The sequence below is a fragment of the Telopea speciosissima genome, chromosome 10 (assembly GCF_018873765.1).
Source record: "Telopea speciosissima isolate NSW1024214 ecotype Mountain lineage chromosome 10, Tspe_v1, whole genome shotgun sequence".
NCBI lineage: Eukaryota > Viridiplantae > Streptophyta > Magnoliopsida > Proteales > Proteaceae > Telopea > Telopea speciosissima.
This window is the reverse complement of record NC_057925.1, coordinates 13,100,863-13,172,951: the sequence shown is the minus strand read 5'-3', so window position 1 is coordinate 13,172,951 and position 72,089 is coordinate 13,100,863. Positions and strand designations below refer to the sequence as shown.

Sequence of the window (72,089 nt, the reverse complement as noted above, 5' to 3'; positions counted from 1 at the left end):
ACAAAAATTTCAAGAAAATTAGTGAACATTATAAACTCTATCAGAATGCTACACGGATCAAAATGAGATAAAATGATTGAATTAAATTTTGATTTGGCGAATTTCCATCATCCTATGCAGGGCTGAAGCGACATACCTTTAATCAAATAGTTATAACTTGCAGAGTAGAAACTAAATGAAGATGAAAATTATGGGACTAAGTTTCCCTTCACCTACAGAGGATGGTTTACCCACCATCTTAGGATTCACAAATCCCTCCTAGGGTTTAGTTTTCCTCCACCTACAGAGGATGGTTCACCCACCATCTTAGGGTTCACAAACCCCTCCTAAGGTTTAAGTATGTTCCAAAATATCCTCTCGATACCCTTTCCCGCCCTCTCCTCCCACGTTGAGATCCCATTTACCATTGGTGGAGGGAAACTCTGTCCAATTTTTTTTTTTGTTTTTTGGAAAAATAGGAGGTATCTGGCCTTTGGCCGACTAAATCCTCCAGGGCTCATGCACAACCCCGCAACACCACTAGCCAGGAGATACTGGGCCCCCCATGTTCACCAGGGAGTTTCCTCTCAGACGGGTGGCCCCAAGAGGGGAGGCGGAGTTGACTCGGTCCAAAATTATATGTAAAATGCTAGACTTGCATTATCTTTCCAATGCCACTGATCTCAGGTTCACCGGTTCATCAGTCCGAAATGGTCCAACCTCCGGTTTGAGTGTTGAAACGTTGATTCAAGGCTTTAAGCCGACCCAAGGTAAACTTCCTGCAACGCTGCAAGGCCAAAGCCTCTCTCTCTCCTTCCTTCTTGAGTTAAAGCTAATGGGAATGGACGAAGCTTACACAGCGGATCAACCAGCAGAGGAGTCGGCGACCCCTGATAACGTGGAGGCATTGATTGAGGTAACAACTACAGTACTACAAGAGAGACTTATTTTTTGGGTTCTTGTGGTTGCCATGGCCTTGTGATCTAGCTTGTCAGCAGAGTATGAATTCAAGTGAGACAGTTAAAATTACGGAATAAATTTGTTATATAGAACTACAACAAATATTTCGTTGAATTTTGAGTTGAGGGTAATGGGCAATTTGTTATAAGATAGCAGCATACTTTTTCCTTACAATATAGATTGGGAATGAGCAATAGAGTTTCCTGAATCTGCCATGATTGCGAACTTTCGGATATTTAAGTTCGTTTAGCTGTGAAGCTCATCTTTGCTTTTGCTTTACCCCTTCTTCGAATTTTCACTTGTGAGGAATATTTACATACAGTTGGTGTGGATGTCGGGATTCTTATAAATTTGCATTCATGTACTACTGTAAAAATGCTTCATGTTGTGCCAATCCTTGCATTTGATGGTTTCTTGCCTATTTTTCTAGTCCCTTTGCTATATCATCTGTTTGATATGGTGAAGTTCTCCAATGCATAAAATAGTAACCCAAGTAAAGATGAAGACATTTAATTCTGAAAGCATTATTTGTTAAAGGCTCTTATTATTCAAAATATAATGATGTTGTTCGCTCTAGAGCTCTAACAGAATGGCCGAATGCCATGTCTAGGAGAGAGAAAATTACCATAAATTTTTTAGTGTCCCAACATTTGCTAGAGATAATGAGACACACTGATTTCCATCAACTTATTGAACAGGTTCCTCAAAGGTACACTGATTTCCTTCCCTTCAGTGGGACCATGATACAGCAGCTGAGCCAACCCCGCAATCTGGCCTGCCTAGCCTTAAAGTACATGAATGCAATTCCTCAAGTATACCCATTCCAGTTGGCATCATCCATTGTATATTCATTTGTTGATCAGATCCCACACGTTAGTAGCATAATCACAGTGAATAAGAACATGGGGGGTGCTCTCTGTAGTTCTAATTCATATGGAACACATTCAATAGAATCATTACTTTTTTAATAGATGTTCGATAATGAGGATTTTTCTTGATGTGGTTGTCAATACTTAAAGAGTGGTTTTTTTAGAGGGAAAACCCTTGGCCCAAACTTCAGCAGTGGGGAACTTAGATTGCAGGGAAGTTAGAAGGAGACCTCGATTAATCTGATAATAAGATCTAAGATTATATATTAAAAGTTTTAGAAAACTCTTTAGTGTATTGCAAGAGATCTTAACACTCTGACTTGTTAGTAGGAGGAAACCCCTACACTTGTTTATCTACTTTGCTTTGTCATCTACATTAGTATAGCGCTGATGTAGTTAAGATTGCCCAATTGGGCATCGAAAGACTTAATTTTGGCCCATGGATGGGTTCTGTGGGCCTTGGGTTTTTTATTTTTGGGTTTCTTGATGTAATGGACCTCGGCGTGACGGTAAGGTTGCTCCATTGCGACCTAGTGGTTGTGGGTTCAAGTCAGGAAACAGCCTCTCTGCGAAGCATGGGTAAGGCTGCGTACATTATGACCCTCCCCAAACCCCACAGTGGCGGGAGCCTCGTGCACTAGGTATGCCTTGATGTAATGGACCTCTTTTATAAGCCCGTATTTGGGGTCTTAATTCTGTACACGGGATTAAGTATATGAATAAGATTGTGTGGGTCTCATGTGTTATTAAGTAGGTTGGTTTAATCTAAAAAGAGTCCTTTTTAGTTAAGATTGGGAAAAAAAAATGGTACCTGATCGTGGCCCCTGCACGGACGTGAAATGACTGCCCCGCCCTCAGGGCCAGGCGTAATCCCGCCTCCTGTGATGCTTGCATGCATGCTCCCATTGGCCCCGACACTGGTCAGGGGGCCATGCTACCAGGCAGTGTTCTCTTGCTCATTATGTCTAATTGTTAGTCAGTAGTTTATGTCGTTTGAAGTCTTCTATGGCAAGTATTTGGTCAGTTTAAGTTAGTTTTTGTCAAGGTAACTTGAAGGGACAGTAGTTTTTTGGTTTAGGAGTCCTAAAGTGAGTTTATTTGGTCTTTTACAAATAGGGTTATAATCCTACACAAATTTTAGTGAATTGATTGATTTGATTTTGGAATACTGGTTGTTACCAATTTGGTGTTTTTCTCTCCTTCCCACGATCTCTCTTCCTCTCTCCTCTCCTAAGATCTCCCATCTTCTTTTCTATTTCTTACCTGAGATATTCTTGTTGCGGGTTTCTTTTCTTACCCTTCTCTTCTTCTTCTTATTATTATCTTAATCATCTACTGAATATCAGGTCAGTTCTTCTTCCTGCACATTCTATTTCAATTTCTATTTTTGGTTTTAAGTTAATTGATTGGTTCCCAGTTCTTTCTGTTCAATTCTTCTTTATTTTCTTCTTTGAGTTTCAATCCTGAAATCTGTTTCTATTCCCTGGTTTCAAATTCTGATTTTTCCATCGATTGCATAGAGTCCTAGTGCTAGCATGCTTTCTGAATTTCTGAGGTTAATTTCTAATCTTTGATTTCAGTTATAGAGGCTTCTATTACTGATATTCCTGCATATCTGATTTCTCCAATACATCTATTTAAGAGCCTATTTTTCTGAGATTGAATTCACTCAAACTTTATTATTCTGTTCTCCCTGATTAAGTAAGCCTTCAACCAGAATTTGCAACCTATCTGACTTATTGATCTTGTGAGATTGGGTTTTTCTTGAATCTGGAATTTCTCCAAGTATGCGATCCTGGCTTTCTACTGGTTTCTGAAACACTATCCATTAGGTGTCTTTCTGTATTTTATTGTACAGTACAATTATTTTACCATGGCTTTAACAAAAGTTTTCCTTTGCCCTCGTGAAAGTTGCTGAACTGCTAATTATTTAGTTACTTCATTGATGTCTTTTTTTTCTTCCATTTAACAGGCTGCTAGATATGATGATATTGATGATGTCATAAGCTTAGCATCTACAGGTGTTTCTCTGGATTCTAAAGATTGTCAAGGAAGAACAGGTTGTTCTCATAATTCTGCTATCCAACTGATTTACATGAGCAGTTATAATGATTATTATGAAAATTTGTCTCGCTTACTATTTTCTTGAAGAGAAATGTATCTTAACATTTTGATTTTACATTTTTTTGTGTGTCACTGAATGTTTATACCTTAAAAAGCTCCATATCTTTCTCGAAGAGTGGTTTACATAGAGAACTGTTGTGCTTTAGTTATAAGAACAGGCTGAACAGCTGAATAAAGCTTTTGCTTCTTTTCTAAGATCAAGATTAGATATCGATGAGACCTATTTCATAATGTGCATAGGTTTGTGGGTAAAAAAGATTATGCTGTTCCTAACATTACTGTAAGATAGAAAGAGATAGAGGTACTATAACCATAATGAGCCTGACCAAAGGTTATATTAGGGTTAGGAGGTGGGATTCGGGGACTTTAGGTTCAGCCCTGGAGTCACAAGGACAAAATTTTATTTAGACAATCTATCACAAATGGTTAGCTGAAATTTACTATAATTAGTACTTTGAAATGTTACCCCAGAAGTTGTGAAAGGTGATTCGATGAAGAATGATTCTCATAAAGTAAAAAGCTCTTCTATACAAGTGGCTTTGAACAGTGATGATTTGAACAAAGTATGAACCTTTGGTGGGGCATTGCACAAAGTATGGATTGTTTAATTATTGGGATACTCAAAAAGGTGAAAACTAGTTATGAATCTAGTTTTTGTAAGGGACTCATGATGCACAACTAGTATTCACTTGAGGTGTTGGTTTGGGGATGGACCTTGGCAACAGAGTCCTTTTTGGTCAAGAGATGGTGTTTGAGGTTCTTCTTAAACTCCAACCTGAAATTTAAATTATAGTGTTAATAATAAGAAAGTAGAGGTTTCTAATTATCTCGACTTTAATTGGAGTGTCCAGCTTGATCTCTTATCCTGAGAAAAATGACTTGGGGTGTCATAGGAGCTGCCTTGGTTAACCAAATTGACCAAATACTCACCATAAAGTTGGATTGTGTTGGGAGATTGTAATCTACCTAAAGACTACAACTTGGTTTTGGTGACATCAAACATAGACACCTTAGTGTTAGTCTAACGACTGGACATAACGCTGATGAACTGAAAGATGGTTAGGATGGTCCTTGGGAATACAGATATATTTGTGCGTGTGAAAAGGTATATACATTCCCAGAAAAGCACATGGACTTCAATGGAATATACAAGTATCAAGCAAGCTATATTGAGAAGCAATAGAGAAGTTGGCAATCACAACATTCAAGCTTCACCAAGCCGTCGTTATTCAGGATTTGATGAATGGCAATAACTTGGAAAGCACTTGTGCATCAATGGGACAAAGTGATCAAGGCCAAAGCTTCAGAAGATTGTATATTAGGATCTTTATTTGTATATCCTGATGTAATCCTATGTAACAACTCCAACAGCCTAGATGCCTTTTAAAATGGTTAATATAACTTTTATAAGTCACCCACAAAGAATAGGAGTCAGCCAATCTCTCCTAAAGTATGAGTTTTGACAGTATTTTTTTGACTTAACAGAGAGGGTGGTCGATCGGTTACAAGCCACATTCGTCCGGAAAAGGTTGGAAGAAGTCTAGTTTTGCAGTATTTATTTTCCGCTTGCATCACATCCTCTGAAATAGTGAGCATTAATGGTGCAATTTTAATTTATCACCCTTTTTGGGCTACATCTTACGATCAACAAGTGATATCAGAGTGAGGTCTCTTTTAAAAAAAATTTCCGTTTGAAGAGAAGATGGCAGCTACAACAAGCTACAATCACACGGAAGGTCTTTCTATCACCTGTCTGCTGAGCTTCAACAGAGTAAACTTCAGGTATTGGAAATCGCAGATGTGGATCTTCCTCTAGTCTCTTGATTTTGAACTTTGAGAGATCATGAATAACGGCTATACAACGAACCGACCATGACCACTAAATGCAAGTCCGTACCAAAGCCGAAGTCGGCATTGAGAGAAGATGAGAAAAAGAGATACGTTATTTTTTGCTTTGAGTCCAGAAGAGTTTAACTATATTTCTACTTCGGCATTGAGAGAAGATGAGAAAAAGAAATACTTTATTTTTTGCTTTGAGTCCAGAAGAGTTTAACTATATTTCTACTTGCAAAGCTGCAAAGGAAAAATGAAAGACTCTTGAGGTTACACATGAGGCCACGGACCAAGTGAAGTATTCCAAGATAAACATATGGATTCACTAACATGAGTTATTCAAGATGAAACCCTAGGAATCCATCACTGAGATGTACACTAGGATCACCAATATCATAAATGGTTGAAATGCTCTTGGAAAAGAGTATACTGTGGCGGAACTAGTAAACAAAATTCTTAGGTCTTTACCTAAGAATTGGGAGCCCAAGGTGACGGGCATACAAGTGGCCAAAAACCTTAAAAATCTTCCATTGGAAGAGCGAGCTTGTTGGGTCACTCATCACCCATGAGATGATGATGACTGGGGAATCTGGCGAGTCTAAGAAAAAAAGACTTGGCCTTAAATGCTTCTTCGGATGGTGAAGAAGATGATTTAAAAGATGATGAAGTAGGTCTGCTCACTATGAATTTTAGAAAGTATGTAATGAGCAAAAATAAGATTCTGAGTAGCAATGACAAGGGTGTCTGATGCTACAAATGTAGCAAATTTGAACACATGGCTGAAGATTGCCCCTCTAAGATGCCAGGTAATGAGAAAGCCAAAGGGAGGAAAACATTGTTGGCCATATGGGATGACCTCAGAGGAAAGTGAGTCAACAATTACTCCATTGCTAAGGATTGCAATGTGTGCTTTATGAGCATATAGGGTTCTGACAAGGAAATAGAAAATGATGACAAACCCTCATATGATGAGTTACAGGAACCCTTCACAAAGCTACAATCACACGGAAGGTTTAACTATATTTCTGGGCCTTGAGGCCTTCGGCCTCTTAGCGGCCCTACGGAATCAGCGCACTTATGCAAGCGACGAAATACAAGACATTGTACCCCCAGCAATTTACTTGTGGCACGTGTTAAGATCTTAGTGGAAGACCTGGAACAGTCCGGGCAGTGGATGTAGGTATTTGTCGAACCATTCTAAACTCTGGTGTCTCTTTTCTGTGTGTTTTACCTATCTTCCACTTGCGTCACATCGTTCGAATTAGTGAGCATTGACTGTGCAATTCCAATTCACCCCCTCTTGGGCTACATCTTAGGATCAACAGATTGACCCCAGCCTGGTCACATATTTTTTGAAAGATTTCATTGACCCCCTTCATCAAAGCAGTTCCTGAATGAGTTTAACAGCGTTATTGACCAACTAAACCACTGGCAGTCACCAAAAAAGGTCGAGGCCCAGTCCAAGTTTCAGACCATTAATTGCAAGTTGCAATTCTTTGTCCTCCATTTGTCAACTCTGAACAAATTTCTGTTATTGGGATATGAAAACAGGATGCAATGCTGTGGAGATATGGTTACTATGGCTATTTAATGGTCAAAATCCTAGTACAAGCGGTTTATTGGTACTGATACTTGTCCCTTCTCGTAATGTTTCTATTTGAGCTTCAGTGCAGTTGTTTGGTTTGATTGTGGCTTTTTAAGTAAACATGGGAAAAGAGATGATGAAATGACAGTTATTTTTTCCTTTTTTGTTGCTGATCCTAAAATTTTGACTCTTTTGTGCTGCTGCTGCTGCTGCTAGACTCTGTCTCTCTCTACTTATCTATCTACTGTACCAGTCCATTCATTGATGTGCCACCCTTGCACCTGCAAACCTATAATTGCTAGCTTTTTTGGGAGCTAATATATGATTTATGCATCTGTAATTGTACTTAACATAAGAGGGTGGACCTCGGCGCAATGGCAAGGTTGCTCCATTGCGACCTAATGGTCGAGGATTTGAGTCAGGAAACAGCCTCTCTGTGAAGCAGGGGTAAGGCTGTGTAAATTATGACCCTCCCCAGACTCCTGGAGTGGCGGGAGTCTCGTGCATTGAGTACACCCTTTTTAATTGTACTTAACATGAATGTAATGTTTAACATTTCCATGGTTTGGTTCCTTATTTGATTGTATTTTCATCATCTGCTTTCAGCACTTCATATGGCAGCTGCTAATGGACATCTTGATGTTGTGGAGTATCTTATAAAAAATGGAGTGGTGAGGAATCTATAACATTAAGATTTCTTGTATTTTCTTTCAATTGTATGCTTTAGTCGATTTATGCCTATATATTTTTTTAATAAAGGTTTGTGTATATATATACACAACAACAACTCAGCCTTATCCCAACTAAATGGGGTCAGCTACATGGATCCTTACAAAACAAATTAGGGAAAATAGAGGTCCTCACAAAGTGTAAGTAGAGTAAGAGGAATGAAGAAATGAGATAAGAAAAGTGATAAATGGAAAAAAGAAAAATGAGAGTAAGAGGAAAGAAGCAAAGACCAGGAAATCAGGAAAATCTCAGTTACCTGGTGTTGACAACGTGTATCGTTGCCCTCCAATAGGCTCTATCTGAGGTCATACTTGGCACGAGACCCAGACTCTGCATGCCATTCTTCACAACCTCACCTATGGTCATTTTAGGCCTGCTCCTAGTTCTTTTAGCTCCCTTAATCGGAATCAGGTCACTCCCTACTGGGATTCCGATTGAGGGAGCTAAAAGAACTACGGGTATGCTTAAAATAACCATAGGTGAGGATGTGAAGAATGACATGCAGGGTCTGGGTCTCATGCCAAGTATGACTTTAGAGCTTTCTAAGGATTCCGTATTCGTGGTAGGTCTTCCAGATGTCCTCATTCTGACTGATTTAATATCTACTCTTGTGCCAGAACCTTCTGTTAGAATAATGTACTCCAGAATTCCATGGGGGTATTCTGGTCCCTTTTGGGGGTATTTTATGTTATTAAGTGTTTAGTTGACTGTGGGGGTTTAGTCCCACATCGCCTAGCTTAAATAAGTTGTAACTTCCCCTCTATTTATAATAGAGGGGGTCTTTCTCTCATTAAATCAATCAATTCTATTATTTTTCTTCCCTCTCTCTAACCCACGGTTCAACCAACATGGTATCAAAGCTGGTCTAATCTAGGTTAAAGAGAGAAAAACCCTATTTTCTCCCTTCTTTTCCTCCAATCGATCTCTCCTCTTCTCCCTTTTTTCTCGTTTTTTCCTGCTCCTGTTTTTCTCCTTTTCAGCACAAAAACAGGGGCAGCACTAATGAGGTAAACATCATATCGATGATTTAGTGCTGCCCCCTTTCTCTCCTATCGTTTTTTATTAAAAAACAGCTGGAAGCCTCTTCTGCGATTTTGGGGTTCCTCCTTCTTTGATATCAGATCTCGATAAACCTGATCCTCTAATAGAGGAACACCCTAAGCAACCTTTTTCCAGCCCTATGTTACCCTATTCCTACACCTTACTTCCCTCTTTTCTTTCTCTCCATCAATTATTATTTTTTCCAGCTTAGATCCCCTAATCGATCTCAACTTGTCAGGGTTTTGAAAAACCCCGACTCCAATCAATTTTAGGGTTTCCCTTTTCAGATGCAGCTAATTTTTTTAGGGGTGATTCCCTATTACTACAAGCCCTACTCGACCTAAGTTTGGACCCTTTCTGATGGCTGGATTTGTTTCTACAGCAAAAATTCCTTAACCTGCTAATTTGGTTACCTGCCAAAAACCCTGACTTTCAGGTTTCAGTTTTTGCTAATTTTTAGAGGGCTGATTACTCCCACTTCAAGGACCAATCGACCTCAATATTGCACCTATACAACTTATTTTTCCCATTTTTCATTCAAGTTGGGCATTAGTACCTTGTATGCGCCAACTTGAGGGGAAGTGTTAGCATTGTTATGGAGAGGGTTTTTTTTCTTTTAGAGTTTTTTTCTTCTTTTAGTCCAAGCTGGATCTTCCTTCTTTCGTATTTGTACAATCCAGCTTGAGGGGGAGTGTTAGAATAATGTACTCCAGAATTCCGTGGGGGTATTTATATTATTGAGTGTTTAGTTGGCTGTGTGGGTTTAGTCCCACATCGCCTAGCTTATATAAGTTGTAACTTCCCCTCTATTTATAATAGAGGGGGCCTTTCTCTCATTAAATCAATCAATTCTATTATTTTTCTTCCCTCTCTCTAACCCACGGTTCAACCAACACCTTCTTTAGTTTTGCCCCTTTAAGGTCAAGTTGAGATATTTAAGAATTAAATTTCCTTGAAAAATAATTGAAATGTAAGATTGCAAGCAGGCTGTTCTGGGCCAGGTTGTGGATTGGGTTTTGGTCAACACAGCAGATACCCATTTTAAGGTCATGCCTGCATACTAGGTGATAAGACCTGAGTGCCCAAAAATGTCCTTTCACTCAGACAATTTTGTCAGAAAAAAAATGTAAGATTTGAATTGACCATTGTCAAGCTCCATCGACTGTATAAATAACTATCTCAATGCATTTAGTATTGATATACTATAACCAACTAACTCTCTATATGGAAATTGGACTTGCTGGCTGCTATAGTGGGCATGCAAGTGAACTTGTTAACTTGCACATGCTTCTGGTCTGTGGATATATTAAGAACAGGTTGATTTTGTTAAAGTTGGAGGCTCTAACAGGGCATATGAAGCAAAAAAGAGTTGGGTTGTAGTGAGCCTAGTTGTCACGGCGTCTAGGCGACCCAATGCGTTGGAGAGGGTCCAAAAGCAAGGCGACACAAAAAAGGTGCCCAAGTCGACCAAGGTGCCTGGTCGCCTAGGCGATGCCTTGACAACTATGGTAGTGAGAGAAGATTTGTTGCCTTGTCCTTTTATGAAAGTAATAAAAAAGGGCGTACCCAGTGCACGAGGCTCCTGCCACTGCAGGGTCTGGGGAGGGTCATAATGTACGCAACCTTACTCCCGCTTCGCAGAGAGGCTGTTTCCTGACTCGAACCCGCGATCACTAGGTCGCAATGGAGCAACCTTACCATTGCACCAAGGTCCACCCTCCTTTTTATGGAAGTAATTAAAGAAAAGGACCTTTAGTGGAAGATGTGTCCTGATAAAGTGGACTGCTGAAACAGGATTCATGTAGCCAACCCACAATGATTGATCTATTGTTTGTGAGGACAAAAAGGACCTGTAGCCAAAACCAATGTATACATTCAATATAATCTGATAAAGATAAAGATCACATTATCATATAAAAGTGAGCATGTTGCATCTTGGTCCTTTTGGTCCTCATAGAGGTCTGGGTTCCTGATAATTGACTACATCTTAGGTTCAGGGCATTAGGAGTTGGATGGTACAATACACAAAATGAGTTAACTTGAGCAGATACATGGAACCATCTGATCTGCTTTTTGAGAACAAACATGTTATGAACTCTCCAATTAGCATCCTTTTTGAATTTTTAAAATTTTGAGTTGTTTATGGATTCTTTGACATGATTTGAATGGTGTGCATTTACTCAAGTCTTTGGACGAGCCCTCTATGATGCAATCTCGCAATTGCTGATTTTTCTTGCCTCACATCTCAAAGTCATTGTAATGGACCCTAAGTTTTGGAGCTTATATGTGATGCAGGATCTTAATGCTTGTAATATGGAGAAAAATACCCCTCTTCACTGGGCTTGCCTCAATGGGCACATTGAGGTAATTGTGCATTCCAGGTTATGGTACTCAATTTGTTTCCAGGTCTGGAAACAGCCTCTCTGCAAAAGCAGGGGTAAGGCTGTGTACTTTATGACCCTCCCCAGACCCTGCAGTGGTGGGAGCCTTGTGCACTGTGTACGCCTTTTTATTTTTATTTTTACAAGCTTATCAACAAATGGCTTTTCCAGGTGGTGAACAATTTGATTTTAGCAGGAGCCGATGTAACTATACTAAACAGGTTTGTTGTTTCTGACCTGGAATCAAGGTCTTCTAACTATGAAATTTTCTTTTAGAGAAGATTGTGGATGTAAGGTACTCATTTTTCTTTATGCTTTTTATTTGGATGTGTGGCTAGCTATGAAAGGACTCCGATGGATGAGGCAGTGAGCCGGGGGAAGATGGAAGTCATTGATGCAATCAATGCAGCTGTTGCACAATTTGAACTTAATGGAGTTGGAGTTTCCTAAGTATTGACATTTTGGCAATGGTAGTACAGGACTATAGCAGATCGTCATGTATATCCTTCTGCTTACATATGAGACCTCCAAAGCAGAGAAAAGTGGATTTGGGTGACTCCTTTCATTGACTCATATCTATTAATCTCTCTCCAACTTGGTGTTCCCACTCCCCCCCCCCCCCCCCAAAAAAAAATTTTGATTTTTTGCCGCTCTTCTCCCCACCCCATCCTGGTTCTGTGGGATGAAAGCGGAATTTCATCCCCAGACCTGGTTACAACCAACCAGTGTCCTTGCTGCCTGCACCGTTGGCGCCACACTTCATGTTGAAGTTGATATTAGAGTTAATCTGGATTGGATTTTGGGGAGTTCCATTTGCTTGCAAATTGTCCTTTGACGTCTTAGGAGTGTCCACAATGTCTTAAGACACTTTGGCAAGTGGATTGGAGTAAGAAAACCTTTCAATCACAAATTTCCACTCTTTTTGAGTTGTGGACGGAGTTTTTATTTTATTATATTTTTTTTTTCATTGATGTCATAACGGTCATATCTGACTCAAAATCCAACGGTTTTGACTGAGGTTTGTTTCTAATTGACCTAGAGATGCTCTAAGAGAATCTTTATTTATAAAGGAGTGTCTGGCCCATGTTTTGGGGATCCCCACCATCAGTCTTTGAAGGCTAGAAACATGCTCTATGAGTTTCTTTTCTGGAGTGCTCTTGAGAGTTTTTCTTCAGCTTTGAAGCATTCTTTCTAGAGTTGTTTGAAGGTTTATTGGGTTGTCTTCAATCTCAGTTAACCCTAAATATAAAGTCCTTTATTTCTACTTAGGTATAACCATGTACTTATATGTATATTGCTATCGTTTTGGTAGAGACAGTGGTAGTATGCTGTCTTCCTCGGTAGAATTGTTCTCAGTCATACTCGGGATTTTCTTTTATTATTTGATATGTTAATGTTTAGTTTAGATGTTGCCTTGTTAGATTTCTTTTAAGGGGTTTTTCATTGTCTTCTTGCTTTGCATAGGTGCCAAGCTAGTTTTTTATGGTGTTGTAACATGTGTCATTTTCTTAGTCATTCTTAGGTTCAATATTAACATTTATTTCGTTGTTGTGGTTATGGTTCTTGTGTCATTTATGTCTTTTTAGGTGTTGTTCTTTAGTTTCCACATTGTCCTCATGCTTAGGGTTGCATATAGATTTAATTTCATGTTGAGTATCGTGTTTGTTTGTATGTTCTATTATGGCCATGTTCGCTGTTCCATGACAAATCTTCATATGGCCTAGAGTCTTTCATGTTTTCATATATGTTTAGGTCTTGTTTACTATTATAACTTCTTTTTGCAGCCGTCTAAGGTATTGTATGCTTAGTTTTATTTGTTGTTTTGCTAACATACTCAGCATTCATGTTTATATGATATTAATTGCAATTGCTTAAGAAGGTCGATTCTAAGCCGGTGCCTAATACCTTCGTCGGGCTGTACCCTGACACGTACCCTAATGATGGTTTGACTAGTCCTCATTGGAGTCATACATGGAGTTATTTATTGGCCTTATGTTTAGCCTAGGAGGCGATTCTAAGAACCTTTGTGTTCTCTCTTTTCCTTTCAAAGGTTTGAGATAAGGTGAAGACCCGATCTTTTCCAACCCCGGTGATTGGATTGTGGCATGGTCGTTCCCATAAAGCCTAGTACTTCTTCTTTTTATATGATTGTCTCTTTTGATGTATGGAACGGTAGGTTGGTTAATGCGATGCATCTTATATAAAAAAAAAATTATGTAAGTTAGGTCTTATAGAAGGCGATCCTAAGGCATCATTAGAACAAGTTTCCCATTTGAGTTGAGGCCAAATTCACTGAAAAACTTCATCAGTCAGTAGAAAGATGAAGTTTCCCTCCAAATTTGGTGCATATTCTTAGGTGACTGTAAGTCACATGAATCAAGGGTTGCTAAACCATTAGCCAAAAAAACAATAAAGATGATGGAGGTGTCCATGGTGATTAGTACCTCAAAATAGTTGAGAGGCACATTGTATGATTACGGTTGGAGGATGACTAGGAGATTTTTCATTAACCTGATTTGGAAAAACCATTGTAACACGTGACTTTGGGTCTTTGGAATCTCTGTTTTAAAACTCAGTAGTCCAACTCTAGAAATGATCAAGTTTTTTTATTTGATGAAGAAATTTATTTACTTAAAGAGAGCAAAACATTTGTACATCATAAAGAAAGGGTGAGATAGTCGTTCTATTGGTAAGTGAGAAAGTAGCTAAAGACCGTAGGATACGAGTCCACATATTGTTTTTGTACTTAAACTGTATAATTGAGAAGTTGGAAGTTACTTCAGCTAGTTCAAAAAAGGGGGGGATGATATGAACAGGAATATTGTTTGCCTATTTGGATACCAAAAGCTTGTGTAGATTCTGGTTATTGATCCATACTTCTTTGAGTTGGATTTTATCAGTCACAGCGTGTTTCCACCCCTGCAAGATTCCAAGTAGCTCAGCCTTTGTTCCGTCGGTTGAAGCAGCAAATCCTGCAGATGTTAAAACACTTTGTCCATCAAGCAAAAAGCAATAAGCCCATCCTATTAGGCCTATGGTTGGTTCAGAAAGACCTGCGCAGCATAAGACAGGTGTGTTTATTTCATGGTTAGTGTTAGAATTTTGGTCAAAGATAGAAATGATCAAGCTACTCGAGATCAACTATGTTCTTGGTGGAATTGACCCTCTAACTAAGCCTCTCTCGATGACCAGGAGATCCAGCTTGACAAGATCAACCATTTTATTTGGTGGATAATTGGAGTCAACACAAGTCAAGGTTAAATTTGTCATACTTAAAAATCTAAACTAATTTACTTGGCAAATCGACCAAATTACTTACTAGAACTATGGAACTTTGACTTTGAATACTATTTTTATTTGTATCAGGATATATATGATATGGAACTACAGATGATGTTTGTGTTAGTAATTTGATATTTAAAGTGTATGGTTTGTTTCTTTGTTACATATGTTTCTATTTGTATGATCTAGGAATTATGTTAATGTTGTGTAAGTTTTTTTTTTTTCCATGAGTGATATGTTCTTACTATTTTTCTATCTAACTATAGGATAAAAGGGCGCAGAACCGTCAATTTTACCACTAAAGAAGGTGGAAGACATGACTGGGAAGAAAAGGAAACAAAATGCTCAGAGCAGAAAGGGAGTAACCTCTTCAGATGAAGCCATCACCTTGATTGCATGTGGCATCAGGATAGACTCTGAGTTGGCGGAGTTCCCTCATCTTTAGCCTTCGAAGGGGCCTCTCCAACAAGGAGATTTGGGTGCTGCTTCTGTGTCTGAGGTGCATCTATTGCAGCCCGGCCAGGTGGGGTTTGACGAAGGATCTGTTGATGCAGCGGAAGGGATCCCAGAGAGTTTTGTACAGGGCACTAGCGGGGCGCTCCTTCCCCTCTAGTTGGTTTAGGCAGTGAAAAAGGTAGTATATTGTCATCTTTATTCTCCAGAAGCTCAAGGGTGGGAAGGGGTTTTAACTTCCATTTTGTCTCACCTAAGCCAATGGATGGAAAACTGATAGCAGTTTGCCCAGGATCTGTCGTTGAGGAGGGAGCATCGCCATGGAACAACACTCTGTTGGAGTTACTTCATAGGACGCAAACTGCTATTTATGTTGACTCATGATGTTTTATGTAGGCAATGGAAGGTTGTTGGTTCCATTGAGACTTACCTTCTCGATAGTGGAATGTTTATCTTCAAATTTTCTGATGAATCTGATATGTTACAAGCATTAGAAGAGGGACCTTGGTTTGTCCAAAAGAAACCAATATTCCTTAGGCCATGGTCTCCTCAAGCTTGTCTATCCCATATATCCTGTAACTCGATTCCCATCTGGGTAAACTTGCCCAACCTTCCCTTTCATTTGTGGACAGAGGATGCCTTGAGTATCATCGGAAGCACGTTAGGAACTCCACTATATTCTGACAAATGGACTAAATCCCAGGAAAGACTATCTTTTGCAAAAATTTGTATTGAAATATCTACCACCACAGACCTCCCATCCTCTATCACCATTGCCGATGAAGATGGTCGAAGTTTCAATCAGGTCGTTCTTTATGATTGGCGCCCATCTCGCTGATCTCAATGCCTGGTTTTTGGTCACAGTGATAACCAGTGCCCTCGATCTGCTCATGGTGCTTCCAAGGAAGCTACAAAGAAGGGACCATCCTCCTTTGGTCTCTCTACAAATCTGGAGCCATCCATGCCTGGCGTCAAGTAACTTATACCATATTGGCAGACTGTTAATCAATGCCGAAGGGAGCACACAATGGATTTTGAATCTTTGTCGGAGGAGGAAGAGCACGCTATTGAAGATGTCCACATTCCGGTGAAATTTGATACACTCCAACCTGTTGAGAGAGGAGATGATGTCGTGGTACATGATTTTGAATTAATGCTGATTGAAGGGGTGGGAGTGACAATGTGCTGCACCAATGGGGATCAAGTAGAAATATGCAGGTCAAAGTTTGCATGATTTTGGGTCGACAAATGCCTCTTTTACAACCTGTTAACAATGCAATGCCTGATTTTAACCATAATAGGTTTGCTGCCCTTGCTTGTGATGAGGAAGAAGCTCCTTTGGATGGGACGTTGCGAGAGGTTTTGGGGGAGGTCATCAACAGCCGGTTGTACAAATGCAAGAGAGAGCTGTCCTACAAGATAGACTTCCACCTTCGGCTACAAAACACACATCTTCCAAATTACGTACAGAGGGATGAGAGCTATTTGCGGGAAGGTCTAACCCTTTAAATTTGAAATCTCTTGAGTCCTATAACGATCAAACTACTGGGTTAATGGAGACAAGTGGAATGGTTATTCAGTCCGTTGAGGGTGATTCCCCCATTGGCTTTTCCTCCTCGAGGCCCGAGATACCTGTCCCCCATGCCCATTTTTGTGAAACTCTCCCTACTGCAACTTCTACAAGCCTGAACCCATCCCACTCTAGGACTTCAAGCTCTCTACAACCTATTACCAGGCCATCTGTCACTCACAGTCTGACCACAAATAGAAATCAGGTTGAGATTTTAAGTTTATGCTCTAAAATGGACATGAAAGGTGATTCCAAAGGTCTCCTAGACTCATCCTTGTGGGACCCCCCTCATCCTAGTGGGCCTGGTCTCTTGGGTGCCTCCCCTTTACACGAGGTTGAAGGGATTAACCTGGTCATCCACATAAGGGAAGTGCCCAATGTGGGTGCTGGACCCATGTTAGAAGAAGGAGAAATTCAAGATCCAGTGGAACCCCCATCTCTTATCTCTGATCCATGGTACGCCCATGTGAGGGATGACTTCAAAAATGCTGGCAATGAAAAGGAATCCCAATATCAACTGCCTCAAGATCGTGTGCGCAAGGGTCCAATGTTTGGAGGAGCCTATGAAAGAAATGGAGATAATCAAACTCGGAGTTGGGTGATTCCCCCTATTCCTACCTATAATCCTAAAGGGAAGAAGGTCGACTTTATATATAGGTGACTGGTTGTTTGGGTTCGAATATGTCCTTTGTTCTTTGTGTGGTCTCCCTCCAGCTTGATTAGGCTGTAGGTTAGTCTATTGGTTTGTTGTGGAGTTTACTCCTTGTATTCTATCATGTTCTTTCCCCTTTTATTTTTTGGGGGAAAGATTTTCTTTGCTTCGTTAATATATTTTAATTCATCAAAAAAAAAAAAAGAAGGGCACAGAACAGTGGTGAAAATGTATTAGCAAAACGTTGATTGAATATAACCATTGATTTAATCTTATTCAATCTCAGCCATTCAATCTTTTATCTTAATTAACCGTAGACCAGCTGTATGGCCCTTTTTATCGCAAACCTTATCTATTCTATAACTCCAACTGTGTAACTTCCCACTGCAACTCCCCAACTCCATTGGATGGCTACCTCTTTCCCTTCCCACGACTCTCTCTTCTCCCATTGCAACACCTCCCTCCACTAGTTTTTTTTTTGGTATAAAAGGAGCTTATATTATATTAGAATTTATAAAGATTACAGCCTGATGTACCTCTTGCCTTTAGCATCATTCTGAACTAAGACAGAAAGAGCCAGAGGAAGAGAATCTATACACAATGAAATCTCCATAGGGGAGTCCACCAATGCCGCCAAGAAATCCGCACAACTATTGATTTCACGAACTTGATGCGCAAAAGAAAAACTCGTGAAGGAATCACGAAGACACCAAATATCCTCAATCAGCCATCTGACATTCCAAGAAATACAGTAGGTTCCCACAATCATTTTATGGAAACATCCCTTAAAATTACACTGCTTCACACAAGTCTCAACCAAGCCAAAGAACATCAACTGATTCTTGCAAGCCCAATCCACAGCCGCTCTGCGCTTACTAGGGTCATTCATCCCCCTGATATTCCAAGTGCCAAACTTCAACATTTGGAGGGCGGGGGAGGAGAGCGAGGCAACGGGCCGCTCCTGCCCGGACTACGATCCCTTTCACGAACAAGTAAAGATGAAGCATCCTTCCCATCACCCAACTCATCATTCTCCAATGCATGCAAAGCATCAAACCGATTCGCACTAGCCACAACCTCCATCTTCATGTTGGTGGAACCAGCAGCTAAACAATTTCGTGACAACTCCTGCACAGCAGGTTGGGTTGCAGACACAGACCTGGAGCCCGAACCAGGAGACTTATTGGACACCACCATAGCATAACCGTCAGCTGCTGTTGAACGTGACTCATTCAAAACAGTGGGGATTGATCCGTTAACCACTACTGAATTTCCACGACCAACAAATGCGTTAGAATGCAAATCACTTTGATTTGTTGCATTTGATTGCATGCCACGTGGCGGTGACAAGGTGGGAGAAACTCTCAATCCATTAGTAACCGAAACAACATTCGAATTCACAATACCAGAACCATTTGAATTCTTTATCACAACTGCACCACGTGGAACCTCCACATCCATCGTTGCACTAACTGCAGGAACTGACTGACCAGAAGGTGTCGCCAGTGACACCGTGGCTGAAACACCAGAAGACACCTCCAGCGGCAAAGCACGCTTCCCTTTTTCCCTGCATCCTCGCAGTCGCTGCCAAGAATCCTCAATCTGCATAACATCATGCACCAAATCATGTTCCTCCTGAGATTTATTGATCGCAGCAATGGGGCAAGATTTATCAACATGCCCAAACACTTTGCACACACTGCACAAGGGACGAGACCAATCATAGTGCACTGGTTGCTCAACCAGTGTACCATCCTCAAGAGCAATAAAAATAGAAGCAGGTAACCCATCAGCCGCTTTGATGGAGATGCATATCCGTGCAAACGAGAGTCGCTCACGTCGTACTGTCCTCCTATCTGCACATATCGGGCGACCAAGAACACTTGCAATGCGACCCAATGAACGTTCACCCCAATAATGCAGGTTAAGTCCGTAAAGCCTTACCCACAATGGCAACTCTGTTTCCTCTTTCCGAGAAAGAGAGACTTCAGAAGTCCAAGGACGTAGGATCAGTGGACGAGAACCAAGCGTCCAAGGCCCCTCATCTAAAATCTGCCTACTAAGATCCCTACCCTGAAAATAAAAAACAAACATACCACTCTCAAGTCCGAAAACTTCAACACCCCCAACGTGACCCCACTGTTCCTTCACAAACCTCTGCATGGAGGAAAATGATGGCTTAGGCCCAAAAACGTAACCAACTAATTAAGGCTGCCTCCCACCTATCCCTCTCATCAGCCAACTCCTCAGCATTGCACTGAGCGACCATTTTGTCATTAACAACTGTTGGTTTAAGGAATGGGATCGCACCCGCGTCCTCCCTCACCTTCCCACCACGAAACAGTCCTGCCCACGATTGTTGTCCTCCACTTCTAGGCCCATTACCGTGCACCGCAACAGGTGATGGAGCGTCATGGGTCATCGGGACCAACGGTACAGACTTTTTGGTGACCATATAATCAAAAAACCTTTAAGCACTATCGTCCTTCACCAACCAAATCAGAGTCCAATCCAAGTAGTGTTCTTCCTCCCTCTACTAGTTACATCCTTCTATTCTTTTCTATTCCACTCAATTCTTTCTCTTCTTCGCATCCCTAAACCCCTTCAGTTTGTTATTCATCTCTCCAATCCGCGACCCATTGTCTACCCAAACAAAGGGATCGTGGCTCTAACCACCAATCTAGTAAGAAGACAGCGCTCCGGACAGTTCACAAGCCGAGCAAGCTTTGTACTCCGTCAATAAACCATGTTATCCAATGACAATGAAGTCTGTCCCAAGCAATCCACATTGGGTTGTAGTATGTACAATTCCTCTATCGAAACAATCTCTCCCTGTAGACAGCGAAAAATATGAAATTTCAATCAATATAGAAAGCTATTGATTATTCTTCGTATGTATGAAGGAGACATAGAGGTCAATGCTTTTTGTTTTGTAGAATTTCGTCATCGCTATAATCAATTTTTTATAACAAAAGCAATATTTGAAACTCTTCTCTGCTTTTTCCCTATGTTAGTTCAATTTTCTTGACTTGGAGTTTAGCGTACAACCGGAGAAGAAAGTACGAGATACCTAGTAAATGACTACAAATTGGATCAGAATGGATCTTGGACTGCCCTCAGAATAAATTCACAAGAAAATTATGAGAGATTGATGAGATGATAAGCAGCACGGGTGCCGAAACGATTAGTTGAATATGTTTGAAGAGCGCCCAATCCAATCAAAGATTTGCTCGAGTGAGATAATAGCGAAAGGGGGAAAGGGGATATGATGATCTTTTTGATCTCTTATCTTTATCTCCCTGAAAATCAAAGAAGACAGATGAGAAGAAAAAACATAGAAGAAATGGTTTAGATTAACTTTATGCCAGATCTATGGCTATAATTGAAGGACGTGAGAATACCTTGGCAGTACGTGCTGCCACCACCCACCCCTAATTATATATTTTTTCTTTGATTTCTTCTATTTTTTTTTTTTTTGTGGTAGAATTGCTTAATACTTTCATGCAAGTGTGGGAGTCGGTTCCCTTAGTTTATGGTTCGATTTCTAATCGTTTCAGTTGTAATGGACTCGAATAACAAATAGAAATAATCTGTTCTAGGTTCTGAAACTGACAACGATGAAGCTGCATTTGGTAACGTTTCTATTATAAAAACATTGTTCTTTATCTTTATCATCATTTTTCATTTATGTTCTGAAAAAACCGTTTTTGGCTTCTAAAATGGTGTTTAGCAGACCTATTCCAAACCCGTTTTCAAAATAGAAAAACGTTAGTGGATCCGTTTGGTAAAACCTGTTTTGGAACAGTTTCTTAACATTGTTGTCCATATTTACAGAAATACCATTACCATCATAATTAACTCAAATAATTTTGTAAATGTCATTACAATCCAAGACACCATAATAAAAAATTACAAAAATACCATTAAAATTCCTCTTTCCTAAAATAATAGTGAAAATGTCATTACATCTAACATGATTAAGCATCCATTTGAAGCCAACTGTAGTTGAGACATGCTCATGTTCTAGTTGAATAAAAAGGGTCTTGGTGGATTCGAACCACCATCCCTTAGAACATGCTTGAGACATGCTCATGTTCCAAGAACTCTATCAATTTGAGTTGAAGACCCATCAAGTAGAGTTTGGAATTTACAAGTAACCATAAGAAGTTGTCACAAATGGAAGACTGAACTTTTCAATGGATAGTTTTATGAAAGGCCATGACAAATGGCTAGCCACATTGTAGTTCTGCAGCTTTCCTATACTTTGATTTATATATCCACCACCTGAAAGAGACCTTTGACATGGATTATATTACAAAGAGAGGGAAATAGAGAGAGAGAGAGAGAGAGAGAGAGCCCATAATGTCATTTACAGCTAAATCATTACCACAACAATTTGTACGCGTTCAAATTGAGTGGAGAACAACCAACCCAAAAAGAACAAGGAAAAATTCCTAAAACCCTTATGAAATATCCAACCATCAATCTTCCTGCGATGTCCTAATCTCTAGACAATATCTTATTAATCAATTGACCGCAAATTTCTTTAAAAAAAATGCAAAAACTGCATCAGCAACAAGTTGATACCCTCAAACTTTTTTTTTTTGGTGAACAATTGATACCCTCAAACACGACACGGGTGCGGAAACAATACGTTTCATCGATCAAAAGAGGAAAATGAAATATAATTAGAGACAGAGAGAAAGTAAACCTGGCACTGGCGAGCGTTGCTGTAGTTGAGCCACTGGAGAAGGGATTGGGCTCCAATCCACTGAGTGGAGAGCTCCATGAGGTATCCGACGGCTGGGTTGTGTTGCACACATCCCAAAAGCTGATTGAGTGAGCGTTGAGATGTATGCGGCACAGCCCAGCTATTAGATGACTCATTGGGCTCTCTACTCAGTGGAGAGGAGCTGGATCCCTGGAGAAGACAATCTTGATGTATAAATTTGATACTACCGCTACAATCTTGGTGTACAAATCAGGGCCTTTCCCTCTTTTCCCCTTTATAAAGGTGGGTTGGTGGGAGGGAGAGAAGGAGAGGTGGAAGGAATGGGGTGTTATTTCCCTGTTTTCTCCACCTATGCTATGTACGCATTGGTATATCTGACCCGATATTGGAGATGCAGATGCGAGGTTTTTAGAAGAAGAAGAAGATGCATATTGAGTGTACACTATGCCAATACTGTGCCCTCTCTCTCTTTTTCACACATGTGATGTGACTTGATATGCAAGATATGAATCTCTACATATGATATGGATTGATATGCAAAAATCTTCAAATATGGCAACCCAATATCACATGTAATGGTAACTCAATATCTCTTGTACAATTTTCTTGTAAAACCAGTGAGCTCTCTCACTCCATGTAATCTCTATATATACTCCAATTGGACGTTAGCAATGCCTTCCTTCATGGCTGATTGGAAGAGGAGGTTTTTATGTCACAACCACCCGGGTTTATTGATCCCAATCACCCAGATTATGTTTGCCGTCTACATTGCTCACTCTATGGTCTCAAACAGGCACCCAGGGCATGGTTCCGATGACTATCTGATTTTCTTCTTCTCCTTGGGTTTCATGGCTCCAGGACAGATACGCCACTTTTTATTCGCCGAGATGGTACTCATGTCACCTACATTCTGATCTATGTTGATGATATTTTGATCACAGGCAGCGATTCTTCCTTGATCTCTTCTTTACTGGAGCGTTTATTCGGTGAGTTCTCCATTAAGGATCTCGGCGATCTTCACTTTTTTCTTGGTGTTCAGGCCACTCCACATTCCAAGGGACTGCATCTCTCACAGTCTCGTTATACTTTGGATCTCCTACGTCACACTGGCATGACTGACTGCAAGCCAGTAAGCACACACATGGCTAGCACCAAGTCAGCATCGGATGCAGGGGGTGCTCCTCACCCCAATCCTACTGAGTACCGTTCTGTTGTAGGTGCCTTGCAGTATGTGACACTCACCAGACCCGATGTAGCTTTCGTGGTTAATCGTGCCTGCCAATTCATGCATGCACCAACTTCTGACCATTGGCAACTGGTGAAGCATATATTACGCTATTTGAAACACACTCAATCTCATGGTTTGCTTATTGAACGCTCTCCTACCCTATCCTTGCAGGCCTTCTCTGATGTAGATTGGGCAGGGGATGGCCTTGATCATAAATCCACTGGGGGTTTTGCTATTTTTCTTTGTCCGAATTTAGTGTCCTGGACTTCTCGTAAGCAGAAAATAGTGGCATGCTCCTCTACAAGGACCGAGTATAAGGCCCTGGTTGATGCATCGGAAGAATTAATCTGGCTTGAATCCCTGCTTGGTGAACTCGGGTACCCTCTCTCTGGTCCCCCTATCTTGTGGTCTGATAATATTGGGGCCACCTATCTATCAGCTAATCTAGTGTTCCATGCCAGAACAAAGCATGTTGAGATAGATTTCCACTTTGTTTGTGATCGTGTGGCCAAGAAACAATTGCAGGTTCAATTTATCTCCACCAAGGACCAACTGGCTGATACTCTCACCAAGGTACTTGGCACTGCTCGATTTCAATTTTTGAGGGACACGCTGAAGATTCGAGTACCCGAATCTCCACCTTGAGGGGGTGTATTAATTGAGTGTAAACCGTGCCAATACCATGCCCTCTCTCTCTTTTTCACACATGTGATATGACTTGATATGCAAGATATGAATCTCTACATATGATATGGATTGTTATGCAAGAATCTTCAACCCAATATCACATGTAATTAGGGCAGTAAACGGATCAGATTTGGCTCGGATAGTGCTATATCCGCATCCGCATCCGATTAGCTATCGGACGGATTCGGATAGACCTAAACGGATACGGACACGAGTACAGATCGGATATTTTATCCATTTACATGTAAATATAGCTTTTCGGATAGCTATAGCCTATCTGTATCCTCATCCGTTTAGCTTTTGGACGGATTCGAATAGTACTAAACGATACGGACACGAATACGGAAATGGATTTCGGCTATTCATTTACACCCCTGCATGTAATGGTAACCCAATATACCTAATATCACATGTAATGGTAACCTAATATCTCTTGTACACTTTCCTTGTAAAACCAGTGAGCTCTCTCACTCCATGTAATCTCTATATATACTCCAATTGGAGAATCTAATGAAATGTGGGATATTACAATCCTTAACAATGCAGATCTATGATGTAGAAGATGAAGAAGAAGAAATAGTAGAATTACAAGAGAAAGAAGAAAGGAGACATTACTTGAGTTGAAAGAGATGCAGATCTGTGATGTAGAAGATGAGTTGAAGGAGATTTGAGATGAGGCAGATGATGTTCTCCATAGGCGACTCAATTTCAGCTTGAGGTTGAACACTGTCGTTCAAGCCTTGGAAAGAGATTTGAGGTGAGGCAAAGAGTTGCAGGTAGCAGGCAAAGAGCTCCTACCCTTGGCGATGGAAAGTGGAGTAACCCTCTTCTTCATTCGAGCCTTGGAAAGAGATTATCGGGAACAACAGATGTTTTAACACAAGCCCAATTTCCCCAAAAAAAAACGTTTTTAGATTTGCAAAATAAGGTTTTTTTGTGTTTTGAAAAATCTATTTCAAACACCAAAAAAAAGGGCTGGTTTGTTTCACTAGCACAGAAAAAATGGATTGATGAATCTAAACCCTAGATTCCATTCTATTGTGCCACTAGCACAGGAAAACACCAAAAACATTTTTTGAAGTGTTACCAAACACAACCTTATTGATTGGTTGTTATTGTTTTTTATTACACTGTTGATATCGGTTCCACATCGGACAAAACCGATTAACCGGCTATTTGGTTCAGTTAAAGCAAACCACTTTTCTAATCACACCAGGTTTTGATCAAAGATAAACCCTTTTTTGCACTAGCCGTATGCATATTGGCCACCTTCCAGTGATCACGCAAGGCTGTTGTCGGGCTAACTTGCATAATTTGTTCCTCTAAAAATTTGCACTAGCCATTGTGAATGGATTTGTTGATTCAGGAAGTTTTATCCTCTCAAATGTAGTGCACCTTAAAGTGCATCTGACGGTGGGCAATGCAACTATTCACCTTTAAAAATCCACCAATTAACCTTTGGCCACCGTCAGATAGACTTTTGCGGTGCATTGGATAGTGTACTGCACTTGAGAGGATAAAGATTCTTGATTCAGTTCAAATGAGCGGGTATTACAGGTATTTATCCGACCACCAACCTATAATAAACCACTTTTTTCTTTGTGCTGCATTGAAATAAATGGATCTAGCAGTTGAATGTAGGTCGCAAAGTTGCCAATCTCGTCCTATTTACTTTTTTTTCCAGTAATTGGCGCGATCGATCGTATGAGTTGAAGATGCGACGGCGTGCCGGAGTCGCAAGAACTCAAAAGATGACCGAATGGATTATCCGACTTCTAATTAGGAAAGAAATAGTTCTTTCCAATGCCTCGATTGCTCCAAGAACTTTTAATGATGAAAATCACAATGCCAAGAAGAAGGATAGAAACAAGTTGATTATAGATAACATGATGTAAAATCTGAATACAAATAATGCTTTCTGAACTACAGGTCAAAAGACATATTGTTATGGAGTTATTCTCCAAGAAAGACCTACATGAATGCCTCTTGAAACACGACCAATGAGGCATTGGGGGCCAGAATCCAACTCCAGCAAAAAGCTACATCTAAGAAGATAAAAGACAAAGATGAGAGATAAAGATTTTCTACATTCTGAAAGACAAAAGGAAAATGATAAAAGACAAAGATGAGAGATAAAGATCTTCTACATTTTGAAAGACAAAAGGAAAATGATAAAAGATAAAATTAAAATTAAAAGACTCTTGTATAGAGTGTTGTGTTGTGTTGTGTTGATCCGGGGATCCGTTCTTCATCGCCAACATACTTTTTATAGTTGTTGTTGCTAGTTTTGGTGTTTTTTTGTAGTTACAGAACTACCCATTTCTTTGAGAATTTGTTATAACCACCCTGCTGACCGTTTATCGGTCACTACCAGTTTGTTAATCATGACCATTCGTCAACCACTGACCATTCGTCGGCCACTGATTGTTTGTCGGTCACTGCCAGTTCGTTGGTCATGACCGTTCGTCAATTATTGACCGTTCATTGGTCACTGCCAGTTCATCAGTTACTGACCATTCGTCGGTTACTCTCACTGACCTTTTTCTTTTCCGATCACTGACTGGTAGGTCAATCTAGACTAAAATAGATTTCAGTCTTTTTTTCTATTGACTGAAATAGAGTAAAAATAGGGTGTAATCCCGTCCCAATGAGAAATTGAAGTGGTAACATTATAACTGCATGATCTACTTTGACATCCATCCTCTCAATGATTTGGAATGGGATCTTCTCTTCAAAGTCCCAGTTGATTAACTTCTCTTTTTTGTTTTTTCTTGTAAATTTTCTTCAAGGTAAGTGAGTTCTAGTCAATTATGATCGCAAGATAATTTATTTGAGATACGGGGAGTGCTCCAAGGAGTAGACGGTGTCGACGGAAAGCTAGTCCTTAGAAATATGGACTGATTGACAAAAATTGGTAGACTGGATAACCAGCCACGAAGACCACAGATAGCCTTGGGAATTGTTTTCTTTGATTATTAGATACTAATTCTACAATAAAAAATTTCGGTCTGTAACCTTATTCAAACAAGATAGGAGTATTGTGGGACTTGCTCATGAATTTGCTAAGAAGTTCGGACTAGGAAAATGAGGGGAACATACATAAGTGACCATATTGATGCCTTGCATCATGATTTTAATATTTAATCATAGCGGAAGGGTGTGTTGCCAAGCTGCGTGGCCTCCCCCCCCCCCCTTGTGTGTGTCACGTAGGGGAACATTGCCAGGCAGCATTCTTTTTCCCTCAATATCTTTTTCACCAGAGAAAAAAGAATGGTGTAAGATTGGACTCAAGCCAATACAGGGTTTGATATGAGTGCCAGCAACTCTTATTCCATAACCGATCACCATCTCACAAGGGATTATCACCTTCAATCAAATAACTTGCATTACTATTTGCATTTCTCTTTCTTTTTGTTTTCATCTCATTCTTATGTTGTGCAAATTTAAATGCTTTTGCTATGATGGAAAGGTAAAATGAGAATGAATTAACAATTTAATTACATGATACCCAAAACAGAATTTGTTATAAGTAGTTGACAATATTAAGTTTTCTCCTTTCAAATTGTTTTAGGGTCCATTGCAAAAATTTAGCAAATCTTTATCTTCCCCTTTTTGATAGGTTAGCGAAATCTCTCTCTCTTTTTCTTTTTTTTTTATGTGTTTTGTTTTAATCAGGTATATGAAAAGTGATCTCAGTCTACCAATGAGGTACTCCACATCCCCCCCCCCCCCGCGAAAAAAAAAAAGAGAAGCTAGCAGTGAGATGGTGGAGGAAATTGTTTTTATAACTAGATGAAAATATTCCGTTTGATACATAATTTATACAAAAAATTATAAATTATTTAAATTGTAGCTTTAAACTCTTTTCATTTGAAACTCATAACAATATTAGTAGTCAAATCTTGATTAAACTTGAAATTTGCATGCCATTTTAATGTTGGACATGTCTTCTTTTCATAAAGACAAATGGCATGGTCTTTTGTCTTTTCTTGGTTGCATTAGCTTATTCAACCACTGGAAGAATCCACATGAATCAAACAATTGGAAATTTCAACTTTAGGACCAAGTCAAAAATTTTCATTTTTTTTTTGCTAGTGGTAAAAAATTTTCATTTTAAGCTCTATGACAGGAAATTACCCATTGTCAAAAGAAAAAAAATTAAAAATAAAAGTTGGTAGAACTCATTGTCAAAATGGAGATACCTTCGTAGATTTTATGCTTTCTAACTAATGCAAATCATTATAGATTTGAATCCTATTAGTACATGCTATATAACCAGAATATGGTATTTTTATAAGGAGTAAAGAAAAGTATTTTAGTTTAAGGTAATAAATAAATAAAAGGGTGAGAGTAAGGGTACCATGAATCACTAAAAAATAGAAATGAGAGAGAAAAGGTTAATAAGAGAGAAAGGATATTTAAATAAACATGAACAATGAAGTAGTCAAGGAAAAGATTTGCCACGAAGCATGCATTTGTGCTTTTATATAATAGTATGATATGATACATACATTATTGTTACGCCGACCACTAGGCTGTGAGGCTTTCCTAGGTGATGTTTTCTATTTACATTCCCGTCTCTTAGAACGAGTTGCTAAACGATCGGACAAGACAGTTGCAAGTAGCACGACCGCGTTACCCGTCATTGAAACACAAGCTGGAGCCGTATCAGCCTATATCCCCACCAATGTGATCCCCATTACAGATGAACAAATTTGTTTGGAAATTGAGCTCTTTTATCGTGGAATAAGACTTGCTATTAACGTCGGCTAGCTTATCAGTCAGTCACGCGGGGTCTACTGCTCAGTTGAAAGCTATATATATTTTATAGTATAATTTAAAACAGGGTCAGGCCGAGCCGAGCTAGGCTCAGCCCGAGGCCTCATCCCTAACCCAACCCGACCCATGACTTAGGGTTAGAAGTTTCCAACACTGACCCGCCCCTCAAGGCTAAGATATCTCAGCCCAGGCCCTGTTTGGGCTCAAGGCGGGCCAGAGTGAGTTCGGGCCGACATGACCAAACTTGCACCGTTATAAGTAGGGATGTCAATGGATAACCGAAAATCCGAATTCGATCCACATCCGTATCCGTTTAGGGACATCCATATACATTTAGAGATATCTGCAAAAAAATCCAAATACTCCGATAAAAATCCGTCCGGAAAAAAAATCCGAATATGTAATAATAAAATATTAAGTAAATAATGATCTTGAGGGTTTTTGAAGATTCAACAGATTCTAGAATATGAGGAAAAGAGAGTTATGAACTAAGAGAGATGGATTGACAGTGAATTGTATCCGCTAGGGGGAGGAAGGTCTAGGTTACACAAGGCAGAGATGTAAATGGATGGTCGAAAATCCAAATTCTATCTGTATCCAAATCCGCTTAGAGGTATCCATATTCGGCCAGAGAATATCCAGATCTGATCACATCCGATCTGCTTACAAGCCTAGCTATAAGGGACCATATTGATGTCTTACATCATAATTTTAATATTTAATCTTAAGGACAAGGGTGCGCTGCCAGACTGTGTGACCTCTGCACCAGCTTATGAATTTTTATCACCTGCAGTTCCCCTGCCTGGTACGGTTCCCTAGTGCCTCTAATAAAAGGGGGTGGACCCCACCCGGGCAGTGTGTTCGGTCAGGGGGTGGAATGGTCATTTCAGCCCCTCCCCTATGAGAGGAATCGCACAACCGTACCAGTCAGCAAACCTCAGGGGATAAAGGACAGGCACTAGGGAACCGCAGGTGATAAAAATTCCTTAGGCCCAATGATGGGGCAGGCATGTAGGAGCATCCAACAAGAGGGGTACGGCGGGCATTCCTCACCCTCTGTGTGTGGGTATAGGGGAATGCTGTCGGACAACATTCTCTTTCCCTCAATATCTTTTTCACCAGAGAAAAAAGAGTGGTGTGAGATTGGACTCAAGCCAATACACGGTTTGATGTGGATGCCGGCAGCTCTTATTCCATAACAGCTCACCATATCACAAGGGATTACCACCTTCAATCAAATAACTTTAGTAGTCAAATCTTGATTAACCTTGAAATTTGTATGTCATTTTAAAGTTGGGCATATCTGTGTTTTCTTGGTTGCATTAGCTTATTCAACACTTGAATATCCCACATGAATCAAGTATTGGAAATATTAACTTTGGGTCTAAGTCCAAAAATTTTATTTTAAGCTGATTTTATGCTTTCTATGCTAATGCAAATCATTATAGCTTTGAATCATGTTAGAACATGATGTATAACCAAATAGCTATTGTTGTTAGTTATTGTTGGGCTCTATCCTTGACTCATTAGCCTAATTGACACTTTAGCTAATCAAACTAGTGGTCAGACAATTCTAGGTCATAAATATGATATAGGCATACATTTTTTCTAGGATTTTTTTTTTGTTCAAAATAATCTACTCTAACCTTCAAATGTCTTGTCATGATTTTGTCTAATTGGTTTGTTAGATTTTAAAATTGGTGAACAATCTTGTGTAAATCTTGGTCCTCATGCAAAGTGTTATAATAAATAGTTCTTGTGGATGTTATGCATTGACAACAATAAAGATTATGGAGGCGTACATGGTGATCAGTATCTCAAAATAGTTGAGGGGCACATTGTATGATTACGATGGAGGATGACTTGGAGATTTTTAATTTACTGGATTTAGAAAAATACTGTAACACATGACTTTGGGTCTTCGGTGTCACTGTTTTAAGACTTGGTAGTCCAACTCTAGAAATGACCTAGTTACTCGAGATCAACTAAGTTCTTGGTGGAATCAGCCCTCGAGCTCAACCTCTCTCGGTGATTAGGAGATCTGGATTGACAAGATCAACCATTTTATTTGGCGGATAATCGGAGTTAAGGGTGTCAAAACCTAGCCCGAACCGGTAAGACTGACAAAAAAAACTCAGACCAAACCAAGCCGATCCTTATTGGATTGGTTTTGGACTAGTTATGATGGGACTGGCTGAAAATTAGATCGCACAAAATCGATATCCGAACCGAATGAAACCGATAAAAAAATCATTAGACATAACGTTATGAATAGGTGAATTGGTTATCCATTGATTTCAATATTAGTGAGAAAATTTTTGATTGTAAGGGGAATTATTAAAATTAATGAGTATGAGATAGGGGTTCATTTTGTGATTTCAGTATTAATTATCTTCTCAGTAACTAGTTTTCATCAATTTCATTATTAGTTATCTTTCCCTTACAATTAATGATACATAATGATATGATTTGTTTGCTACAAACCCTACATATCTATTGATTTTAATATTAGTTATCTTTTCCTTACAATTTATTCTTCTTTATTTATTTGGATTACAACATTAACACATCAAATCAATTTTTCTATTTATGATTGTTTACTTGTTTGACTCGGGAAAGGTGAATTAAAATGTTTTTATCGAATCTTTGCTCACTACAAGTTATGATTGTACGATTTCATTGTGGTTCAAACCCGAAAATAAATTGACCTAAACAAGTATTAACCCATGTTAAAAAATCGAAATAAACTGATACTGCACCGTACCAAAAACCAAAGTTTCTTAACAGTTTGGTTTTGGTCTCACTCATTCCGAGACTGAAATCGATTCAACCGACCGAAACCGAGCCAAACTAACCGTTTGGCACCCCAAATCGGAGTCAACACGAGTCAATGTTAGTTTGGTCTCACTCATTCCGAGACTGAAACCGACTCAGGCGAACCTCTCCCTTACGCCCTCGGCGACGGCAACCAGAAGAGTTTAAAGAACAGAAACTTGTTTACTGCGAAATGTTTTTTTTTTCCTTTTCTTTTTGGCTTTTCATTTTTCCCCCTTTGTTGTGAAAGATTCGGTACTCTCATATTTTCCCCATTGTAGATTGGATTTTTTTCTAGTTAAATTCCACTCAAGTTTAAACATTTCTCTTTTTGTGTTAAAGTGGATTTCTAATATAATATATCTTTCTTGATAATTTTTGTGACTTCTAGTTTGGATTTTGGTTTTAGGACTTCTTTTATCCGGTAAGCTGATGAATCAGTGGTTGCAAAAAGTGAAGATGGTGAGTGATGAACAAGAAGGGATAGAGAGAAGGGATAGATGTAATCACAATTGAGATTTCTTTCTAGGTCATATTATGTAATCTGACTTGTGGCTATTGTTGTCTAAATACTGTGTCATTCATGATCAGATTCATTAGAGGGTCTTGAAGATTTGAGTATTGGATAAATTACATAACATACATTGTAAATTTCGGAGTACAGAAGGTGAATATAACTTGTGTATCTCCAATTGAGAAGGTGAAAATAACTTGTTTGATGTGTCCACCAAGGTCTCTTTCCGAAGACATTCATTTTGATTGAAAACATGTACTAGGTAGGGCTGAAGACTCCACTAGTGCTTGCTGTGGATTCATCAAGTCAATAGCTTTGTGAATACGTCCACTTCCAATTGGAAAAGTATGGGAAAAAACCTATATCATCAGGCCTTGAAGCAATTTCTCTGGTCTCTAGTCCATCATAAAGATTCTGAATTAAGATTTATCAGTTGAACAAAGACAAAGACTGGCTACCTTCGATAATTGTTGCATGATGTGAATGATTAAAAGAAACAGATATTGTCAAATATCACCAGATGTATGAGTGTGTGGATTAGGCTCTCTGTAATTATGAAGTGAGAAGCATGACTTTTTCATCACAAACTCAAAATCCTGTATTACTTACAGAAGTATATAATATAATGAAGATGGTTGCTGCCCCAAATTTGCAGTGATTTGGTTTCCTTGCTACTTAGAGAGTTTGCTAGCATGGCTGGTTAGTTTTTGAAGACAAGTTTGGATCCATATTGGGAAACAATAAATGTAACAAGAATCGCAAGCAGATTGCATGAAACATATAGAAACTTCTCTGTTTCTTTTAGAGTTCAAATTATGCAGTTTTAGTTGGAGGTTTGAATTTTCACTAATCATGGGAATTAGACCAACAATGTGATACAATTTTCTGTTCTGATGTAAATCATTACTGAATGGGTGGTTTTGGTTGTCAAGGATCCCAACATGATCTTATAAATTGAAGGTAGACGTTTGAATTCCAATCTATCAAGAGAAATAAATCAAGATAACAAAACTAACCAATCCCAATTTAAACCATCTGATTCAATGTAAATCAGGTATTTGAGTGGCTTTTCGCAATCTTAAGGTTCCAAACAAGGTAAATGGAAAAGACTCAAAACACCCACTTTGGGTGCATTCCCTGCCAACAAAAATCTCCAATTATAATTTATTAATCTGTAATAGTTTGCCACTTCAAGGATATGGATTTACAGTTAAGAATTCACAACCTAAAATGCAGATCAAAGGTTCTCCTTTTTTGTCCACTTTTATATTATTCTGTTTAGATTCTTGAAATGAGGCCATGTGTATCTGAGGCTTTTCAGTACCACTTCTACCGGCAATTAAGTAGAAAGAGTTGCTTTTATATTATTCTGTTTAAACTCGAGTGGAATTTAACTAGAAAAAAAATCCGATCGACAATGGGAAAAAATGAGAGAGAATACCCAAACAAGTTTCTGTTCTTCAAACTCTTATGGTTGCCTTCTCCCGCGGCATGAGGGACAGTTTCTGTGGGAAAGAAGGAAAGAGGAGAGGGAAAATCGGAAAATCCTGGGAAATTAGTGTTGGGATGCTTGATAGTGTTGTATCCGCATCCGCATCCGATTAGCTTTCGAACGGATTCGGATAGTTTATCCGTTTACATGTAAATAACTTTTCGGATAGCTATAGCCTATTCGTATCCGCATCCGCATCCCCATCCATTTAGCTTTCGTATGGATTCGGATAGTGCTAAACGGATACGGATACGGATATGAAAATGGATTTTGGCTATTCATTTACACCCCTAGTTTCAACCTCACAGGAGTGCACTGGGGATCATGCACTAGGGGTGATAAAAAATTGTCAATATATACAAAGGCATCATGGTGTTGTGGTTCTGTTCGATAGTGAGAGGGTATGGCTCGGTGTCGAGAAAATGGGTTCGATGTTGATGGAAGGTAGGTTCAATGTTGATTCGGGACCTCTGGGAATGGGCTGGTTCCAAGGGGTCTGGGTCTGCTGGGACATGGCTAATTCCAAAGGGTCTGGGTCAGGGCTAGCCTTTTCAAGGAAACTTGGAAGGCTTGGAGGCTCGAATCAAATAACTGAAACCAAGCCAATTGACACCCTTAGGTGCTAGTGTGTTGCTGCCGAGCTAGCTCCCCGCAAAACAGTTTTGATTTCTTTAAAAAAATATGCTAAGAGGTAGTTTAAGGGGGGGGGGGGGGGCGCGGGTTGGGATGTTGGGGGATAGGGTGGGTTTCCCTAATGGGTTAATGTTTCCTTTAGCCCATCGCTGTTTGGCTTTAAAAACTGTTGGGATTTATATTTATGAGCCCATGGTTATTGTCTTAATGGGTTAATTTCATCAATTTAAAGAGTTTTGGGCATAAGCCCATATCTTTTTCTTATGTGAACTTTGATTCTGGTCTTAATTCAAATTGGTTTTTTTTTTTTGTTTTTTTGGCCCATTCACTGTTTAACCCTTGGCTGGCCAATTGGAAACTTCAATAAAGCCAGTAAACCCATGATTTTTCTTGGTCAGCCACTTGGCTACAATTTGGACTACCCTTTTGGCTTGCAAATTTTACAAGAGTTACTTTTATGACATAAGATGTAAAAAACCCATTTATTTTTCTAAGAGTTAGTGAAGTGCTAATGTGGTTTTTTAATTATTAATGTCCACAAAATTGAAATATAAAGGATCATGTCATTGCATTATTGGTGGTTTTGGGATTTTAAAATCAATACTAATTTATGGATGTAATGTGTTATGCTCTCTCTCTCTCTCACCCAATACCGGAAAAAGAAATCTATTGATGTTTATGACAGGTGCATGCGGGTTCAATTTGACGGAATCCGGTCTATATTGGGCCAACAGAGAAGAATTGTTAGTTCAGGTAAATATGGATCATAGTTTCATCTTCATTTTCATTTTTAGAAATACCTCTTTGGTATCATTTTTCATTTTCATTTTCTAACACATAAATGTTTTTAGAAGAGTTTGATTATGGACCCTATTTTTATTTACAAAAATATCAAAATAATTGAAAACACCCCCAAAAACGATTGTCTCATTTTTTCGCTGCTTTAAGTATCATGTGATTCACGTGCTTATAAGTCCCAAAATAGAGGGTAGAAACGTCATTTTTACCTTTAACTAGAAATACAAGTCCTGACCGACCCTTTCTTCTTCTTCTTCCTCTTCCTCCTGCAACCCCACCCACCACACCATCCTCTGTTCCACCCCTATCACCATCCACTCGCCCCTCTTCTTCTTTCAATTTTGGATTCGCCCATAGCCTCTCTGTCCTATACTTGTTCTTCCACTGTTAACTGTTAGTAATCTGAGATAAAAAAAAAAGGAGAGAACGGTGAGGTTGCTTGAGTCGTACGAGAATGCTCTGTCCTTAAGACAGTATTTGCACCCTTACTTCTGCACTGGATTACAACAAATCTGCCTCCCAAGATAAAACAGGCCTAGACTTGATTATTGTTTTGCAGAGACAATAATCAACTTGAAACTTAACAAAGAAAAATGTTATATTTGACTGACAGATTTCGTGGGCTATTTATAGACCCACAAAGCTGTTCGGATGGGTCACATCCATTGGCCCATATGGCTGTTCTGCTGGGTCATGGCTATTGGCTCTCATGGCTGTACGGATGGGCTACAGCCAGAGGACTCAACATTTGTGCCAAGGGTTGCACCCCCTTTGATCAGACACCAATCCAACGATTGGATCCGAACCATCACACTGGTGGTTCATAGACTGTTGACATCCATCTTTTCAATGATTTGGAATGGGATCTTCTCTTCAAAGTCCCACTTGATTAACTTCTCTATTTGTTTTTTTTAAATTTTCTTCAAGGTAAGTGAGTTCTAGTCAATTATGATCGTATGATAATTTATTTGAGATACGGGGAATGCTCCAAGGAGCAAACAGTGTCGATGGGAAGACAATCCTTAGAAGTATGGACTGATTGACAAAAATTGATAGACTGGATAACCAGCCACGAAGACCATAGATGGCCTTGGGAATTGTTTTCTTTGATTATTAGATACAAATTCTGCAGTAAAAATTTTCAGTCTGTAACCCTATTGAAATAGGATAGGAGTATTGTGGGACTTGCTCATGAATTAGGTAGAAAGTTCGGACTAGGAAAATGAAGGGTACTTACATAATTAAGGGACCATATTGATGCCTTACATCATGATTTTAAAATTTTATCATTGGGGAAGGTGTTGCCAAGCTGCGTGGCTCCTGCACTAGCGTAGGGCCAATGATGGGGCTAGCACATAGGGTCATCCAACAAGAGGGATGGTGCGAGCATTTCCCACCCCCCTTATGTGTGCCAAGTAGGGGAACGCTGTCAGGCAGTGTTCTTTTTCCCTCAATATCTTTTTCATCAAAGAAAAAAGAACGGTGTGAGATTGGACTCAAGCCAATACCGGGTTTGCAATGAGTGCCGGCAACTCTTATTCCATAACAGCTCACCATCTCACAAGGGATTATCACCTTCAATCAAATAACTTTGCATTAATATTTGCATTTCTCTGTCTTTTTGTTTTCATCTCATCCTTATGTGTGCAGATTTAAATGCTTTTGCTATGATGGAAAGGTAAAATGTGAATGATGAATTAACAATTTAATTACATGATAACCAAAACAGAATTTGTTATAGGTAGTTGAGAATATTAAGTTTTCTCCTTTCAAATTGTTATAAAATCCATTGCAAAAATTTAGCAAATCTTTATCTTCCCCTTTTTGATAAGTTAGCGCTGTCTCTCTCTCTCTCTGTTTTGTTCTAATCAGGTATAATTTGATCTATTTTTTCATTGACTTTGTTGGTAGAAATTCATATTCATTTTTCTCCTTTTGTTTTTCAGTCTTAAAAGTTATCCCCCCCCCCCCCCCGGCGCCCCTAAAAAAAAGAAAAAAAAGATAGTAGTGAGATGATGGAGGAAATTGAAACGAAGTGTTTTTTTTATAACCAGATGAAAATATTCTGTTTGATACATAATTCATACTCAAATTATAAATTATTTAAATTGTAGCTTTAAATTCTTTTTATTTGAAACTCATAACAATATTAGTAGTCAAATCTCGATTAAACTTGAAATTTGCATGACTTGAAGAATCCACATGAATCAAACAATTGGAAATATTAACTTTGGGACCAAGTCAAAAAATTTCATTTTAGGCTCTATGACAGGAAATTACCCATTGTCAAAATATTTTTTTTGGTAGAACCCATTGTCAAAATGGAGATACCTTTTGTAGATTTTACGCTTTCTATGCTAATGCAAATCATTATAGATTTGAATCCTATTAGTACATGCTATATAACCAAATAGTTATTGGTGTTAGTTATTATTGGCCTCTATCCTTGACCCATTAGCCTAAGTGACACTTCAGCTAATCAAACTACTAACCAGACCAGTCTCGTCATACATATAATATATATATATATATATACATTGTTTCTAGGATTTTTTTTTTCTTCAAATCAAACTACTCTAACCTTCAAATGTTTTGGTTACATTTCAATTATGTCAAGATTTTTTTTCTTCTAATTGGCTTGTTTAAAGTTACTATTGGTGAACAATCTCGCGTAAATCTTGATCCTCATGCATGTGTTGTAATAAAAAGTTATTGTGGATATTATGCTTTAACAACAATAAAGATTATGGAGGTTCCATGGTGATTAGTACCTCAAAATAGTGGAGGGGCACATTGTATGATTATGGTTGGAGGATGACTTGGAGATTTTTCATTAACTTAATTTGCAAAAACGGTGTAACACGTGACTTTTGGTCATCGGTGTCACTGTTTTAAACTTGGTAATCCAACTCTAGAAATGGTCAAGTTATTCGATATCAACTATGTTTTTGGTGGAATCAACCCTCTAAGTCAGCCTCTCTCGGTGATTATCTGGATTGAAAAGATTTGCCGTTTTATTTGGCCGATAATCCGAGTTAAATTTGTTATACTTAAAAACCTAAACGAATTTACTTGGCAAATCGGCCAAATTACTTAGCAGAATTATGGATATTTGTTTACTATTTTTATTTGTATCAGGATATATATGGAACTAATGATGATATTAGTGTTAGTGGTTTGATATTTAAAGTGTATGATTTGTTTCTTTGTTACATATGTTTTTATTTGTATGATCTAGAAATTATGTTAATATTGTGTAAGTTTTTTTTTTCCATGGGTGATATATCATTATTATTTGTCTATCTAATTATAGGGTAAAAGGGCGTGGAACGGTGGTGAAAATGTATCAGCAAAACATTGATTGAACATAACGGTTGATCTAATTTTATTAAATCTCAACCTTTCAATTTTTCATCTTAATTAAACGGAGACCAGTTGTACGGCCATTTTTATTGCTAATCTTATCAATTTTGTAACTCCAACGGCATAATTTTCCGCTGGAACTCTCAACCTTCATTGGATGGCTACCTACTTCCCTACCTCCTTCCCTTCACATGAGTCTCTCTTACCCCATCTGCAACGCTTCTTTCTCTATCCAAAAAACAAAGGGATCGTTGTTGTGTCTCTTGCCGTCAATATATGCCATCTTTTTGCATTTCAAACCTCGTGCCCATTTCAAATGTTGCACAATCGAAGAGAATCACCAATCTAGTCAGAAGATTGGAATTCGAGCGCTCTAATAGTTCACAAGCTCTTCGGTAATCCGTCGGGAAACCATGTTATCCACGACAATAATGTCTGTCCCAAGTAATCCACATCGGGTTGTACTATGTACAGTTCCTTCGTCGAAACAATTTCCACATATTTATAATCATAAACTCTTTAAGTTTTTTATTTTTAGGGTAAAGTCTTAAAGTTTGTTTATGCGGTAGCATTAAAGAACATATGCAAAATTGTTATTTAAGTGGAGATAAATTGGTAAAATTACCGAAAATTAGAACAAAGCCTCTCTTTTGCATCTCTCTATAACCCCACCTCCACCATACAACAACAACTCAGCCTTATCCCAACTAAATGAGGTCGGCTACACGGATCCTTGACTTAAGAATACCACACCTCTTTTTCATTATATGATCTAGGCCAAATGTTCTCTGTGCCAGGACGTAGGCTGCACCAAGACACATGGAGGTGGGCAAAATGACCATCCTATCCTCTTGAATGGCAGACCCATGTGTGTGCTGGCCCACAGAAAACATCAGCCCTATAATCTATTATGTCTAAAAATAACCAAACGATTATCGTTTATAGCCCATAATCTATTATCATAACAGATAATCCATAAATATGTTACAAATCTAAAAATAAACTATGCCAAAGAGAGCGGCAGAGACTACTACTTTCTGTAAATAGTACTCCTTCATCGTTGTAAATATTTTTTCTTAACAAAAGCAATATTAGAAACTCTTCTATGCTTTTTCCTTATATTAGTTCCATTTTCTTGACTTGGGGTTAGCGTACAATCGAAGAAGAAAGTAGAGATACCTAGTGAATGACTATGAATAGGATCAGAATGGTTCTTGGACTGCCTCAGAATAAATTTACAACAAAATTGTGAGAGATTGATGAGCTGATAAGCAGCACGATTATAAAATAGAAATAATCTGTTCTAGGTTCTCAAACTGAACGTTTACTGATCGGTTTGTTATTGTTTTTTATTACACTGTTGATATCGGTTCCATGTCGGATAAAACTGATTAACCGGTTAATTGGTTCAATTAAAACAAACCACTTTTCTAACCACATTTGGTTTTGATCAAAGATAAACCCCTTTTTGCACTTGCTGTATGCATATTCGCCACCCACCTGTGATCACGCAAGGCGGCTGCTAGTAAGGGTGTCAAATTAGAATCGAAATCGAAACCAGACCGAATAAGCCAAACTGAATCGAATCAAATAAAATTCGGTTGAATTTGAGTATTAGATTTCAAAACCGATTCGGTTCTTGGTTCGATTTTGGATCAAGCATAGGAACCGAATTACAAAACCGAAACCAAACTGAATTTATATAGTAGTATATTATAGTATGTTATTTTATTATAATACTAATATAGTATAGTACATTGTTTTTTGGTAACTATATAATATAGACGTTAATACATTATAATACTAATATGTTATAGTATATATTACTAATGTTAGTATTAAATTTTATAATACTATTATACTATACTATAATAGTATAATATGTATATTATAGTATATAGACTGAGTAGAGGAATTGGAATTGAACTGAACCATGTAAGAGCCTAATAGAACTCAATAAGAATCTAAACCGAGTAGGTTTGGTTTTAGTATTGAATTTCAGAACTGATTCGATTCTTGGTTTGATTCTGGATCACAACAACACTCTCTAAAACGAATCGAAACTGAACCGATTGATACCCTTTGTTGCTAGTGTGTTGCTGCCGGACTAGCTCCCTGTAAAACAGTTTCTATTTCTATAAAAAGAGATGCTACAGGTAGTTTAAGGGGGGAGGGGGTTGTTGGAGGATAGGGTGGGTTTCCCTAATGGGTTCTAATGTTTTCTGTAGCCCATCACTGTTTGGCTTTAAAAACTGTTGGTAATTTATATTTATGAGCCCATGGTTATTATGTCTTAAGGGGTTAATTTTATTAATTTAAAGAGTTTTGGGCTTAAGCCCATATCTTTTTCTTATGTGTTCTTTTATTCTGCTTTTAATTCAAATTGGTTTACTTTTTTGGCCCACTCACTTTAACCCTTGGCTGGCCAATTGGAAACTCCAATAAGGCCAGTGAACCCATGATTTTTCTTGGTCAGCGACTTGGCTATACTTTGGACTACCCTTTTGACTTGCAAATTTTACAAGAGTTACTTGTAGGACATGAGATGTAAAAAATCCTAATTATTTTTCTAAGAGTTAGTGAAGTGCTAATGTGGTTTTTAAATATTAATTTCCACATAATTGAAATATAAAGGATCGTGTCATTGAATTGTTGATCGTTTTGGGATTTTAAAACCAATTTTAATTAATGGATGGAATGTGATATGTGATTCTCTTTCTCTCTCAATCTTATTTTTAATCACATTATATATTCCCCTTGGATAGTGTTAGAACATTGGGTGCACCGGCTGAGGGGTGTACGCATCTTCAGCCTCACCTCCTTGGGAGAAGGGAGTGAATGATGCCAAATTAGAGTCGCTACCTAGATTATGGTCTAAAACCCACAAAATAAAAGTTAACTCCGTAACAGTCCAATGAGGACTGATCGAACCATTGATCGTCTGAGTACGGGTCATGTTACGATCTAGAGAAGGTTATGAGCACATCAATCCGCCGCCAATTAAACCAGTCTTACTATTGTTAAACCGAACTAGGTATTACATGTAAATATGCTAAGTTAAAAACAAATATTTACCAAAAAAAAAAAAAAAGTGAAAAACAAAGGAAATACATGAAATAAAAGGTTAGAGTTAGAAGAACTTACTCGGAGATGGATGCAAACAACTCTCATTCAATAATGACCCATTATGTACAACCTTCAATCACGTAACTTGCATTAACATCTGTGTTTTTCTTTGTTTTGCTATTCATCGATCTCATCCTTTTTGTCGTGCACATGTAACTGTTGTTGCTATGATAAAAAAAAATTTAAAATTAAAATGAATTCTCAATCAATTGAAGGATTTAAACAATTTTTGAATGGTGGTTGCAGCATATTAAGTCTCTTTCTCAGTTAGAAGACCAGCTGAAGTTCCACGGGTAAAAACTAAAGTAAATCATCCCATCCTCCTTTTGATATGAGTAATATCTTTTCTATCATTTCTGATTTCTAAATCTGGACATCTGATGCAAAATTTTAGTCATTTCCATATTTTGTTTCTCACTCTCATAAAAAGTTAGATGCGAAGAAATTCAATTCTAGCAATGAGATAATGGAGAAAACTGATAAACAAAGTATTTTTTCTATAACAAGATTTAACCTCTTTCTCCCCCTAACCAAGCCCTAAGGTTGTGTTTGTTTGTCATTAAAAGAAATGAAAATAGTATAAAAACTGTACGATTTTCTTGGTTCCCTAAATTTTCTAGACTTTTGCAAGAACTCCACCAATGGAAGTATCATCGGTTCAAATTTTGAAATTCACAGCGGAAAACGTAAAACTTTCTTGTGCTGTTGCAATACAAATCTAATTTGGATTCTCTACTGCCGAGTTGCCCAGTAGGACCGTGCTGCCCAGACATGACGAGCGTGCAATGACCGTCTTACCCCTGCCCAAGCGCCTTGCCCGAGTGAGAGTAAGGCGGTCATTGCACGCCTCACCAAGAGAGAGATGGTTCTGCCTAGAAAAAGGCATCGAGGTCTTTGGAGATCTGGGTTCTTCTCGAGGGTTTGGAGGAGTCGATGTTGAGGGCTTCAAGGTAGAGAAGCTTCTCATAAAAGAGGGAACCAGATGGCTAGGTGAGTAGGGAGAGGAGCATAGTGGTGCGAGTTCTGAGAGGGGTTAACCAGTAGAATTTCAGAGCGTGTTCTTGGAAAAGGGATAGGGTTTTTGATGGATTTTGGTGAAGAGGGCTATGAGAAGTGAGGGATTGGGGTTTGTGGGGGGAATTGCACTCGAATGATTATCTTGAATCCAGGATTTGATTGTTGAATCAAATAGTTTTTGTAAGTTTATTGCAACAGGATAGGAGTATAGTGGGACTTGCTCATGAACTAGCTAGGAAAGTTCAAACTAAGGAAATGAGGGGTTTGCTTACGTAAGGGATTAGGGCTGCAACAAGATCGGGTTGGGTCAACCTTTATAAAACCCTAACCCAATCCTGAATCTCCTTAGCTAGGCCCAGACCCGATCCAACCCTGACTCAAGGCCTGAAAAATTTAACCTTGACCCACCCTCAGGTTAGACCGGGCTGATCTTGATTGGCCCTGATCATGGGGAGGGGGATGGGAGATGCATGGACTAGATTGGGCTGGGGGAAAATTATCAATTTTACATAAAATAACACTAATGTAATGTATTATATATATACACTAGTAAAATTGTGGAGAAAGGGAGTTTAGAAGCTTTTTCAAACATAGAAAGATTTCCAAAAAAAAAAAATATCATAAGAATTGTGCAAAAAATTAATAATAATAATAACACAATGAGAAGAACAAAACACTTAATAACATCACAGCAAAAGCATAACAATATAAATTAAGAATAAAATTATAAAGAGAATCATAAAAAACTTTAAATAAAATAAGAGAATGTAGTATTGAATCTTTAAAGAATCACAAGATAAATTCTAAAAAATAACTTAAGCAGTATTAAATATCACAGCATTCCATACTTATTTATCATGAGATATCATATATTTTAAGTTTACATATCTTGTTATGTTAAGTAAATATCACGAAAGTGAGTTTCAAAACAAACACACACACACACACAAAAACATTTAAAACAACCACATTTGATATTTTAAAATCAAGCATGACTCTAAAGATATTCACAAATTCTCTAACCTGTTTGTGAATCGAACAAACCCACAATGTTTTTCCCATCGGTATTTTCACATGAACTATCTCCCCAAATTGGGCAAAAAGTTGTCTCAGATTCCTCTGTAACATTGCACTTTAAATCGATGTGTCACAATCATATGGCATTAAGAACTGTATGTTCCTAAATCTGAATAAAATACCGACAGTTGTATTATTGGGATCATTCTCGTTCTGAGTTCCTTGAGTAGTACTCTGATAAGAAGCTCCAAATAACAATTGCATGTGAAAAAAAAGAAAATATAAAAAGATAATGAAGAACAAATATGAAACGCAAGTGACAAAGATAATGGTGAACAAATAGGAAACGCTCTGAATAGACAACTTGACTTGAGTTTTGTATCAATTTGACCATTTGATTTACTTCTAGTATATTTCTCCTAAATCTGGGTTTTATTCTTTGTATTTTGATCTTGTTCTTGGTACTGTTTTGATTATTCAAATACGTATTACATTGAAGTGTTAGGTTGGTTTGAGATCCTTAACCTCAGTTACCATGAGAGTGAACCCAAATGGAAAGAATCAGTCGTTCCACCACAAATATAAGGAAAAATAAGAAGAAAAAAAAAAAAGAAAACAACATTTTGATTCTTCCTCTCATCTCTTACTAACATGTCATTCAACTTTCCCAGATGTTACGTGGAAACTATAACGGGTGCCGAAGGAATGCAAGGAAAAAATCACCCACGGCTACAGAGAAAAACAATAGCACATGAAGGTTCCCTCGTACCTTTAATGGCCTGAACGATATGAAAGATTAGAGTCTTTGAGTTTCTTTTCTTTATAATTTGATTCTTAATTTCACTCTCCCGCTCAGAGATACTGAAAGATAGGGTGGAAGGAGAGAAGGGAGTGAAAGCAGTAAAGGAAGTATTTTTCAGGGAAAACAGATAGTTGCAGAGAGATGGAGGAGCTCACTTATGGGTTCTCCACCTCCGTTCACCCTTTGAGCTTTTCCAATTGGCAGAGGAGTTTTCTTTTAGATTTTAAAGCAAATGGTATTTTGCCAGAGCCTTTTCTGGTGTTCCTTAAACTCCATAGAGCGCATGAGAGAATACAATAGAGTTTTCTTTTAGATTTTAAAGCAAACGGTATTTTGCCAGTGCCGTTGCCCATGCTCCCTAAACTCCCTCGAAGATGCAAATGGAAATGCTAAGCACACCAACCCACGATTTTCTTCTCAAGAGGTTAACAAGTCTGGGGAGAGCCAGAGCTATGGAAACACGACGGTGGTGATAGTGATAGCGGACCTAATGGAGGAGGTCCTGTTGGCATTCATGCAACAGCAGCTATGACCAGAAAGCCGTCCATGTATAGAATATTCTCTTATATTTCTTCATATCTCTTCCACCTCACATGCGAGAATAGGGTCATAGCCAATATTTTCTTTCCTTTTATTTCATGTATCAAGGACTCTCAAGAGGCTATATTAAACCATTGTAATCTCGTTATTCAAGTACGAAAATCAAAGTGAAACATTTCACCCCAAGGTTTCACCATTTTATAGAGTCAGAAAGGCACGAGAGGAATTAAGAGAGTGAGTGAGAGAAGAAGAGAATAATTAGGGGGAGAGAGAATCGTGTGAGATATTAAAGGGATTAAGATTTTTCGCAATAGAGAAATAAGAGAGAGAAACTAATGTTAGAAAGAAAGAATATGATATTTTTTTATAGATAATCTGCAACTGAGAATAAGAAAGAATCTCGTGTGAGATAGGAAGAATATGGTATTTTTATAAGGAGTAAAGAAAAGTATTTTAGTTTAAGGTAATAAATAAATAAAAGGGTGAGAGTAAGGGTACCATGATTCATTAAAAATAGAAATAAAAGAGAAAAAGTTAGTAAGAGAGAAAGGATCTTTAAATAAACAAGAAGAATAAAGTAGTCAAGGAAAAGATTTGCCACGAAGCATGCATATTTTGCTTTTATATAATAGTATGACATGATAGGATATATATATATACATACATTATTATTATGCCGACCACCAGGCCATGAGGCTTTCCCGGGGATGTTTTCTATTTACATTCTCGTCTCTTAGAGCCGCTAAATGATAGGACAAAACAGGTGCAAGTAGCAAGACCGCGTTACCCGTCATTGAAATACAAGCTGGAGACGTATCGACCTATATCCCCACCACTGTGATCCCCATTATAGATGGACAAATCTGTTCGGAAACAGAGCTCTTTTATTGTGGAATTAGACTTGGTATTAACGTCGGCTTATTAGTCAGTTGCGTCGGGTCTGCCGCTCAGTTGAAAGCTATATATATATATATTATAGTATAATTTAAAAAGGATCAGGCCGAGCCGAGCTAGGCGTAGCTCGAGGCCTCAACCCTAGCCCAACCGGACCCATAACTTAGGGTTAGAAGTTTCCAACACTGATCCATCCCTCAGGGCTAAGATATCTCAACCCAGGCCCTGTTTGGGCTCAAGGTGGGCCAGGGCGAATTCGGGCCAACAGGGCCAAACTTGCACCGCTATAAGTAGGGATGTAAATGGATAACCGAAAATCCGAATTCGATCCACATCCATATCCGTTTAGGGACATCCATATTCATTTAGAGATATCTGCAAAAAAAATCCTAATACTTCGATAAAAATCCGAATACTTAATAATAGAAAAATTAAGTAAATAATGATCTTGAGGGTTTTTTAAGATTCAACAGGTTCTAGGATATAAGGAAAACAGAATTATGAACTAAGAGATATGGATTGAGAGTGAATTATATCCGCCAGGGGGAGGAAGATTCAGGTTACACAAGGCAGAGATGTAAACGGATTGTCGAAAATCCAAATTCTATCTGTATCCGAATCCGTTTAGAGGTATCTGTATTTGGCCAGAGAATATCCGGATCTGATCACATCTGATCCAATTACAAGCCTAGCTATAAGGGACCATATTGATGCCTTACATCATAATTTTAATATGGGATAAAGTTCTCTGTCTAGGAGTGTGGCCTATGCTAGCACTCCCATGAGTCTATCTCTCTCCTCTCCATGTGAAAAGACACCTCTGCCCCCTTGTTTTAATGAAGAGAGAGATAGACACATGAAAGTGCTGGCGTAGGCCACACTCCCGTATAGAAAACTGCTTCCCTTTTAATATTTAATCTTAGGGAAAGGGTGCACTGCCAGGCTGTGTGGCCCCTGCACCAACTCAGGGCCAATGATGGGACAAGCACGTAGGGGCATCCAACAAGAGGGGTAGTTTGGGCATCCCCACCCCCTGTGTGTGGGTATAGGGGAATGCTGCCGGACAACATTCTTTTTCCCTCAATATCTTTTTCATTAGAGAAAAAGAGTGGTGTGAGATTGGACTCAAGCCAATACACGGTTTGATATGGGTGCCGGCAACTCTTATTCCATAACAACTCACCATATCACAAGGGATTACCGCCTTCAATCAAATAACTTTGCATTTATCTTGCTTTTGTTTTCATCTCATCCTTATGTTGTGCAAATTTAAGTGCATTTGCTATGATGGGAAGGTAAAATGAGAATGAATTAACAACTTAATTACATCATACCCAAAACGGAATTTGTTATAGGTAGTTGAGAATTTTAAGTCTTTCTCGTTTCAAATTGTGACCCATTGCAAAAATTTAGCACATCTTTATCTTCCCTTTTTTTTTTGATAGGTTAGCAAAATCTCTTTTTTTAATCATGGATAATTTGATGTATTTTATATTGACTTTGTTGATAGAAATTCATATTTGATTTTTCTCCTTTTGATTTTCACATTCTTAAAAGTTAAATGAGAAGTGATCTCAGTCAACCAATGAGGTGCTCCACCACCCCCCTCCCATCCAAAAAGAAAAGATCTAGCAGTGAGATGGTGGAGGAAATTGAAACGAAGTAAGTGGTTTTTTTATAACCAGATGAAAATATTCTGTTTGATACATAGTTTATACTCAAATAATAAATTATTGAAATTATAGCTATAATTTCTTTTCATTTGAAACTCATAACAATATTAGTAGTAAAATCTTGATTAAACTTGAAATTTGCATGCCATTTTAATGTTGGGCATATCTTCTGACTTTCATAAAGACAAATGGTCTTGTGTCTTTTCTTGGTTGCATTATCTTATTCAACACTTGAAGATCCTACATGAATCAAACATTGGAAATATTTACTTTGGGTCCAAGAAAAAATTTCATTTTAACCTCTATGACAGCCGGAAATTACCCATTGTGAAATGGAGATACCTTTGTAGATTTTATGCTTTCTATGCTAATGCAAATCATTATAGATTTGAATCCTATTAGTGCATTCTATACAACCAAATAGCTATTGATATCCTTGACTCATTAGCCTAATTGACATTTCAGTCTCGTCATTCATATAATGTATGTAAGCATTTTTTTCTAGGATTTTTTTGTTCTTCAAAATAATCTACTCAAACCTTCAAATGTCTTGTCATGATTTTTTCTAATTGGCTTGTTAGATTTTAAAATTGGTAAACAATCTTGTGTAAGTCTTGGTCCTCATGCAAGTGTTATAATAATCAGTTGTTGTGGATGTTATGTATTGACAACAATAAAGATTAGGAAAAATATCATCCCCTCCCCTCAAAGTTTTCTTAATATCAATCCAATACCTAAATTTTGAAAAATGACAATACCCTCCTCTATTTTTTAAAGATTCTATCGATTGTACCCTAAATGACTAACGGTGTTAAAACAGCTGTTTAAAAGATGATATTACCCTTCTTCTTCTTCTAGGTTTTTTAAAATTTTTTCTTTCTTTTTATCTACATTCAAAACCCACCGATTGAAACCACCGTAACCAAACAGATCGACTATGTTGATTTTTCCAGTAAAAACCTGCGCCACTCTCTATCTCCCATCCCTCTCCTTCGTCCCCACTGAAACCCCAAACCCACCTTCCCTTTCCCTTCTATCTCACAGTAACAACGGAAAAAAAAAAAAAAATCCGAAACCTTCTACAAACCAATCGAACGACCCCTTCTTCTATTTTCTCCCAGAACCACTCCCACCATCTTCCTTTTCCAAAGAACGGGTTTTCCAACCCCACCGCTTCGTTGCAGGTATCATCTCCAGACAACACGGAAACTATCCTTAATTCCTTCCTAGCAAAGAACTGAAAAGTCAGGTAAAGGTTCTTTGAATTGTGAGTGTGAGTTGGCTAAGAGGTCAGAAGAGAGAGAAAATTTTGACAAAGTCTCACAACCTGAGACTGTTGGTCAAACAACGGTCCAGGGATCAAACCATGGTTCCCTAGGGAGACTAAGATATTTATCCTCAGGGTTTTGCACGTCCTGGGTTAGCCCATGGTGCCCCATGGGTGCCCCATTTAATTTTTAGGGCTTCCCATGGTCGCCCATGGGAAACCTGGTGCATCCCTATTAGGGTTTCTCCTTCCCTCATGTGTCCCATAAAATTTATTATCACAGTAGGGATGAAGAAACTCATCCGTAGTCCATCACATGGCAAGGGGGATCCATCCCTAACTCGAATGCATAGCGGAAAAGGTCGATTCAAGTTTCTTTCGCATCCCATAAATATTAATAATCAATAAACTGAAGGAATTAATGAAGAACTACTAACCTGGTGAGCCTCAAGTGTTGCTCCTCCAATAGATAGTGGTTCTTCCTCCAGTGAGCACTCCAAGCAAACAGATCTGAACCTCCAATGGTGCTACCAAGGTTCTTCAAGCCAATCCTAGATGCTCTCAAATTCTTCAGCACAAATCCAGGGTTTCACAAACCCTAACTCTCAAACACAAATGAGAGAAACTAGAAGAAGAAGAAGAGATCTCAAAGAGGGAGAGAGAGACCAAAACGCAGAAGAGGGGGGCGCAAAAACGTGGAGCACTTGCCCCTCTCGTTTTTGGTCCCTTTATATAATGTCAAGGTTTAATTAAAAACCCCGAATGGATAAGATTCAATCCCTTTGAGAGTCCGACTCTCTCTCTCTTTGTTTGGCAATTCTGTTTAAACTCAAAGTGCTACACAGTGAAGAAGCAGAATCTAATAGGGAAAGTATTAATTAATTACTTTATTTAATATTTAATGGATAATTATAATTAGCACCATATCCATTAATTAAATAAAGTACTAATTAAAATAGCAAATTCCAAATAACTCCCTATATGATAACTATTTATCATAAACAACCCCCCACTAATCAACACCATCATTATGGAATCTAGGGCACATACACTTGTACTGCTAAACCCCAATCCATCGTACATGTCCATATTCAAACGTCTGTGCATCTGATCTAGTCCCGCAAAACTCAATAAAATACTTTGTTCAAATAATTATAAATAATGTATCATTTTATGTAAAATAGATTTTTACAAAACCACTTCCAAAACAAAGATCGATCCGATCTCGATCCGCCTATGCACGTCTCTATCTTGGTGTTCCCCAATCGGGCAGTGGTGACCGTGTTGGGTAACTCCTTCACTCACAAAATATTCACGCATTCCCGAACACCGGCTTTGACTCGCTTGAGTCTCGGCATTGATCAACCAAAAATGTGATCACACTTTGCGGGACAGGTTCCCTCAGGCACGAGTGTCGGTGACACATGTGTATCCCTTCCTACATCCGGCGAATACATGAGGGAATCGACAAAGTAGATTCTTCGCCAATGCACACATCAAACATGTGAGCACTCGCATTCGTACATTGACATCACATGTCTAGGCATACCCAATGCGACGACCATATGATAAGGGTGCCCAGCCCAAACCCTAGTCGTGACTACCATTTTAAGTATAATTTACTGACACATAATGCTCAAAAAGTTTATATCGCATGTGACAATATTAAACTAAAATGTATAAATGTTCAATACAAAGGTGAACCGGGTTGAACCAGATCGAACCGGGTTTGATGGACACACACTTGTCCAACAGAGACACCTTTACACAGTTGGCCTAGAAATTTACTAATCTGAATACTTTTGATTAGATTCTAATCTTGTCCATGACCCCATCTCCACTCAGTAGTGGCGGTGGTGGTGGTGCTGCTGCATGTTGGTTAGTGGTTAAAACCTCAAATGGCAATGAGGATCGGGAACTCAGGCGAAGAAAAAACAGGAGAAGGGAAGATAATTTATTAATTCCAGGCATTATTCGCTTCTGGTCGCAAATTTAAAAAAAGTAATTCTAACCCAAGAATAAGCAGATTGGATCATTTGGATTCAGTAAAATAAGTACAGGTAAGTAGGAGAGAGAAGATGAAGAACGGCGGCAGTGTTGTGGTGCTGGAGCTGCTGCTGCTGCTATGATGGTGGTGCTGGCGCTGCTGCCGGAAGAAGACGAAGAAGAAGAGGATCTGTGGTGATGGTGGTGTTGGCGGAAGAAGACAAAGAAGAAGAGACGCGAGAAGCAGAGGACGAATAAAAAACCAGAGAAGCAGAGGAAGATGAAGAAACCAGACAAGCAGGAGAAAAACAACGCAAATAGGGGATTTTGGGATTGGAGGGGTAAAAATGGAATTAAAATAAATTAAGGGTAATTTGGGATTTTAGATAAATTGGACCTGTCCACGTCATCAATTAATGGTAGTTCTTATCGGTTAGGGTACGGTTGATATAATCTTTATAAAGTAGGGGAGGGAGTAATCATTTTTGAAAACTTAGGTACTTGATTGATATTAGGTAAAATTAGAGGGGAGGGGGATGATATTTCCCCTAAAAATTATGGAGGCATCCATGGTGATTTGTACCTCAAAATTGTTGAGGGGCACATTATATGATTACGGTAGAGGATGACTTGGAGATTTTTAATTTACCTGATTTGGAAAAACAATGTAACACATGATTTTGGGTCTTCAGTGTCACTGTTTTAAAACTTGGTAGTCCAACTCTAGAAATGGTAGTTCAGTGTCAACTAAGTTCTTGGTGGAATCAACCCTCGAGCTCAACCTCTCTCGGTGATTAAGAGATCTGGATTGATAAGATCAGCCATTTTATTTGGCGGATAATCGGAGTTAAGGGTGTCAAAACCTAGCCCGACCGATAAGACTAACAAAAAAAAACTCGGACCGAACCAAGCCGATCCTTATTGGATTGGTTTTGGACTAGTTATGATGGGATTGGCTGAAAACCAAACCAAATGAAACCGATAAAAAAATTCATTGGGCATAAGGTTATGAATAAGTGAATTGATTATCCATTGATTTCAATATTAGTGAGAAAATTTTTGGTTGCAAGGGGAATTCTTAAAATTAATGAGTATGAGGTAGGGTTCATTTTGTGATTTCAATATTAGTTATCTTCTTATTGACTAGTTTTCATCGATTTCATCATTAGTTATCTTTCCCATATTTACCAAAAAAACAAAAGTTATCTTTCTCATACAATTAATGATAAATAATGATATGATTTGTAACAATGATTTTGCTACAATCTCTACTTATCCATTGATTTTAATATTAATTATCTTTTCTTTACAATTTATTCCTCTTTATTTGGATCACAACATTAACACATCAATTCAATTTTTCTATTCATGATTGTTTACTTATTTGACTTGGTGAAGGTGAATTAAAATATTTTTATCGAATCTTTGCTCACTATAAGTTATGATTGTAAGATTTCATTGTGGTTCAAACCCGAAAACAAACTGACTTAAACCAGTATTAGCCCGTATTGAAAAGCCAAAATAAACTAATACTGCACTGTACCAAAAACCAAAGTTTCTTAACGGTTTGGTTTTGATCTCACTCATTCAGAGACTGGAACCGATTCAGCCAATCGAAACCGAGCCAAACTAACCGTTTGGTACCCCTAATCGGAGTCAACACGAGTCAATGTTAGTTTGTTCTCACTCATTCCGAGACTGAAACTGATTCAGGCGAACCTCTCCCTTACGTCCTCGGAGACGGCAACTAGAAGAGTTTAAAGAAGAGAAACTTGTTTGCAAAAAGAGGAGATGGTGAATGATGAACAGCACGTTGTGGGTGGGTCAGGAAACTATATCATCAAGTCACTAGCTTTGTGAATACTCCTGCCTCCAATTGGAAAGTATGGGAAAAAACATAAGAAAACTGCCAAGAGAGAGATGGTTCCGCCTAGAAAGAGGCGTCGATGTCTCTGGAGATCTGGGTTCTTCTTGTGGGTTTTGGAGGAGTCGATGTTGAGGGCTTCAAGGCAGAGAAGCTTCTCATAGAAAAGGAGACCGGAATCAAATGGCTGAGTTGGGAGAGGAGCAGAGTGGTGAAGAGGGATAGGGTTTTTGGATTGGGGGAATTGCAATCGAATTATTATCTTGAATCCAACATTTGATTGTTGAATCAGATAATGTGTTGGATACTTAAAAATATTTTCTGCTGGTCCAGAGGAACAAAAAGGTTGTTTAGGTTAGGTGTCAAAATGCAACAAGACCGTTTAAAACCGAACTAGCCGAACCAAGGGTTTTAACCCTAATCCTAAGTTCTCTAATAAAAATGACTGTAAAGATGTCAACGGATAGTATGGTGGGATGAACTAGCTTTCAGAAAAATTTTGTACATATGGGACTAGGGTTGCAATAAGATCGGATGGGCGGCTTTATAAAACCCTAGCGCATTCCTAATCATAAAAATGGTAAAGTACCAGCGGATGAATTAAAATTAGTATTAAGTTAGCATTCATATCCATTTAGGAGAATCCGTATTTAAAAAATCACTATCCAGAAACTATTCGAATCCATCCGAAAACCGATAGGATATTATCCGAATCTGTCCAAATATAAACGGATACGAATATGATAATGCCACTATCTAACCGAATTCGATCCGTTCACATCTCTAACCCTGACCCACCCTCAAGGCCAATATATCTCAGCCCAGGCCCTGTTCGGGCTCAAGGCGGGCCAGGACAAGTTCTGGCCAACAGGGCCAAACTTGCATTGCTATAAGGGACCATATTGATGCCTTACATCATGATTTTAATATTTAATCTTAGGGAAAGGGTGTGCTGCCAGGCTGTATGGCCCCTGCACCAGCGCAGGGCCAATGATGGGGCAAGCACGCAGGGGCATCTAACAAGAGGGGTAGGGCGCGCATGCCCCACCTCCGTGTGTGGGTGTAGGGGAATGCTGCCGGGCAACATTCTTTTTCCTTCAATATCTTTTTCATCAGAGAAAAAAGAGTGGTGTGAGATTGGACTCGAGCTAATACTCGGTTTGATATGGGTGCCGGCAGCTCTTATTCCATAACCACTCGACCATATCACAAGGGATTACAACCTTCATTAATCAATTAACTTTGCATTTATCTTTCTTTTGTTTTCATCTCATCCTTATGTTGTGCCCATGTAAATGAAAAAAATGTATTTGCTATGATGGGGGAAGGTAAAATGAGAATGAATTAACAACTTAATTACATCATACCTAAAACAGAATTTGTTATAGGTAGTTGAGAATATTAAGTCTTTCTCCTTTCAAATTGTTGTAAGATCCATTGCAAAAATTTAGCACATCTTTATCTTCCCCTTTTTGATAGGTTAGCAAAATCTTTTTTAGGAAATTGAAACAAAGTAAGTGTTTTTTCATAATCTGTTTGATACATAGTTTATACTCAAATTATAAATTATTGAAATTTTAGCTTTAAATTCTTTTCATTTGAAACTCATAACAATATTAGTAGTCAAATCTCGATTAAACTTGCAATTTGCATGCCATTTTAATGTTGTGCATGTCTTCTGACTTTTATAAAGACAAATGGCATGGTCTTGTGTCTTTTCTTGGTTACATTAGCTTATTACAACACTTGAAAAATCCTCATGAATCAAACAATTGGAAATATTAACTTTCGGTCCAAGTCAAAATTTTTCATTTTAAGCTCTATGACAGGAAATTACCCATTGTCAAAATGGACATACCTCTATCTATTTTATGCTTTATATACTAGTAGATTTAAATCGTATTAGTACATGCTATATAACCAACTAGCTATTCCCCCCCCCCCACCATAAAAAAAAAAAAAGAAAAAAAAAATTACCAAATAGCTATTTATTAGTTATTGTTGGCCTCTATCCTTGACTCATTAGCCTAATTGACATTTCAACTAATCAACTAGTGATTAGGCCAGTCTCGTACGCAGTTTTTCGATCTAGGATCTTTTTTTTCTTCACAATAATCTACTCTAAGTCACATTTCAATTATGTCAAGATTTTTTCTAATTGACTTGCTCAAAGTTAATATTGGTGAACAATCTTGCATAAATCTTGGTTGTCGTGCAAGTGTTGTAATAAATAGTTCTTGTGGTTATTATGCATTGAGAACAATAAAGATAATAAAGATTATGGAGGTGTCCATAGTGAACAATACCTCAAAATAGTTTTGGGGCACATTGTATGATTATGGTTAGAGGATGACTTGGAGATATTTCATTAACCTGATTTGGAAAAACACTGTAACACATGACTTTGGTTCTTCAGTGTCGATCACTATTTTAAAACTTGGTAGTCCCCACTAGAAATGGCCATGTTACTCGAGATCAACTAAGTTCTTGATGGAATTGGCCCTCGAACTCAGCCTCTCTCCGTGACTAAGATTTGGACTGACAAGACCAGCCATTTTATTTGGCGGATAATCAGAGGTGAGGGTGTCAAAACCTAGCCTGAATTGGTACTGACAAAAAAAATTCAGACCGGACCAAATCGAACAAATCCGATAAAAAATCATTGAACATAAGGTTATGAATAAGTGAATTGATTATCCATTGATTTCAATATTAGTGAGAAAATTTTTGATTGTAAGGGAAATTGTTACAAATTAATGAGTATGAGGTTATGAACAGGAAATTGATTTGTAAGAATGTTTCCATAGATCTCCTTGTTCACTATATAAAATAAGTTCGATAATCAAATGATTGATTTAATAGTCGGGTTCATTTTATGATTTCAATATTAGTTATCTTTTCAGTGACTAGTTTTCATCGATTTCATTATTAGTTATATTCCCTTAAAATTAATGATAAATAATGATATGATTTGTAACAATGATTTCACTACAAACTCTGCTTATCCATTGATTTCAATATTATTTATCTTCTTTTTTTTTTTTACAATTTATTCCTCTTATTTGGATTACAACATGAACACATCAAATCAATCTTCTTATTCATGAGTGTTTACTTGTTTGACTCAGGGAAGGTGAATTAAAATGTTTTTTACCGAATCTTTCCTCACTACAAGTTCTGATTGTAAGATTTCATTATGGTTTAAACCCGAAAACAAACAGATCTAAACCGGTATTAACCTGTATTGAAAAATCGAAATAAATTGAAACCGCACAGGACCGAAAACTGAAGTTTCATAACAGTTTGGTTTTTGTCTCACTCATTCCGAGACCGAAACTGGGCCAAACCGACTGTTTGACACCCCTAATCGGAGTCAACGCAAGTCAAGGTTAAATCTGTCATACTAAAAAATCTAAACTAATTTACTTGGCAAATCGGCCAAATTACTTAGCAGAATTATGGATATTTGTTGACTTTGTTTAGTATATTTATTTGTATCAGGATATATATGAAACTAAAAGGGGTGTGTGGGTTTAGTCCCACATCGGGTGTGTGTTGTATATATCCGCCATTCCACGGTCCTAAAAGTCGGTTAACCTTTTGGGATTGGTGTGTGGTTTGTGTGATTACACTTTCATCAAAAAAAAAGAAAAAAGAAAAGGGGTGTGTGGGTTTAGTCCCACATCGGGTGTGTGTTGTGTATATCCGTCATTCCATGGTCCTAAAAGTTGGTTAACCTTTTGGGACTGGTGTGTGGTTTGTGTGATTACACTTTCATCAAAAAAAAAAAAAAAAAAAAAAGAAAAGAAAAGGGGTGTGTGGGTTTAGTACATTCCACATCGGGTGTGTGAGTATGGTGTGTGTTGTGTATATCCACCATTCCACGGTCCTAAAAGTCGGTTAACCTTTTGGGATTAGTGTGTGGCTTGTGTGATTACACTTTCATAAATAAAAAAAAAAAGGGATATATATGGAACTACAAATGATATTTGCTACCTCCTTCCCTTCCCAAGTTTCTCGATTCCTGCAACATCTCCCTCTTCTAGCTACTTCTATTCCACGATTCTTTCTCTATCCCACACCCTCAAACCAAATTTTTTCCCTCTCCTGTTCTCTGCCCTGTACAGTGTGTTGGGTGTTGAGCCCAATTATTATGGCTTGATTTATTGAGCCCATATTAATCACTTAAAGGAGATTTAATTCAGACCGTCCATTATGGGGATGGATTAGGTCTGAGGTTTATTTATAGTAATTCTGGGTCCCTGTCGTTGTCCATCGTATTCTTGTAACTTGATTCACGAAAGTTACAGAGGGAAAAATACTTGGGAGGAGATGATAGAAGACTTAGGGCAAATTAGAGAGTGTGGCTGTTAACCATCAGGTGTAGATCTTTGGAGATCTTGTTGTGAAAGCTAGGATCTTCTACAAACGAGAGGAACATGTATGAGCATTGTTCCACCTTCTATTTCTGTCATTGATGGTGTACTCTAGCCATGTGAAGATTAAAGTGATTATATTAATGGGTTGATAAGTGAATCTAACAATAGCATCAGAGCCTGACCTTCACATGCTAGGATCAACTATTTTAGCAATAATGTAAAATTATAAAGGCAGAGGTTCTTGGTTTTATTTAAACTTTATATGTGCTTAAACTATTCTGCTTATGGTTGGGTATTTTTATGCTTTACTACAAAGATATCAAAGATTTGGTTCTTTTCTCTGCTCAAAGAGAAACTCTGCGAACCCATTTAGGATTTTCTGTAAATTTTAAAATTCTGGTTCAGTTTCCTATTGATCAAAGATCTTTGCTATTCATGGTTTAAGAAATCTGATAAATGGATGGGATTTCGCTTATGCGAGAAGGTTTATTGTGCCCAAGGGTTTTTGCAGCTGTGGCTTGTTTTGCAAAGAAAACCAGAAAAAAAAAAAAAAAAAAAAAGGGAGAGTCAGCGACCACTGGCATTGGCCGATGACCGGAGTGGACATCGCGACTGGTGGCATGGATGCCACCATGACCGTCGCCCATTTGGGCAGCGGGCATAGCAGCAGCCATGGCCGATTGGCTTGTGCATTCGGTGTGGAGATGAAGACAAGGGCTCTATCTGTAATTTTGTAAAAATTTAGAGTTATTCCAAAGTGGATGATTGATCACCCAACGATGATGTCATCAAATTAAATGAAATAAATTCACAATAGGGAAAACCCTAATCTTGGAGTAACTAGTCACCCAAAGGAGGTGGTTTCTTTGAAGGTTAGAGTTGTCCAGCAGTTTTGCAAAGCAAGTGGTTGATCACCCAAAGGTGATGTCATCAAAGTTTTGAGAGGACCATAACATTTTAAGACCCATAGGTTAAGAACGTGGATGTGGTTGTTACTCTTATCTGTTAGCTAATTGATACTATTACAGCTAGCATGGAGTTTGGCATTTGTTAAATGTCTCAGTTTTTAATTATAATATTTTGATAAATATTAGTAGTTAATTAGATTTTTATTAAACAGGATGTCATCCAAGAAGAGGGTTGCAGAGAATTTTTTATATTGGTGACAATTTCACGAACTTAGACCTCTACCCTAGGGAATCGAAACCTGCAGACTTAACGGTTTCCAATACCGATGTTGGGAAAAACAATAGGCCACCGGGTTGAAAAAGGAAGCACATGAATGCACAAGTCTACAAAGCAATTTTGATAAGTCTAATAGAGGCATTCAGGAGGCCCAAAGTGCCAAAACCGTCAACAATAATGGATTGGCCACCTGAGTGTGGTCAGAACATGAAATTATGTTCAGCAGAAATAGATAAGCCGGAAGTTGCTGAGCATGGATGATGTGAACGTGTTCATGTGGGACGAAACAAAAGTAGATGTAGAAGTCATAGGAACCTTTCGATTGTTTTAAATTCAGACCTTATATTAAATTTAAAATGCAACTTTCATTCCCTCTTTGAGAAGGATCTAGTTTTAAGTTCAGATTGACTTTGGATAAATATCCAGTTTGTTTTAATAAAGCTGGCTTCACTTATTAAATGGCCCTTTTGTTTTGGTTTTGCTTGTGTATTTAATAATTTGTGGACTGGATTTATCTTCTTCTATAGCTATGATTGTTGCTTGGGGTGTAATACCCATAGTTTATTAAGTAGTAGTCTGTGCTTTTGCATAAGTGGCTTGATCATTTAGCTAGACATTTTGGATAGGCTTATGGAGGAAGGTTTTTTTGGATAACCTAGACCTTGAGGGATTGAACACATGTGTTGATTGCATCAAGGGGAAGATGACCACTTTCAGAAAGAAGAAAGGTGTTTCCCGCTGTGTTGAAGTCTTAGACTTTATTCACATAGTTTTTAGTGGATCCTTTCCCATTCCAACACTTTTATTACCTTTATAGTTGATTGGTCACATTATGAGTATGTCTTTGTACTCATTGACAAGTCAAGAGCCCTGAATGTCTTTAAAGTTTTAAGCTGAAGTGGAAGTTTTCACTCCAAAAGACCAAGTCTGACAGATTTGGTAAGGGAGGAAAGTATTATGGAAGTAGTGGTGATGCTAGTCAACACCTTGGGCTTTGGGTTACTGAGAGAAGAAATAGAACCCTTAAGGTTTTGGTTAGGTCAATGAGGAGTAACTCCAATTTGTCAGAGTTTCTGTGGGGTGAGGTACAACTATCACTCACATTCTCAATAGAATGTCGAGCAAATCAGTCAAAAGACCTTCTCAATACAATGTCGAGCAAGTCAGTCAAAAGACCCCATTTGAACTCTGGACTGCCAGAAAACCTAGCCTCAGGCATTTATTTTGGGGATGTCAAGAAGAAGCCCAACCATAGACAAAGTTTATAATCCAGGCTCAGGAAATAGAATTGCTGAGACCACCCGTGCAAAGTTTCTTGAGTGTGGGGGTGGGATGTCTGTACCTCGCAATCTACTCTTTGATGAGCCGTGTACTAGAGATTCTATGGGAGCATTTGGAGAGGCTGGGACTTCTTTTCTTAGATCTGTTGTTGTTATCTTTTCCTGTTGAAGCATCGACTGAGATAGTTGAGGATGACACCATTCCTTCAGTTTGCACTTTGCCCGTTAGGAAGACTGTTGTAGATTCAGAGGCTCAAGCACCCGTTCATATTGATTATGCTACTGATACTAAGCCTTTAAGGAAATCTACCAGAGCTCGCTAGTCTACTTTGCATTCATAATATGTTAGTTATCTGAATGAGTGTGAGTTTGATGTGGGACAAGGGGAAGACCCAGTTACTTTTCTTCAAGTAATCAATCATAGACACTCTGACAAATGGTTGGAAGCTATGAAGGATGAGTTGTTATCCATTGAGCGAAAAGGTGTTTGGGAATTGATTAAGATTCCTCAGGGATGCAAGGTTGTTGCATCAAAGTGGATTTTTAAGACCAAGATTGACTCTTAGAGGAAAGTAGAATGCTACAAGGTTAGACTAGTAGCGAAAGGTTTCACTCAGAGAGAAGGCGTTGACTATAAGAAAACCTTTTCTCTTGTTTCTTCGAAGGATTCATTCAGAATCATCATAGCTATTGTAACTCACTTTGACCATAAGTTACATCAGATGGATTGTAAAGACTGCCTTTTTTAACGACGATCTAGCTGAGAAAGTCTATATGAGGCAGCCTGAAGGCTTTGAAGAAGAGGAGAAGGAACACATGGTGTATAGACTGAAGAAGTCTCTCTATGGGTTGAAACAGGCTTCCAAACAGTGGTACTTGAAGTTTAACCAGGCTGTATCATCTTTTGTCTTTACAGAGAACGCCATTAACAACTGCGTCTACTTGAAGGTCAGTGGGAGTATATTCATCTTCCTAGTTCTATATGTTGATGACATCTTATTTGTGAAACCCGCCTCTAAATCAGGTCTAATTCAAACTTGTGTAATGCCTGGTTCAAGTTCAACTACTATATGCCCCGCGATGTGGGCATTGCCTGTCAGGGAAATGAATCAATTTCCCGTTTCACTAACACCAGACTTTGAAGAACCATCTAATATAGTCCTTGTGGAATCCGAAGAGGCTGGAGAAACCTCGCATAGCCTTTGCATGCGAAGGGTGTAGGACAGAGCACAGAAATAATCTGTCTATTTCTGATGCGGACAAATAGATACAAATTCTCTCCAGTTATTGGAACCAAATTTCTATCTTTCGTAATCCAAGCCGGTCGATCGTGTTTATTGGATTGCCACCATAGACTGGCCGTGCCGGCTTGATATCCAGTTTTACCCTGTGGGTCCCCACGTTCTAATTTTATTAAAACCCCCGTGCCTTATATCACTATGATCTAAATAGCACGCAGGACACAATTTCCCGATTTTGGCATCGGAATCCACTAAGATCTTGAAATCACTTTTCAAGAAACTCATTCTCTTTTTGCCCTTACAAACATGCCCTAAGGGCCATCTATATAATGAAATTACTAGCTTTCAGCATTGTTAGAAACGAAACTTGAAGAGGGAGAGAAGTAGCTAAGAAGGAGGGAGCTAGAGAAGATGGAGAGAGTTTGCTTAGAGATCCTTGTGCATGCTACAACCATCTTCAAGGTTGTGTGATCCATCAATAGCTAAGCCCCAAGCCTTGATAATGATCTTCATTTATGTTTTAAAATATCAATTAAGCCCTGCTTGAAATGTTCTTGGGTTCTTGCAACTCAATTTTCCAATTCCCCTTAAATTCTTCTAAATCTTACATTGATTTACAATTGCATGTGCAATCCCTTTATTATACATGCAAATGGTTCTAATTAACCCAAATTATGAACTTATCATCTTCTAAGTTCTATTTTTACTGTTCCTGAGTTGTTACAACTCAATCTCTCAAAGCCCTCTTTGATTCTTTCAAATTGCTTCTTGGATTTGTAGATTTATGTATGATCATTTGACTATGGATGCAATGGTGTCAAAATGACCCCATTGTAGTGCTCTCATCTTCCCCCTCTTCATTCTGACCCATTGATAAGCTCTTGGGAGCTAGAACATGGAAAACCCCCCAAAAATTCTAAGCTATTTTTTGGGGCGGATCTTTAAAGGAGGTTGACCGGCTCTGGTTGGGCTTGAAGATCCGGCCCTCCCTGCTGAGTGTATTTTTGTCTAATTTGGGCTGGTTTTGGTTTCAGACCTTGTGTAGCTTCCCCTAACCTTCTGTAATGATGTTTTAGGGCCTTTATACTATTTGGATTTCCTCTCTTGAAGCTTGGAGAACTCTCCTCTTTGCTTAACTCTTTCCAAGCTTAAGATGAGTTCGGGTTTGGATGTTATTGAGCTATCTATATGTTTAAATCCTAATGTATGTAACTCCCTTACATGTAAAATGAATGTTTGATTCTGATTCATTATCTATGGACTCTCAAGTTATTGCTAGTGCTAATTGTGGTTTATTGTTAGTTCTAAACATGACGTATGTTAAATTACAACTTGTTAGTTTTATTCATGTGATAGTATTGCTGATTTCATATGCTTTACAATGTTGTTGTGATATAGGACTATTACTATTAGAAATGATTAATTATGATTTTTATATTGTGAATAATTGATATGATTCGTAATTGCATAATGGATGCTTGTGAGACCCTGTGTCCTTGAGTGGACATGTATATGGAACATGGTGCACTCTTGGATACAGCATGTCATCATCTAGAAATGCATGGCTAGGTTGGAAACCCCAAGCTACAACCCTTACCAGTAGGGGTTTAGGTGCTAAGTAATCAAGCACTAGATGGTTGGAGTAAGGGATATACCATGATCGGGTGTGCTGATTATTGGGGTCTGCCCGAAGGTTTGGTATCGGGCGCCAAGCGTGGAAGTGGGCTCCTTTCGGTGTTGGCTGAGGGGGCATAGCGGTGATAAAAAAAAGTGACCCAAGATGCTTCCCGATGTCAATACAGTAGCTTGAACTAAGTGACTTAGTATGCTTGTTAGGTGGTTAAGTTAAAGGTGGGATGTTACATGCATCATGTGATTGATATTTATGCTTAATAATATATACTTCATGCATCATTTGAATGTTGTGTGTTTCCCCTCTCATTGGGCTCAGTGGAACTCATATTCGTGGAAAACCTCTTTTTAGATGTTTGTGCAGGTGATGGACTACTTGTTTACGAGTACATGGACGATGGTGGTGATGGACTTCACAGAGCAAAAACCCAAGGAACATGATGGGTTTTGCATCTGTGACTTGTGTGCCTGCTAGATGGATCTGATGGTTTAGGCCATTTCATTTGTTACTACACTTTTTGTGTACTTGATACTTTAGATATGTAAATATTGTCTTTTAGATAGCTGTAAATATGGGAACTTGGAGTTATCAGCAAACACTATATATAAGTTACCATTCAGTCTTTATCGGACTCCTTTTATATTTATATTTATAGTTCTTATAATCTTCGACTGCTTTATTTCTCTGTGATTTGTGCTTGGATAAGAGTGTTGCATTGTAATCCTGATGGTCTTGGATGCGAGATGACATCGGTTTATGCCATGCCTGGGCTGCCCAAGGCGGGGTGTGATATTATTGGGTAGTAGTGATATATCATTGTTTCTGGAGGGACGAAGCATTTTCTTTCAGAAAAATTTGAGATGAAGAATATGGGTGAAAGTACTTATGTTCTTGGGATTAAGATTAATGGCGACAAACGGCGAGGACTTTTCGGTCTGTCCCAGCGTGCATACATTGATAGAGTTCTGAAGAGGTTCAATATGTCTCAGTGTTCAAGAAGTGATGCACACATTAATAAAGGGGACAAGTTGAATAAAGGACAGTAATTGAGGAATGATGTTGGGAGGAAATCCATGAAGGATAAGCCATATTCTTCTACTATCGGGAGTTTGATGTTTGCATAGGTCTGCACCCGTCCAGATATTGCTTTCGCAGTTAGTGTTCGTGGGAGGTTCCAGTCAGATGTTGGATTAGCACGCTGGACTGTTGCCAAGAAAGTCATGCATTACTTGCAAAGGACAAAGGACTTCAAGCTGGTATTTAGTAGGAGTGAGAAACTTGAGATGGTTGGCTATTCTGATTCTGACTTCAGTGGTTATACTGATGACAGGAAATCCACTTCTAGGTATATTTTGTTGGGTGATGGAGCTAATTCTTGGAAATGTCAAGTAGTCTATCATTGCTCCATCCACCATGTAGGTTGAGTTTGTGGCACTCTTTGAAGCAAGAAGGTAAGTTGTGCGGTTAAGGAATTCCTTTTCGGAGGATCTTCAGGCCTTTGAGATTGTGGTGTGATAACATCTCGGCGGTTTTCTTTTCTAAAGAACAACAAGAAATCAAGTAGCTCAAGGCATATTAAAATCAAGTATCTTTTTGTCAGGGAGAAGATTAGCAGCAAGGACGTTGAGGTTGAGAATATCTCGACGAAAAAGTTGGCGGTTGATCTGCTCACCAGTGCTCTTGTTGTGTGAGTCTTCGGAGGACATGTGTTTTGTATAGGTGTTCTAAACTCTTTTGATGTGGTTGTTTAGTAGGTGTTTTGTACCCATGTACCATTTAATGGGAGTACCTAATGATAATTACTCTTGCTCAGTGGGAGCGGTTTATTTGTTTTATTGTAATTCTGTTCTTTTGCTTGGTGATTTATGTGAGTCTCTTATGTTAAGTAGTTTTCATAGTCATGATGTATTGCTTCATTTATTATTGATGATTATGAGTTGATTATTTATTTGACATGTCTTGGTTTATGACGGTATTTATCTAAAGTTTATGAGCAGTATTTATGCCAAAATCTGGTATTAACCAAAGTTGTGGGCGATTTGTCAAAGTCATAGGCGGTTTGTCAAAGCTATGGGCAATTTGCCACAGTAATAGTTAATATCAAAGTTTACTATCTGTAAGGTTTTCAAGATAGTCTGATCTCCGATCAGGAATGGACCTACAAGGAAAGAACACTGGTTGTGATCACAAATTGTGTTCGTTACCTTGCCTATATCCAAAGATGATTTGTATTAATGAGTTGGTTGCATCCGTGATAGTCAGACAGTGGTATGCCATTTATTGAGGTATATTTTCTGTTGATATTCGATGTGAGCAACTTATTAGTCATATCAAAGATGTTATAAGTGATGCAACAATATGGACATTTATTATGACCTACACCAATACATAGATAGTTATAATAATTTGGCCCAAGTGGGAGATTGTTGGGTTTTGGGTCCAATTATTATGGCTTGATTTATTAAGTCCATATTAATCACTTAAAGGGGATTATTTATAGTAACCCTGGGTCCTTGCCATTGCCCACCATATTCTTGTAACTTGACTCACGAAAATTACAGAGGAAAAAATACTTGGGAGGAGATGACAGAAGACTTAGGGCAAATTAGAGCGTGTGGCTGTTAACCACAAGGTGTAGATCTTTGGAGATCTTGTTGTGAAAGCTATGATCTTCTATAAACGAGAGGAACATGTATGAGCATTGTTCCACCTTCTATTTCTATCATTGATGCTGTATTCTAGCCATGTGAAGACTAAAGTGATTCTGTTAATGGGTTGATAAGTGAATCTAACACAGTGGTCCAATTCCTCTCATAGGGAGACGAAAATGACGTTTTAACCTCCCTCGGGCAGTGTGTTTGGGTAGGGGGTTAGATCTTCTTTTCCCGCCCCCTAAGAGAGGAACTGGACTACTATACCAGGCAAGGAATAGGAGACAATAATGATCATTCTCAAACCCCCTACAGTTTGTTTTCTCTCTCCAATCTGCGTCCTCTATTTAAACAAAGGGATTGTGATGTCGTCTCGTGCCGTCAATATATACCATCCTTTAATCTAAAACAAACGGAACGTGGCATTGTCTCTTGCTGTCAATATATACCATCCTTTTCCATCTCAAACCTCATGCCCATTTCAAATGCTGGAATTTTGGTCAGTCTAGATCCTGGAATCTGATCTAGTCAGAAGATGAGAATTCGAGTGCTCTGCATGCGTGTCCCAAATAATTCACACTGCCTTGTAGTATGTATAATTCGTCCATAGAAACAATCTCCAAGAGATGTAGAGGCTTTTTTTTTCTTTTTTTTTTTTGTAAATAATACTCTATTCTCATCGTTGTAATATTTTTTCATAATAAAAGCAAATTTTTTTTTTGGGCGTTGTTCTCTGTGCCGCAGTCGCAGCCTACGGCACATGGGGGTGGGCGTAATAATTATCCTACCCCCCGAGTGGCAGACCCATGTGCCTGACGCAGCTTGTGCTGCGGCACAGAGAACATTTTCCCTTTCTTTTTTTTTTGGGTGGAAAAGCAATATTTGACTCTATGCTTTTTCCCTATATTAATTCCATGTTTTTTGAATTTGGAGTTAACCGTACAACCGGGGAAGAAAATAGAAATACCTAGTAAATGACTATGAATAGGATCAGAAAGGATCTTGGACTACCTCAGAATAAATTTACAACAAAATTGCGAGAGATTAATGAGATGATAAACAACACGGTTATAAAATAGAAATAACATTGATTACTGATCGGTTTGTTATTGTTTTTTATTAAACTGTTGATTTCGTTTTTTTTTTTTGTTTTTTCCTTTAGAAGTTGATATCGGTTCCACGTTAGACAAAACTGATTTAACCGGTTAATTGGTTCAGTTAAAACAAACCACTTTTCTAACCACATTGGGTTTTGATCCAAGATAAACCCTTTTTGCAATAGCCGTACGCATATTGGCCACGAATTTTTATCGCCTGCAGTTCCTCTGCCGGGTACGGTTCCCTAGTGCCTTTAATAAAAAGGGGGGTGGATCCCACTCGGGCAGTGTGTTTGGTCAAGGGATGGAATGGTCATTTCAGCCCCCCTATGAGAGGAACCGCACAACCGTACCGGTCAACGAACCTCAGGGGATAAAGGGTTCTACTTGCCACCCCCCATCCGTGATCACGCAAGGTGGCTGCTACTAAGGGTGTCAAAGTAGAACCGAAACTGAAACCGAAACCTGACCGAATAAGCCAAACCGAACTGAATCTAATAAAATTCGGTTAAATTTGAGTATTAGATTTTAGAACAGATTCGGTTCTCAGTTCGATTATGGATCAAGCATAGGAACCGAATTCCAAAACCAAAACTGAACTGAATTTATAGTAATATATTATAGTATGTTACTTTATTATAATACTAATATAGTATAGTACATTAATACATTATAATACTAATATGTTATAGTATATATTACTAATGTTAGCATTAGATTTTATAATATTATTATATTATACTACAATATTATAGTTTGTATATTATAGTATATGGACTGAGTAGAGGAATCAGAATCGAAAATGAACCGAAACCAAATAGGTTCGGTTTAAGTATCAAATTTCAGAATTGATTCGATTCTCGGTTCGGTTTGGTTCCGGATTACAACAACACTCTTTAGAACTGAATCGAAATCGAACCAAATAATTGAAACCAAGCCAATTGACACCCTTAGCTCTAGTGTGTTGCTACCGAGCTAGCTCCCTGCAAAACAGTTTTGATTTCTTTAAAAAAATATGCTAAGAGGTAGTTTAAGGGGGAGGAGGGGGAGGAGGGGGGGGGGGGCGGGTTGGGATGTTGGGGGATAGGGTAGGTTTCCCTAATGGGTTAATGTTTTCTTTAGCCCATCGCTGTTTGGCTTTAAAAACTGTTGGGATTTATATTTATGCGCCCATGGTTATTGTCTTAATGGGTTGATTTCATCAATTTAAAGAGTTTTGGGCTTAAGCCCATATCTTTTTCTTATGTCTTCGTTAATTCTGGTCTTAATTCAAATTGGTTTATTATTATTATTGGCCCATTCACTGTTTAAACGTTTGGCTGGCCAATTGGAAACTTCAATAAAGCCAGTAAACTCATGATTTTTCTTGGTCAGCCACTTGGCTACAATTTGGACTACCCTTTTGGCTTGCAAATTTTACAAGAGTTACTTTCATGACATGAGATGTAAAAAACCCAATTATTTTTTTAAGAGTTAGTGAAGTGCTAATGTGGTTTTTTAAATATTAATGTCCACAAAATTGTAATATAAAGGATCATGTCATTGCATTATTTGTGGTTTTGGGATTTTAAATCAAAATTAATTTATGGATGTAATGTGTTATGCTCTCTTTCTCTCTCCCTCTCTTATACCAAATACCAGAAAAATTATTAATCTATTGATGTTTATGACTGACAGGTACGATACGGGTTCAATTGAATGGAATCCGGTCTATATTGGACGAACAGAGAAGAATTGTCAGTTCAAGTACATATGGATACTAGTTACTAGTAGTTATTAATTAATGGAAGGAATGTGTTATCCTCTCTCTCTCTCTCTCTCTTTCCCAATACTGGGAAAAATATTAATCTATTGTTGATTATGGCTGACAGGTACAATATGGGTCCAATTTGACGGAATCCGGTCTATATTGGGCCAACAGAGAAGAATTGTTAGTTCAAGTAAATATGGATCATAGGTTTTTTTTTTTTTATGAGAAAAGGAAACTTTAGATTAGATAAAAGGAAGTACATAGGATAGGTTACATTTGTTCATCAGGGCCTTCTAGGCTAGTTGTTGTGCTATAACAAGAAAACTGTCATTACTACACCAAAGAAACCTACAAAGGGTAAAACTACTAGTAAGTTCAGCTAATTCAAAAAAACTATTTACTAGCTTCCAGGGAACTATTGTTCGATTGATGGGATGTAGGAGGTCTATGAGAGCTCTGCTGCTGCTGCACCAGATTTCTTTAGGAGTGATTTTTGTTTACAAATCACACTTCCATCCTTCTAAGATGCTGATGAGTTCAACTTCTACATTCTCTTTTGTTTGTAAATATGGATCATAGTTATTAATTTAAGATAAGTTAATTGAGTATGATGGTTTAATGTTGAATGAGTAAGATCAACCCTAAGACTTGTGTAGACTGTACTGTTGGTCCACAGTAAAGTGATAGAATTGTCCGTTGTACAGTTCGAGGATGAAGTAGCGATTTCACACGAGTTTTAGAAACCTTCTAGCTAGATTTTGGCGGAGTCCGAAAATACGAGAAACTAAGGTAATTGAGTTACCTTCCTAGTGGAAAACAATCAGATTAATCAGGATTGAAACGAGTGAGATATGGCCGAGCGAGCAGGCAAGGGTCAGAGGACCAGGATCCTAAAAAGGTAGGATCCGGTCAATCGAATTATGTACCGGTCGATTGGGTGTCCATAGGGTAAACTCAAAATGAGCAACCACTCATACCGATTGGTTTACTGGTCAACCAGGCGGGATTTCATCGTCCAGTATGCATCCGGTTGATTGAGGATTGAGTTGGCTGAGGAACCAATCAACCGATTGGCCAAAAATGAGGGTTTTAAGTAGAATCCGGGCTCATCTACCTTGTTTGAAAATTTTAGAAATCCAAAGAGAAGGGATTGAAGGCTAAGACATGAGGATTCATGCTTCGGATCGAGGATCAAGAGCCCTTGGGTCGATGCGGATCAAGGGGAACCAAGGGAAAGTGCTTGAGTTAGGGTTTGAGTTCGGAAAAGTAAACCCTAAACCCTTTTTTGATTCTTTGGGTGTTTTTGGCATGATTTGTATGGTTAGAATTTAGGAAGTTCCCAAGGAATCGTTATCCCCTCCAATTCGCTGCCCCTCCAATTCCTCATATGAGGGTAGAAATGACCATCCTACCCCTACCCAAAAACACTGCCCAAGGTGGGGTCTACTCCCCCCTATTAGAGGAATTGGAGGTGCCCGCGAATTGGAGGTGATAATTATTCGTTCCCATGTAGCATTTTTAATGTATTAAAGTAATTTAAAGTGAAAGAGATAGGGATCCAATTGAGTTTTTGAGGAAAGAGTGGCTGAAATGCCATTCCCAAATGGATTTCCCTGAAACCGTCCAATCTAGTTGTCGACCAGTTGTGCCTAAAGGGGTCAACCGATACATCATCCAATTGATCAAAGAGGTCTATTATTGAGGGGATGCTAAGTGTGAATGGTAAGGGATTTTACCTACTATTCTAAGAGTACATAGAGAAGAATCTAATATGTATGAAATGTAATGTAGGGATCCATTGATTGAGTAAATTGGAGTAGAGAGGAGAGAATTGATTTCAGTGTGTTGGTCTTACAATTTTACTGGCGTTTTATATCCTCACCCTAAGGTAACAAAGTCATACTCTGAATAGGAAGGAAGAGAGGGAGGTGAACGGAGGGGGGGGGGGGGAGAGAGAGAGAGAGAGTCACTTAAAGTGACCGGCCCTCTCTCCCTCTTCTCGTGGATTGGGATGGATGCCACTAGTGGGTGCCATGGATCGGGTCCTGGTTCCGTTTTATAGGGTCAAAGATATTAATCATTCAGTTCAACTTCCAAGGTCATAATTTTTTTTGGAAGGATGGACTTACAGAAACTATAATACCTTTTCAAAACGATAGCCAGTGTGTTACGTGCTTAGGTGGGTGCTTAGGTGGCATGTGGGATAATTTATTTATTATTATATTTTATTTGTTTAGTAGTAGTAGAGGTGGGTTGAGTCGTGGAGTGATGGAGTGGTGGTAGAAGTTATGAGATGAGTTTAGAAGTTATAAGTGTATGTATGTGAGGGTAGGATAACTACTTGAGATTAGGATAGTGGGATTAGGATAACTACTTGGTTGTAACGGTTGCTATGCAACCTATTTAATCTCCTTTTGAATATTAAAAGGCAGCTAATTACGTGATTATATCTAACTTCTCTTGTGAGAAAGAGGTTTGGCACCTCCTAATCACCTATTCGCTCCTTATTCATCTCTTATTATCTATTTCTTCTCACCTTCTTCTCATCTTCAAGATAGCTTAGCGAGGAAAACTCTCGCACATACCAAATTGGTATCAAAGCCTGGGAATGGAGCAACGAGTGGAGAAACTCGAAGAGGACGTAAGTACACTCAATGATGGGCAGCAAAGAAATCTTGACCAAACTTGATGGGCAACAACAGCTCACCAAGCTCAAGAGATGTTTGAAAGATTGATTTCACCATCGCCTCTTCAAACGGAACCGAGGTAGGGGAGACGTCACGCATCCCAATGCCCAATCTAGGAGGAACTCGATTTTCCCTTCTCACCCCACCGCACGTGCTACTACCTCGCAGCAGCTCATTTACTCCAAGGTTAGTCAAATTGACTTTCCGTTACAAACGGAGAGGAAGATACGACAAGTTGGACTTGTAGAGCGGAGCAGCTTTTTCAACTTCCACCAAACACCCGAGGAGGAGAGGTGGCATTAGCTTCTTTCCACTTGGAAGGAGACGCACGATGTGGATCCGTATTTAAGCAAGATCAAAGAATGCCGGATTGGCGCACCTTTGTGATGGATTGCATTCTAGATTCGGACCGACCCCTTTCAAGATTTCTTTGGGGAGCTCGCTAAGCTGCAGCAGAACTTGGTACTGTGCACGAGACTATCAATCTCGCTTGAAAAACTCCTCTCCAAGGTGGGGCATCTTCCACCACACCGCAAGTGAGTTTTTTTGTAAGTGGACTAAACAACCAAGTCAAGGCCGACGCCCTTGCTAGCCGCCCCACAACCTTATCTCAGCCTATTGGATTGGCTCGATTGTATGAGGCCCGTGACCAATCACTTGCGAGAAAAAGCATTCCCCGACATTGAACCTCTTCCCGCTCGTTTAATCTCACCAACAGAGATGCGAAGAAAGGCGGGCTAAGGGACTTTGTTACAACCGTAATGAACGGTTCGTGGCCAGACATCGATGCAAAAATTGTTCTTGCTCAAGGTTGTTATGAGGAAGAGGACGCCACGTGGGAAGAAACCGATGCAAGGCAACACCAACTTTTTAACTTGGTCTTGAGGACAAGACCAGAAATTAAGAGGGAGGAGTTGTTACGTGCTTAGGTGGGTGCTTAGGTGGCATGTGGGATAATTTATTTATTATTATATTTTATTGTTTAGTAGTAGTAGAGGTGGGTTGAGTCGTGGAGTGATGGAGTGGTGGTAGAAGTTATGAGATGAGTTTAGAAGTTATAAGTGTATGTATGTGAGGGTAGGATAACTACTTGGTTGTAACGGTTGCTATGCAACCTATTTAATCTCCTTTTGAATATTAAAAGGCAGCTAATTACGTGATTATATCTAACTTCTCTTGTGAGAAAGAGGTTTGGCACCTCCTAATCAGCCTATTCGTTCCTTATTCATCTCTTATTATCTATTTCTTCTCACCTTCTTCTCATCTTCAAGATAGTGAAGCGAGGGAAAACTCTGCACATACCACAGTGCTCTGTAGGCTTTGATGTTTTGGAGACAAATTCGCAATATAAATGGTGTACGTAGCCTCCGAAATTTTGTGCACGATTTTCAAGATATTAGTTTCTATTTTATTTTTCTATATTATTTCGTGTTTCGTGTTTTACATAGATTTCCTTTTTCTCTTTAATCCAACCTTATATAAGGGTGATTTTAGATGAAATA

The 72,089-nt window shown here is 38.5% G+C and overlaps 1 protein-coding gene and 1 long non-coding RNA gene across 2 annotated transcripts; one reads left to right on the top strand and one right to left on the bottom strand.

Moving 5' to 3' along the window:
• Window positions 1–739: 739 nt before the first annotated feature.
• LOC122643878 (ankyrin repeat-containing protein P16F5.05c-like) lies at window positions 740–12,070 on the top strand. Its single transcript, XM_043837448.1, has 6 exons — window positions 740–895; window positions 3,781–3,868; window positions 7,957–8,021; window positions 11,416–11,484; window positions 11,673–11,722; window positions 11,840–12,070. Exons 1-6 carry the CDS (start codon window positions 815–817, stop codon window positions 11,949–11,951), a joined length of 465 nt encoding a protein of 154 aa, XP_043693383.1. The 5' UTR covers window positions 740–814; the 3' UTR covers window positions 11,952–12,070.
• Window positions 12,071–25,117: 13,047 nt separating this feature from the next.
• LOC122644000 lies at window positions 25,118–43,958 on the bottom strand. Its single transcript, XR_006330210.1, has 4 exons — window positions 43,845–43,958; window positions 43,526–43,529; window positions 39,182–39,189; window positions 25,118–25,128 (listed from the first exon to the last, which is right to left on the bottom strand). It is a non-coding gene; the product is annotated as an uncharacterized LOC122644000 (long non-coding RNA).
• Window positions 43,959–72,089: the final 28,131 nt, after the last annotated feature.

What these genes read in the sequence shown, in the direction of transcription:
- LOC122643878 (XM_043837448.1), top strand. Translation starts at nt 815, where the DNA reads ATGGGAATGGACGAAGCTTACACAGCGGATCAACCAGCAGAGGAGTCG. An exon ending in ATCTTATAAAAAATGGAGTG is followed by an intron (nt 8,022 to 11,415) that starts GTGAGGAATCTA and finishes TATGTGATGCAG; the next exon opens with GATCTTAATGCTTGTAATAT. An exon ending in GATGTAACTATACTAAACAG is followed by an intron (nt 11,723 to 11,839) that starts GTTTGTTGTTTC and finishes ATGTGTGGCTAG; the next exon opens with CTATGAAAGGACTCCGATGG.